This window comes from Pseudophryne corroboree, chromosome 1, assembly GCF_028390025.1.
Source record: "Pseudophryne corroboree isolate aPseCor3 chromosome 1, aPseCor3.hap2, whole genome shotgun sequence".
NCBI lineage: Eukaryota > Metazoa > Chordata > Amphibia > Anura > Myobatrachidae > Pseudophryne > Pseudophryne corroboree.
The window spans coordinates 133,774,207-133,846,295 of NC_086444.1; positions in this window are offsets into that span (position 1 = coordinate 133,774,207).

Sequence of the window (72,089 nt, forward strand, 5' to 3'; positions counted from 1 at the left end):
ATTTAACAACGGTAAGTTCTTACCATAAATCTTATTTACAGTATTTGCTCCTCTAATAGATCTAGTACTGAATGTCTTCTTTGAAGAGCCACCGATTTACAATGCATTTGGATATATTTATAGAATCAGTTCTCATGGGCTTAATTTTGAATATATGGAACACGCTTGATAAGTGAATAAAACTACCTTTGGATGTGAAGGATCAAGCATCACATTGAAAGGATGACCCAATTTAAGTGATGTACTGTACAACAAATTGTACAAATCAATTTCCTTTCAACTTTGTAAAAGTATTTTATGTTTTCTCAGATCATTCCAATATAAAAGTCACAATCTGTTACATATAAATAATTCTTCTTTGTAAGTTAAAAAGAAACTGCAACTAAACATTTCATAATGAATACTTTATCAAAGGCATTTTAATATAGAGGCGACTCATAGAAAATCTATTCTAAATGACTGTATCATTTCTTAAATATTTTATTATTTGTTTTCTACTGCTCAGTACTCAAGGAATGTTTATTGTACATTTGTAAATTACTTTACAATCTTTTCTCTGTATACTCATATTGTAGGCCTCATAAACATTTGTGTACTGCTCATACACACAAAAAAGGCTTACGTTTCTGTCCACATATAAATACTGTAGCTGCTTACACTGTTGACTCCTTACACTTACAGAATATGTACAGGTTGTGTGCAAATGTAAGCAGAGTACAGTAATTGCGTGTTTTCAAGGTTAGACTTGAAAACAGATAAATATATACCTGCCAGGAGGAGTATCCTTTGTGACAAAATATGTATTAATAATGATGACAGTAGACACTAATGACTGTTCAGTATTTGGACACCTCCCACTGACAGTATTTTACCCCTTAGTGTGACCGTTATATAATATGACATCACAGCGATCTACAATACTCATTAAAATTAAAGTCTTCTCATTTGCTAAGTGATAGGCAACTCATGTTTGTATTTAATTGAATTTAGGGGGTAATTCCAAGTTGATCGCAGCAGGAATTTTTTTAGCAGTTGGGCAAAACCATGTGGACTGCAGGGGAGGCAGATATAACATTTGCAGATAGAGTTAGATTTGGGTGGGTTATTTTATTTCTGTGCAGGGTAAATACTGGCTGCTTTATTTTTACACTGCAAATTAGATTGCAGATTGAACACATCACACCCAAATCTAACTCTCTCTGCACATGTTCAATCTGCCTCCCCTGCAGTGCACATGGGCCCTCATTCCGAGTTGTTCGCTCGGAGTTTTTCATCGCATCGCAGTGAGAATTCTCTTAGTGCGCATGCGCAATGTTCGCACTGCGACTGCGCCAAGTAACTTTACTATGAAGAAAGTAAGTTTACTCACGGCATTTTCATCGCTCCGTCGTTCGCATTGTGATTGACAGGAAATGGGTGTTACTGGGCGGATGCACGGCGTTTTAGGGGCGTGTGGCTGGAAACGCTACCGTTTCCGGAAAAAACGCAGGAGTGGCCGGAGAAACGGTAGGAGTGCCTGGGCGAACGCTGGGTGTGTTTATGACGTCAGCCAGGAACGAAAAGCACTGAACTGATCGCACAGGCAGAGTAAGTCTGAAGCTACTCAGAAACTGCTAACTCGTTTGTAATCGCAATATTGCGCATACGTCGGTCGCAATTTTAAGAAGCTAAGATTCACTCCCAGTAGGCGGCGGCTTAGCGTGTGTAACTCTGCTACATTCGCCTTGCGAGCGAACAACTCGGAATGAGGGCCCTGGTTTTGCCCAACTGCTAAAAAATTTCTTGCTGCGATCAATTTGGAATTACCCCCTTAATTTGTACTCATATTTTGTATTTGTTTTCTGCATTTAAGTGTACTTTGTTAATGACACTGTTTTATTTACTGATTTGTAATTAAGAATTGTAGAAATGTTTTCAGTATTGAATTATAAAAATCAGTAAGGTAATTTTCATGTTCTTGCAAACTCATGTGTCCAATTTTAGCTTTGTATTTTTTTAAATGCTACAGTACATAGATTACAATAAGTTATAGAATGTTTATATAAATACAGTTTCTCTGACGTCCTAGTGGATGCTGGGAACTCCGTAAGGACCATGGGGAATAGCGGCTCCGCAGGAGACTGGGCACAACTAAAGAAAGCTTTTATGTCACCTGGTGTGCACTGGCTCCTCCCACTATGACCCTCCTCCAAGCCTCAGTTAGATTTTGTGCCCGGCCGAGGTTGGATGCACACTAGGGGCTCTCCTGAGCTTCTAAAAAGAAAGTATATAATTAGTTTTTTTATTTTACAGTGAGACCTGCTGGCAACAGGCTCACTGCAGCGAGGGACTAAGGGGAGAAGAAGTGAACCTACCTGCTTGCAGCTAGCTTGGGCTTCTTAGGCTACTGGACACCATTAGCTCCAGAGGGATCGACCGCATGGAACTGGCCTTGGTGTTCGGTCCCGGAGCCGCGCCGACGTCCCCCTTACAGAGCCAGAAGCAAGAAGAGGTCCGGAAAATCGGCGGCAGAAGACATCAGTCTTCACCAAGGTAGCGCACAGCACTGCAGCTGTGCGCCATTGCTCCTCATACACACTTCACACCCCGGTCACTGAGGGTGCAGGGCGCTAGGGGGGGACACCCTGAGCAGCAATAAAAACACCTTGGCTGGCAAAAATACCACAATATATAGCCCCAGAGGCTATATATGTGATAATTACCCCTGCCAGAATCCATAAAAAAGCGGGAGAATAGTCCGCGAAAAAGGGGCGGAGCTATCTCCTTCAGCACACTGGCGCCATTTCTCCCTCACAGCTCCGCTGGAAGGAAGCTCCCTGGCTCTCCCCTGCAGTCTACACTACAGAAAAGGGTAAAAAAGAGAGGGGGGGCACTAAATTTAGGCGCAGTATATATAACAGCAGCTATAGGGGACATAATTCAGTTAGTCCCTGCATTATATAGCGCTCTGGTGTGTGCTGGCATACTCTCACTCTGTCTCCCCAAAGGGCTTTTGTGGGTCCTGTCCTCTGTTAGAGCATTCCCTGTGTGTGTGCGGTGTGTCGGTACGGCTATGTCGACATGTTTGATGAGGATAATGATGTGGAGGCGGAGCAGATGCCTATAGAAGGGATGTCACCCCCTGCGGGGCAGACACCTGAGTGGATGGACTTATGGAAGGAATTGCGTGCACGTGTCGACTCCTTACACAAAAAATTTGACGAAAATGCGGGACAGCCGGCTTCTCAGTTCGTGCCTGTCCAGGCGTCTCAAATGCCATCGGGGGCTCTAAAACGCCCGCTACCTCAGATGGCAGACGCGGATGTCGACACGGATACTGACACCAGTGTCGACGACGATGAGTCTAATCTAATGTCCACTAAGGCCATTCGTTGCATGATTGAAGCAATGAAAGAGGTGTTACACATTTCAGATATAAACCCAGGTACCACTAAAAAGGGTATTATGTTTGGGGAGAAAAAACTACCCGTAGTTTTTCCCCCATCAGAAGAATTAAATGAAGTGTGTGAAGAAGCGTGGGCTTTCCCTGATAAAAGATTGGTAATCTCTAAGAAGTTACTAATGGCGTTCCCTTTCCCGCCAGAGGATAGGTCACGTTGGGAGATACCCCCTAGGGTGGATAAAGCGCTCACACGTTTGTCTAAAAAGGTGGCACTACCGTCTCCGGATACGGCCGCCCTCAAGGAACCTGCTGATAGAAAGCAGGAGGCGATCCTGAAGTCTGTATATACACACTCAGGCATTATACTTAGACCAGCTATTGCGTCAGCATGGATGTGCAGTGCTGCCGCTGCGTGGTCAGATTCCCTGTCAGAAAATATTGACACCCTAGACAGGGACACTATTCTGCTAACCATAGAGCATATAAAAGACTCAGTCTTATACATAAGAGATGCACAGAGGGAGATCTGCCGGCTGGCATCTAAAATAAGTGCATTGTCTATTTCTGCTAGGAGAGGCTTATGGACTCGCCAGTGGACAGGAGATGCAGATTCAAAAAGGCACATGGAAGTTTTGCCTTATAAGGGTGAGGAGTTATTTGGGGATGGTCTCTCGGACCTAGTTTCCACAGCAACTGCTGGGAAGTCAGCATTTTTACCCCATGTTCCCTCACTGCCTAAAAAGGCGCCGTTTTATCAGGTACAGTCCTTTCGGACTCAGAAAAACAGGCGTGGAAAAGGCGGGTCCTTTCTGTCCAGAGGCAGAGGTAGGGGAAAAAGGCTGCAACAAACAGCAGGTTCCCAGGAGCAAAAGTCCTCCCCCGCTTCTTCCAAGTCCGCCGCATGACGGTGGGGCTCCACAGGCGGAGCCAGGTACGGTGGGGGGCCGCCTCAAAAATTTCAGCGATCAGTGGGCTCGCTCACAGGTGGATCCCTGGATCCTGCAAATAGTATCTCAAGGGTACAAACTCGAATTCGAGGCGTCTCCACCCCACCGGTTCCTAAAATCTGCCTTGCCGATTACTCCTTCAGACAGGGAGGCTGTGCTAGCGGCAATTCACAAGCTGTATTCCCAGCAGGTGATAATCAAGGTGCCCCTACTTCAACAAGGACGGGATTACTATTCCACACTGTTTGTGGTACCGAAACCGGACGGTTCGGTGAGACCCATTTTAAATTTGAAATCCTTGAACACATACATAAAAAAATCCAAGTTCAAGATGGAATCGCTCAGGGCGGTTATTGCAAGCCTGGACGAGGGGGATTACATGGTATCCCTGGACATCAAGGATGCTTACCTGCATGTCCCCATTTACTATCCTCACCAGGAGTACCTCAGATTTGTGGTACAGGATTGCCATTACCAGTTCCAGACGCTGCCGTTTGGACTCTCCACGGCACCGAGGGTGTTTACCAAGGTAATGGCGGAAATGATGATACTCCTTCGAAGAAAGGGAGTTTTAATTATCCCGTACTTGGACGATCTCCTAATAAAGGCGAGGTCCAAGGAGCAGTTGTTGGTGGGAGTAGCACTATCTCAGGAGGTGCTACACCAGCACGGTTGGATTCTGAATATTCCAAAATCACAGCTGATTCCGACGACACGTCTACTGTTCCTGGGTATGATTCTGGATACAGTCCAGAAAAAAGTGTTTCTCCCGGAGGAGAAAGCCAAGGAGCTGTCATCTCTAGTCAGAGACCTCCTGAAACCAAAACAGGTATCGGTGCATCACTGCACGCGGGTCCTGGGAAAGATGGTGGCTTCTTACGAAGCAATTCCTTTCGGCAGGTTCCATGCCAGAATTTTTCAGTGGGACCTGTTGGACAAATGGTCCGGATCGCATCTTCAGATGCATCGCCTAATAACCCTGTCTCCAAGAACCAGGGTGTCTCTGCTGTGGTGGCTGCAGAGTGCTCATCTTCTAGAGGGCCGCAGATTCGGCATACAGGACTGGGTCCGGGTGACCACGGATGCCAGCCTTCGAGGCTGGGGGGCAGTCACACAGGGAAGAAACTTCCAAGGGCTGTGGTCGAGTCAGGAGACTTCCCTACACATAAATATTCTGGAACTAAGGGCCATTTACAATGCCCTAAGTCAGGCAAAATCCCTGCTTCTACACCAGCCGCTACTGATCCAGTCAGACAACATCATGGCAGTCGCCCATGTAAATCGACAGGGCGGCACAAGAAGCAGGATAGCAATGGCAGAAGCCACAAGGATTCTCCGATGGGCTGAAAATCATGTACTAGCACTGTCAGCAGTGTTCATTCCGGGAGTGGACAACTGGGAAGCAGACTTTCTCAGCAGGCACGACCGCCACCCGGGAGAGAGGGGACTTCATCCAGAAGCCTTCACGCTGATTGTAAATCGATGGGAACGGCCACAGGTGGACATGATGGCGTCCCGCCTAAACAAAAAACTAGAGAGATATTGCGCCAGGTCAAGGGACCCTCAGGCGATAGCTGTGGACGCTCTAGTGACACCGTGGGTGTACCAGTCGGTTTATGTGTTCCCTCCTCTGCCTCTCATACCAAGGGTACTGAGAATAATAAGAAAACGAGGAGTAAGAACAATACTCATGGTTCCGGATTGGCCAAGACGAGCGTGGTACCCGGAACTTCAAGAGATGATCTCAGAGGACCCATGGCCTCTGCCGCTCAGACAGGACCTGCTGCAGCAGGGGCCCTGACTGTTCCAAGACTTACCGCGGCTGCGTTTGACGGCATGGCGGTTGAACACCGGATCCTGAAGGAAAAGGGCATTCCGGAGGAAGTCATTCCTACGCTGATTAAAGCCAGGAAAGATGTAACTGCAAAGCATTATCACCGCATATGGCGGAAGTATGTTGCTTGGTGTGAGGCCAAAAAGGCCCCAACAGAGGAATTTCAACAAGGTCGATTTCTGCATTTCCTACAAGCAGGAGTGACTATGGGCCTGAAATTAGGCTCCATTAAGGTACAGATCTCGGCTCTGTCGATTTTCTTCCAGAAAGAACTAGCTTCACTACCTGAAGTTCAGACGTTTGTGAAAGGAGTGCTGCATATTCAGCCCCCGTTTGTGCCTCCAGTGGCACCTTGGGATCTCAACGTGGTGTTGAGTTTCTTAAAATCACATTGGTTTGAGCCACTTAAAACCGTGGATCTAAAATATCTCACGTGGAAAGTGGTCATGTTATTGGCCTTGGCTTCAGCCAGGCGTGTGTCAGAATTGGCGGCTTTGTCATGTAAAAGCCCTTATCTGATTTTCCATATGGATAGGGCGGAATTGAGGACTCGTCCCCAGTTTCTCCCTAAGGTGGTATCAGCTTTTCACTTGAACCAACCTATTGTGGTGCCTGCGGCTACTAGGGACTTGGAGGATTCCAAGTTACTGGACGTAGTCAGGGCCTTGAAAATGTATGTTTCCAGGACGGCTAGAGTCAGGAAAACTGACTCGCTATTTATCCTGTATGCACCCAACAAACTGGGTGCTCCTGCTTCTAAGCAGACTATTGCTCGCTGGATTTGTAGCACAATTCAGCTGGCGCATTCTGCGGCTGGACTGCCGCATCCTAAATCAGTAAAAGCCCATTCCACAAGGAAGGTGGGCTCATCTTGGGCGGCTGCCCGAGGGGTCTCGGCTTTACAACTTTGCCGAGCTGCTACTTGGTCAGGGGCAAACACGTTTGCAAAATTCTACAAATTTGATACCCTGGCTGAGGAGGACCTTGAGTTCTCTCATTCGGTGCTGCAGAGTCATCCGCACTCTCCCGCCCGTTTGGGAGCTTTGGTATAATCCCCATGGTCCTTACGGAGTTCCCAGCATCCACTAGGACGTCAGAGAAAATAAGATTTTACTTACTGGTAAATCTATTTCTCGTAGTCCGTAGTGGATGCTGGGCGCCCATCCCAAGTGCGGATTGTCTGCAATACTTGTACATAGTTATTGTTAACTAAAGGGTTATTGTTGAGCCATCTGTTGAGAGGCTCAGTTGTTTTCATACTGTTAAACTGGGTATAGTATCACGAGTTATACGGTGTGATTGGTGTGGCTGGTAGGAGTCTTACCCGGGATTCAAAATCCTTCCTTATTATGTCAGCTCGTCCGGGCACAGTGTCCTAACTGAGGCTTGGAGGAGGGTCATAGTGGGAGGAGCCAGTGCACACCAGGTGACCTAAAAGCTTTCTTTAGTTGTGCCCAGTCTCCTGCGGAGCCGCTATTCCCCATGGTCCTTACGGAGTTCCCAGCATCCACTACGGACTACGAGAAATAGATTTACCGGTAAGTAAAATCTTATTATTTCACCATATTTAATAGTTTCCTAAATTCTTTATTCATTCTTAGTCTATCACAAAGGCGTTTCTAAAATGGGTACAGGATGTGCAGTGCACACAGTGCAAGACCTTGGGTCCAGGAGGGCTCACACCCTGCAGCCATGTTCTTCAATATTTACCTCTCCGGAGTCCCGGGTCAGCAGTGGCAGCAATGCACTAATCATTTGGAAAATTTAACGGCACCAATTTTCCCAGGGATTTGCACATGAGCATTAGAAATTTCACTTAGAAAATGACCACCACACCATTTTCACAGAGACCAGCACATGCTCAATAGACTCTGGCACAATGCCAGAGTCTACTCACTTGAGCCGTCAGCTACAGAGGAGGTGGACCTAATAAGGGCTGCACAAGGGCCTCATCCACTCTTCATTCCCCCCGTTCCACCATAATTCAAAAAGCATCTTGATGAGTAGAACATGCACATAATGAATTAAGCTCTAATGAGCCTGACAATTTACTAACCAGACAGCCAATTAAGAGTAGGCTATCCATTTTAATTATAAAGGCAACTGTTTCTTAGAAAACAGGTAGCACAACTATTTAATCATATTAAACCAGGCATAACACTATTGTATTATAATAAACAAGGGAGCACTATTGAGGAAGATAGATGTATTTAGCAGCTGTTGGATGTGTGTGCAACTGCTGACATACCCGGGTAAGTAATCTGAAGCTTGATCATTGTATATATCAGCCGGATTACTTTGTCAGTACTTGTATATACATTCATCTGGTCTGTTCATCTGATTAGGTAAGCAATAATCGATTATTTGGACCCAATTGTCTGTCTGTTTGATAAACATTCATTATTTGTCTGTGTGCACTGATAAAGATTATACATTTTAGCTTCACTGTTGCAAGGGAAAAATGTTGTTTTATTTTAAAGTTCTAAGTTTCAGTTTCAATTTTGCAAGGGGAAAAAAATTGTGGTTTTATTTTTAGATAACGTGTCATAGCTGCAAATGTTCAGAATTTTTGTGGTGTAATCCTGCTATTGAGTCAGAATATTGGGATTTTAAAGGTATATTTGCAAAATAGTGATTTCAGTTTTGTAAGGAACCTAAGACAGTTTTGCAACAGTTGTGGGGTGTCATGTTGATAAGGTGGTGATAGAAAAATGTATTGGTGATAAATTTCTGTATTGTCTTGATAAATTAATTACCTGTTAATTATATACTCCTTTGTTCCAGAGCTATAGTTGGTGAAGGAAATCCTGACTATAAACAACGTTTAACCAGATGGCATAGACTTAGGTTAAGGCATTTAAAAACATACTCAGTCTTTGCAATCCAGCACAGCCAGGGTATGTGTGTGAGTGTGTGTCTGTTAATACAAGAAAACTGCAGTCGGCTTGACATATAAGATTTGGTAATAGTGGTATCAGTTTTTCATAGTAAAGCATACTAAGTTTTTTTTTTTTTTGTCACTTAAAATGTATTCATGGCTAATTCAAAGAGTTCAACATTATTGGAAGTAGACGTTAAATCTATTGTTGCCAAAGGTAATTCAGTTGCACATGAGAAGACATAAGTCAGTAATAACAGATTTTGGTTTGTTGTATCAGAGGATTAAAGATCCAAGTGGTTTGCTTCATTTTTGTCCCGCATTGCTGATGAATATAGAAAACACTTAAATAAGAAGTGTGATGTTTAAGAGGAGGAAAGTCTTAAACTGAGGTATTTTCATAAGAAAACACTTATTGCTGTAAGTGTGAGGCTTGAAGGAGTTCATTCTTTTAAGCTGAGGTATATACTGACTTGTTGTTGTTTCTGATACTGCGCAGTACAAGGTGCAGTCCCGAAGGATTTCGCAAAGTGAATTGATCAATCACGGGAAGGGACCACATAGTGAGCCCCTGTCCGTATGAGGGAAGGAAAAATAAGCACAATTTGTGTAAGGGGCAAACTTCCTAGTGGAAGGGAAGTGTTTACTAATGAGGGATATTTGAAGCAAACAACAAACACTGAATTGATAAACAAGGTTTTACTGACACTGTTAAGAATTTGACAAACTGTTTCAGGGGCATAAGGTTTAATACATCACCTGTATGAATAATTAGTTAAAAGCGTATACACATGTTGACAGAAGACGTATGCTCAGAATGTTTGTGTGTGGCATTTATAGAAAAGAAAGGGCAGGGTCCTTTTATATACTCAATAGAAAGTGTTTATATATTGATGGGATGTCATTTTATTCCAAAACCAGGTGATATCGGTAGAGAGTGGCTGAGTTTCCTTGCTAGTTCAGGAAATTGAGCACATAGCTGCATATCTTACAATCCTTTAGATCCTGGATATTGATACTTGGCAAAGTACCTAAATGTTAAATGTTAAAATACTTAATGGTTTGGTTGTATCCAACCTCCAGAATAGTTTTGTTATGTCATCCACAAGAACAGCGGATCCAAATTGTTCCCTGGTTTATACAAATTGTAATGTCCCTAGGTCTGAAAAATGCAGACCTGATAAGTCTGGCATACTGCCCACAGCACGTACTGCTAGAAGCAGTAATGAGGGAGAGTTAAGGGTTACTCCCTATAAGCAAGGTTCCTGGAAATGTGAATGTTCTCAGACCAAGTTATGCATAGCAATATATCGTCTAGATTGCAATAGCAAAGAGAAAGGAACTGCTACAGCCCGGCTATGTTGTAAATCCCTCAGGGAAACCACAAAGGCTGATTCCATATGACCAAAGTACTAGTGTGTAAATCCAAAATATTACAAAATCTGAACAATAGATAATTGATATATCAAAGTTTTATCGTAGTAGTAAGATAGTAACATTATCAAGTATAATCTGTTGTTCTATGTGCTCTGTTAATATACAGGCTGGGGGTGGGAAATAAGGTAACAATTCACATGTTAGTTCTATGTGACTAATGACATGCGGATGTACAAATGGATAATATAATATATATAACATAACAGTAAAGAAAAATTGCATTAGGAAAATAATTATCATTTTATTCCTTAAGGCCTTAAAATGTTTTAAAGATTATTAGAAAGCAGTAAGTTTTATAGAACATGCTACTGCAAAGTATATTAATGGGTGACTACGCATAATTATGCAGATTTATATATATATTTCCACAAAGTCATTTTCTCACATATGCAATGTGAATTTTAGTTTGTGGTTAGAGAATAATTCTCAGCTGTCAGGTAGCTGAAGGATAGTAAGCATAGTGCTCATTATTACAGTGCTTCTTTATCATTATTATTATTATTTAAAATACTAAAAAGTTTTGTGATGCAGTTTTTGATACAGGGGGAAAAAATAGTTAGAGATGGCAGCTCCAAACATATTGATTGAGAACATTACATACCATGCTGTCAGTAAAATGTGTTGGGAATTGTAAACAAGTTGCCAGATATAAGGAAATAGAATCCTGCTGCATTCTTTGAGTAAATATGTGTATGATGTATTATATATATATATATATATATATATATATATCTATCCTGTTAAGTAATTTTAGAACAGGTTTTAAAAGCATGGCAGCAGGTTTCTTATCAGCCATATGTTAGGCAGCACACATGAGATGATAGAATGTGAGGGTGTGCAGCCCCTGTGTCAGCAGCAAGTGACTTTACCCACAGGGGACACAAGGGTTTCAAGAGCTGTTTTTATGCACAACCAGATTCCTGCACGTTTGCTTACAGATCAGGCCATCGCAATGACTGGATTGGGAGGTTAAACCCTACCCCTGCAAGAAAGCAAAGTTGTAACCTGAAATACTGCTGCTATACAAGTCTACCTCTCACAGGAAAAGTAAGACAAAGAAGAACAACAACTCCCAGCATTGACATCATTATGTTGAACACCAGCATGGGTGGACTTGGACTAAGGAAATGACATAACAGCAGCAGTGGGAAAAATATGCAAGTGAAGAAAGGACAAAGTATAAAGAATAATGGATGAATTATAAGGAGAGATGATTGGAAATAGAAAAGTTGAAAAGCAATATGAAGGTCGCATGAAAGTTTGGAGACTAAAGGAAGTCTGTGTTAAGAAGGACAAAAAGACATCTGACAAGTGGTCAGTACTACATGGCATGATTACAGAGATGATGCCATGATTAGAAGATTTAAAACACCAGCCGCTCTGGGGTTTAAAGCAAATAATAAGGAGCAAGACAGAAAAAGTCCCAGAAGACAAATGAATGATGCTCCTTCTGCCAATATGAAGTACAGGCTTCTTCAGGTACTCCCTAGTGAACATAATGTCTCCAGAGGAAACAGCAGAAGGTATGATTACAGTCACCTTGCCCACTGGAGAAATACGTTTGTGTCTAATGAATACTGGAGCTAGCACACGCCGAAGACAGCAGACGGAGATACCACAAGAACTGATGATATCAGAAATACTTAAAAGGGCAGGAGATGCAAGAACTACAGTCACCAATACCAGCCCAGTTCTTGACCTCAGAGTACATGTCCAGTGACTTTGCTGGAGTACAATGTACTGAAGCTTATCCAAGGAGAATACAGTACACACCAGCAGAAGTTGAAGTTTCCAGCAACTTATCAAAGGAAAGAACAGAACCATTAAGAAGCAAGTTAGAACAGAAGTTCAGTATCGGCTCATTCCCGCAGTACCAGTTGTAGAAGAAAGTAAGCAACACTGCTGGACCAGGATACCCCAAGGATGGGCTACATCACCAAGTGATTTATCCAGAAGACACAGCTAAATATAGGATGTGAATGAACTGCTGATTGCCACCACTACTAAAAGAAGTACCAAGAAGAGACGGTGTCCTTATTGAAGTTTCTGGAAGGACAAGACTGCAGAACCTCAGAAGGAGAAATTGCAGCTAGCCAAGCAAGAGGTAATCTTCCTAGGACACTCAAGGTACCCGACATCTAACAAAAGTGAGTAGGGAGAAATTCATACTGCAAGCTAAGATGCCAACTAGTGTCAAACAAGTCAGATTATCATTCCTGGGCCTAGTAGGACACTACAGAACACGGATACCTCTAGCACCAGTCTACATGCAAGCATTGTATGACAACACTGAAAGGGAGGAGGGTCCACATCCTACACACAGCAACAGATGAATTAAGCAATTGAACAATTGGAAACAGCAGTTGCCTCATCTCAAGCCCTAGAACTACCTGACTATTAAAGAAGGAGGCCATACATAGAAGTCCTTACGCAAAATCATGGACTGAGGTGAAGACCAGTGGCCTACAACTCAAGCAAGCTTGACAGCAGTACTCACGGAGCACCTACTGGCATCAGAGCAGTGACAGCAGCAGTCCTAGAAGAGGACAAGAGCACAGGCATAGTGCTGAATCATTAACTTATCGTCCAGGTACCACATCCAGGTACAGAAAAGTTGTGGATTCAGGATCCTTACTATCCCAGTACAAGAGTGTGGGCCAGATATGGAAAAGCAGAGGCTTCAAGAAGGCAAGTGGCGAAGACATACTGTACATGCTTCACTGATCAGACAACAGTTCAGAGCTTTGCAAGGGCCACAGAAAAGGTTGCAATAATGAAAATCCAGGCACATGCAAGAAATGACACTCCTGAAACAAGAGGCAACAATCTGGCAAGATGCTGAAGCCAAGAGGGCAGCAAGATGCCCCCAGCAAGAAAGGCAAGTCTATCCAGTAACCATTCCAGTGCCAGACTAGATACGTTGATTGAACTTCAGAACCAAGCAGGAGAGAGTGAGAAAGTAGCCTGTGGATAAAGAAAGCATAAAGAAAGAAAGAAAGCAACCAAACAAACAACCAACCAACCAACCAACCAACCAACCAACCAACCAACCAACCAACCAGTAAAGGTAGCCATCTACACCACACATACAGATGTAACAGAAAGAAGCAAGGCCTCAAATTCCTGATCTACAGGATTTGAAGAAATTTCAGGAACAAGCAGGTCCTGAAGAAAAAGCAGCATGGCAAAGAAGAAGAGCCAGACAAGAAGAAGACACTGGCTTATGAAAATTAGAAGAGAAGTTATACTTACCCAGAAGCTTATATCCACATATGTGTTAAGTCAGCCATGGACTCACACACCTGGGAGAGGATCAAATGGAAAATGTAGTTAATGGAAGATAGATAGCTCCAGGATGTTATCCAGCCGCAACAAAGTTTGTACAAGCCTACTGGATATATGGAAATGTCCAATCCTGGACAGAAGGTCAAGTCAACCCTTGGAGCAATCCCCAAAAGTTATTTTCCATTTCAAAGACTGCAAATTGACTATATCTAACTACCAAATATGTATTTGTAGCCACAGACATTTTCAGTTATTTTTTCAATGGCAAAAGCCACAGCAAAATCAATAGCTAGAAAAGTAGTTTCAGAAGTTATGTGCAGATATAGAGTACCAAGAGTTATAGTAGCAGATAGCGGTATTTATTTAATTAAATAAATAATGTAGTACATAAGGTATGATTTGGGAATACAACTGCATTCCATGTATCCCCCACAGGTTAGTGGGTGTGTCACAGAAACCAGAAAGGGATGCTAAAGTGTTTATTTTTAGTACTGGTTTTTAGTAGAACCATATTCAGTAAAACCATAGGTTATTCACCTTATGAAATATTGTTTGATAGCATACCTAAGATAGGATGTTATTATCCATGAGAGTTACATCATAAATATGGTAATTTGACTGCATATATTAAAAAAGTCTTACTGAAGAAACTGACCCCTCTGTATTATCTAGTTTGCCTTTCTCCCAGATTCAGGAGCAAATCTGAATCCCGACAACTTTAACCAGGAGATTGGGTGTATCTGGAAAGACACGTGAGAGAGTCACTTGAGCCCAGATTTGATGGTCCATATCGAGTGTTGCTGACTACGCACACTTCTGTGTCAATTAAGGAAAGAGAGACTTGGGTTCCACTGCAATTTTGCTCAAGTTAAGTTTGAACAATGGAATACACAAACATACAAAGGCTAATTGGGCCTAAACTAGACAGACCACTATGGGTCCTTATATTGGGAACTTCAGTACTCATTGTTGTCATAATATACTCTATATCTCTCACAGATGAGGGCAGGGACTAGCATGTCCGCCAATCCAAAGTTACATACCAGTGTTTAGTATATAAGTATATACTTTTTATATATGTAGTATATAGTAGTTTATGTAGTATGTACTTCTTATATATATAGTATATAAGAAGTGTGTTATCACACTACAGCTTGTGTTAGTCAAGTTAAAGTAAAGATCATGAAATCTCTAGAAGTTCAAAGATACCAGTTAACTAAAAAATGCTGGGCTCATATGGGCCCACATCTGGAAAAGGAGGGGAATGGACATCTGTCCCCACTACATATAAGCGTATAAGAGGTTTTAATTTGTTTAAAACAAATATATACTAGTAAAATAGTGTAATATTTTTTAGAATATGTATGAAGAGAACTCCAAGAATGTGTTGTATATTTATTACTAATGAAACAAATAGTGCGCAAGAAGTGGTTTAGAGAAATGCTCTGCTCAAATCCAGCTAATTGGTTTAGCGGGATCAAAGAGTAGATTGTTGGAATAGTGATGGGTTTTTTTATAAAAAATTGTTGACTTAGCAATTTGCATATATCTGTATTTTAAGATGCTATTTTGTTTCCTTTCCTTTCAGCTTGAAAGAAATCCGTAAACTCAAAGATGTGAATCCTCCGAGTGTTAACAAAACTACAGAAGAGCTTGGCAAGAAGGAGCCGTGAGCAGTCTACCTTAATGGATATGAAGAGAACGGTTCTTTACCTTCCGTGGGATAGAGTGGCAAGCACCGTCTTACGGGAACATAGCCTTTAGCACCATTATAGCTAGACTGTTTGCTTAGTCTTTTTAGGCAGAGTTTATGTGATGCCTTGTAGCTCAACTGTAATGTCATATTGTTATCAGCGGTAATGTCATTTTATTATGAAAGGAGGGACTGAGGAAGATAGATGTATTTAGCTTAAGCAATGTCAGCCATTTTGTTAAGTAGCAGCCATGATGTAGTGAAGTAGAAGTATGCTTTGCTGAGTTAATCATAATAATTCTGACATTTCATAGTTAGTACATTCTGTGCGAAGCAAGGTTGTAGCTATAAGTCTTGAAAACATGTTATTAGACAGTCTCTGTGTGTTTAGACTACTGTGAAGGACACATAGGAGGGTGACAGCCTGAGAGGAGTTATAAGAAGAGATGCATTATTGTTTTTAAAATGTGACGTGTATCAAGTGTTCATGCAAGTAGCTTTTTTCTCTATATAATGCCCTGCTGAATAAAGTAGAGCTAGTCTCATTTTAACGGACATAACTACGTGTGGTGTCAGTTTCCTGGTATTCCTAATCGATTGGTACACAAAAGGGTAACAACAGACAATTGAAGGAGATTGATAAGAGGAGGCTTATCTCCAACACTATCATTTGTTATATTTATCAAGATACACTACAGTTTCATTATACTGAACAATTGGGCACTCATTTTTTTCCCCATTTATTAAGGTAAAGGGAGCAATACTTGGGGCTACATGTAATGGTGCGAGTCCAGGAAATGTATGAGTTTACTGCAAAAATTGCAAAGTTTTAGAACTCGGACAATGTAATAGGGTGTGAGAACATGCAAACTCGCATGTTTCTCACAATCCCACAACTCGCAATGGCCAAACTCGCATACAGTACAAATGTTTTTCTATGGAAAACATACAACTTGGCCAGTGTATTAGGATGCACCTAAAACCTCCCCAAAAATCGCCCAAAAAAATAAACCTGGTTCAGATACATAGAAACATAGAATTTGACGACAGATAAGAACCACTTGGCTCATCTAGTCTGCCCCTTTTGTACCATATTGTTACATCAAACCTTATTTGATCCTTATTTCTTTGAAAGGATATCCTAATGCCTATCCCATGCATGTTAAAATGGCTCTATTGTCTTTGCTTCTACCACCTTTGATGGGAGGCTATTCCACTTGTCCACTACCCTTTCTGTATGTATTTTTTCCTCAAATTGCTCCTAAACCTATAGTACCTCCCTCCAGTTTCAGTGCATGTACTTGTGTTCTAATATTTCTCTTCACTTGAAGAACGTTTTTCTCCTGGACATTGTTAAAACCCTTGATACTGTATATTTGAAAGTTGCTATCATGTCACCCCTTCTGTTCTCTGCTGCAAACTATACGTATTGAGATTTTTAGTCTTTGCAGGTAAGTTTTGTGATGTAGGCCATGCATCATTTTAGTTTCCTTTTTTTTTGTACAGTCTCTAATATATTAATATCCTTCTGATGATATGGCATACAGAATTGAACACAGTATTCTAGATGAGGCCATACCAATGGGTTGGGATGGATATCCCGATGGACGGGATGCTGGTGGTCAGAATATTGACAGCTGCATCCTGATTATTAAAATCCTGACAGGGGAAGGTATATTTACGTACCTTCCCCCAATGGTCCCCTAACCCTCCCTGTTTTCAGTCCAAACCGAACACTCCCCCACCTGCAGCCTAACTCTAACCCTCCCTGGGGGTGTCTAACCCTAACCCCCCTCCCCACAGCCTAAACCTAACCTTTTCCACCGCAGCCTAAACCAAACCCTCCACAGGGGTGCCTATCTCCCCTCCCCGCAGCCTAATCCTAACCTCCATGGGCCGCAGCCTAACCATAACCCTTCCCCCGTAGCCTAAACCTAACCTCCCATGCAGCTTATCTCTTTGGCGGCCTGGCAGTGTAGCGATCAGGATCCCAGGTGTCAGGATGCCGGTGCCGGTATTGTGTTCCCTGTCGAGATTTTGGTGCCAGCATTCTGTTATGTGTCAGGATTCTAGCATCTGTATTTTGACAGCCGGGATTCCAACCATCAGGTTCCTAACTGGATTCCATACCAATGATCTATACAGTAGCATTAATACTTTTTTTCTTTCTGCTGCTGATCTCTCTACCTATGCAGTCAATCAGCTGACTAGCCTTCCTCATTGCTTAGTTACATTGTTTACCTGCCTTTAAGTCACCTGAAATAATGACTCCTAGATCTTTCCTCCCTTTTAGTTTCCAGTATAGTGCCATTAATAATACATTTTTTGGCATTAAATTGTAGTTGCCACACTCTTGACCATTTCACTAGTCTGCTTAGATCAGTGATGGCTAACCTTGACACTCCAGCTGTTGTTGAACTACACATCCCAGCATGCCCTGCATCAGTTTTAGCATGGCCAAATAGCAAAACTGTAGCAGGGCATGCTGGGATGTGTAGTTCAACAACAGCTGGAGTGTCAAGGTTAGCCATCACTGGCTTAGATCATCAATCATTTGTTTTACCCCTCCTGGTATCTACCCTGCTGCATACTATTGTGTCACCAGCAAAAAGTCATACTTTCTGTTTAATGCCATTTGCAATGTCACCAATAAAGATATTTAAAAGCAGTGGTCTAAGTACAGATCCCTGGGGTACTCCATAGGTAATATTTCCCTACTGTGAATGCACTCCATTTCATACAAGTCTTTGTTTATTATCCTGCAACCAAGATCTTATCTATTAAACCAACTTAGGACCCAGTCCCATGATGAGTTTATGTAGAAGTCTGCAGTGCGGCACAGTGTCAAAAGCCTTACTATAGTTCAAATAAGCAATATCTATGGCCCTACCTTTATCTATAACTTTAGTCACTCAGTCAAAAAAGTCAATATGGTTTGTTTGACATGATCTGTCCCTAGTGAATCCATGTTGTCTGGAATCCTCTAATTTGCTGGATTTGAGATAATCTACAACTCTTTCTTTTAAGAGTGTTTCTGTCAATTTCCCTACTACTGATGTAAGGCTCACTGGTCATTAGTTGCTTGCCTCTTCCTTGCTTCCACTTTTGTGCACTGGAACTACGGGCCTAATTCAGCATGGATCGCTAAAGTGCAGAATTCGCTATTTGCCAATTTCTGCACTTCCGCGTATGTGCGTACACTGCTGGGTGGCCCCCCACATGCTAGAGAAAGGAGTTGCAGTTTTCAATTTTTAGCAAAACTACAACTCAAGCTGAATAAGGACCTACGTTTGCTCTTTTCCAGTCCTCTGGAATTACTCCTGTAGCTAGTGACTGGTTGAATAATTCTGTTAATGGTGCTACCAACACCCCTCTTTTAGTACCCTTGGATGTATCCCACCTGGCCCCATTGATTTATCCACTTTCAGTTTTGAGAGTTTTGTTAGGACCGTCTTCTCTGTAAATATACTTGTTTAATTTTTCTGAATATCCCTGTAACTTAACAGTGGCCCTTCCCCTCTCAGTAGGGAATACTGAGCAAAAGTAATTATTAAGATGATCTGCTATTATATTGTCTCCTTCAACAAGACTGTCTTTAGTCTTATTATTCCGCCTTTTGTTTTTCTTCTTTCGCTTATATAACTAAAAAAGTTTTGCCTCCTTTACTCAGTGACTGGGCCCTTTTTTCCTCAGCTTGTGCCTTTGTACATCTGATTACCTTCTTGGTCTTCTTTTGTCTAACAAGATATACAGGTACACCACCAATTTTCCGGCAACCGTTGATCCGGAACCTCTTTGAATCCGGACAATTTTGATTTGTCCGGATTAAAGGGGGTTAGGGACATCCTTTAATCCGGAACATTTTCTGCGCATGGGCATAACACGCAATACGCGCAAGTGTCAGTGGGTACAGCTTCCACGGACACTGCAGGTGACACAGCAAGCATCAGTGGGGCTGTTATGGCGTCCAAGGTCACAGCAAGTACCGCACATGGGCGGAAGACACAGCACGCAGAAGTGAGCACTTACTGTTAATGGTTGTTCAAAACTTACCTGATACCTGTTTTGCTTATAAACAGTTTTGCATACACTACTGTGTTTATTCATTAATTAATATTATACTGTAGCATATATTTTACTATTTATTGCTTCAGAAATGTTCTGAAGGTGCAAAATTAGTTTCCACCGTTAATCCGGCAAAATCGATAATCCGGCACGGCACTGGAACCGAGGATGCCGGAAAATCGGTGGTGTACCTGTATCTCTTTGTCTTCATTATTTTGCGTCGGCTTGTATTTCCTAAAAGCCATCTTTTTTGCTGCTTCTTTTGCAAACCACACTGGCTTTCTTTCCCTTGTGTTTCTCCTAACCCTTTTGATACAAAGGACTGTTGTCCTTAGTACTGCACTTTTTAATTGTTCCCACCTCTCCTGCACTCCTTCCAAGTTCCTCTACTCTGCCAAATAATCACTTACACCTTTTCCCATCCCTACAAAATCAGCATTCCTAAAACCTAACACCTTTGTTTTTGCATGGAATGAATCGATCTCTGTCTTGTCTTTATTCTGAACCATACTGCTTGATGATCGCTGGACCCCAGGTTTTCACCCACTTTTATGTCAGATATTCTGTCTCCATTTGTGAGTATTAAGCCTTATATTGCGTCTTCCTGAGTGGGCTCCCTCACCAATTGCTGGAGGGATGCTCCCTGCAAGAAATTAAAAATGTCCCTACTTCTAGTGGAGCTATCAGCAGACTTCTCTCCGTTTACATCAGGAAGATTAAAGTCTCCCATGATTATTACCTCTCCTTTTATAGATACAGTAGGTGGGCTTAATATGACACTTTACTGAGAAAGACAAAACCACTGTAGAAAACCATTTACAATAATTAAACATATCTAAATACATATCTAAATTATAAATTAAAAAAAACATTTACACCCTAAATAGTGTACCTACATGTAAGTGTTAAAAGCCCATTACCCATAATGTACCCCCTTAACAGTGTATACTGTACTTGCATGTTTTATTTAAAAAAATATATAAATTACGTTAGTGCACCCCCTATGAAAATAGTGTACCCACATCTAAATAAAAATAAAATAAATTACCAAAAAAAAAAAAAAAAAAAAAATTCCAAAGATGACTTAACATACTATAAAAATAAAGACAGACACAAATATTTGTTTTAAGAGTTTACTCAACATTTTTCACCATCTCGTATAGCTCTTTCGGACACCAGAAATATAGAGATTGCCAATCGCACAGGATACTGTCGTATCCAATTGTCAGTGAAAAAGATGACTCCCTATTGTAAGCTTGTGCACTTATATTGATATGGGGTGTGCAACCACATGACAAATGATAATGAACATGTGGTGCACCTGAATATAAAAATGTACTTTTTTTCATTCATTAAAATTGTTTTTAAAACCTGTGAAATATTAAGAGGGAGAAAGTGCGAAAGTAAGAAAACTGTGGCATAAAATGTACCGTGTGTGAAAATACCAATGCATAAGTATGTTAAATCTTCTTATATGAATTGTCAATAAATTCAAATATTGTTGCATCTAGTGATGAGCGGGTTCGGTTCCTCGGAATCCGAACCCCCCCGAACTTCACACATTTTACACGGGTCCGAGGCATACTCGGATTCTCCCGTATGGCTCGGTTAACCCGAGCGCGCCTGAACGTCGTCATCCCGCTGTCGGATTCTCGCGAGATTCGGATTCTATATAAGGAGCCGCGCGTCGCCGCCATTTTTCACTCGTGCATTGGAAATGATAGTGAGAGGACGTGGCTGGCGTCCTCTCACTTTGTTTCAGGGGGCTGCAGTGCAAATATCTTTATTCTGGGGACCAGCAGTATTATAGGAGGAGTACAGTGCAGAGTTTTGCTGACCACTGACCACCATTATACGTTGTCTGCCTGAAAAACGCTCCATATCTGTGCTCAGTGTGCTGCATATATCTGTGCTCACACTGCTTTATTGTGGGGACCAGCAGTATTATATAGGAGAAGTACAGTGCAGAGTTTTGCTGACCACTGACCACCAGTATACGTTGTCTGCCTGAAAAACGCTCCATATCTGTGCTCAGTGTGCTGCATATATCTGTGCTCACACTGCTTTATTGTGGGGACTGGGGACCAGCAGTATTATATAGGAGGAGTACTGTGCAGAGTTTTGCTGACCAGTGACCACCAGTATACGTTGTCTGCCTGAAAAACGTTCCATATCTGTGCTCAGTGTGCTGCATAATTTAGAGATGAGCGCCTGAAATTTTTCGGGTTTTGTGTTTTGGTTTTGGGTTCGGTTCCGCGGCCGTGTTTTGGGTTCGAACGCGTTTTGGCAAAACCTCACCGAATTATTTTTGTCGGATTCGGGTGTGTTTTGGATTCGGGTGTTTTTTTCCAAAAACACTAAAAAACAGCTTAAATCATAGAATTTGGGGGTCATTTTGATCCCAAAGTATTATTAACCTCAAAAACCATAATTTACACTCATTTTCAGTCTATTCTGAATACCTCACACCTCACAATATTATTTTTAGTCCTAAAATTTGCACCGAGGTCGCTGTGTGAGTAAGATAAGCGACCCTAGTGGCCGACACAAACACCGGGCCCATCTAGGAGTGGCACTGCAGTGTCACGCAGGATGTCCCTTCCAAAAAACCCTCCCCAAACAGCACATGACGCAAAGAAAAAAAGAGGCGCAATGAGGTAGCTGTGTGAGTAAGATTAGCGACCCTAGTGGCCGACACAAACACCGGGCCCATCTAGGAGTGGCACTGCAGTGTCACGCAGGATGGCCCTTCCAAAAAACCCTCCCCAAACAGCACATGACGCAAAGAAAAAAAGAGGCGCAATGAGGTAGCTGACTGTGTGAGTAAGATTAGCGACCCTAGTGGCCGACACAAACACCGGGCCCATCTAGGAGTGGCACTGCAGTGTCACGCAGGATGGCCCTTCCAAAAAACCCTCCCCAAACAGCACATGACGCAAAGAAAAAAAGAGGCTTTTTACTGATATTTGGTGTTTTGGTTTTGACATGCTCTGTACTATGCCATTGGGCATCGGCCTTGGCAGACGACGTTGCTGGCATTTCATCGTCTCGGCCATGACTAGTGGCAGCAGCTTCAGCACGAGGTGGAAGTGGATCTTGATCTTTCCCTAATTTTGGAACCTCAACATTTTTGTTCTCCATATTTTAATAGGCACAACTAAAAGGCACCTCAGGTAAACAATGCAGATGGATGGATTGGATACTAGTATACAATTATGGACGGGCTGCCGAGTGCCGACACAGAGGTAGCCACAGCCGTGAACTACCGCACTGTACTGTGTCTGCTGCTAATATATAGACTGGTTGATAAAGAGATAGTATACTCGTAACTAGTATGTATGTATAAAGAAAGAAAAAAAAACCACGGTTAGGTCACTGGTATATACAATTATGGACGGGCTGCCGAGTGCCGACACAGAGGTAGCCACAGCCGTGAACTACCGCACTGTACTGTGTCTGCTGCTAATATATAGACTGGTTGATAAAGAGATAGTATACTCGTAACTAGTATGTATGTATAAAGAAAGAAAAAAAAACCACGGTTAGGTGGTATATACAATTATGGACGGGCTGCCGAGTGCCGACACAGAGGTAGCCACAGCCGTGAACTACCACACTGTACTGTGTCTGCTGCTAATATATAGACTGGTTGATAAAGAGATAGTATACTCGTAACTAGTATGTATGTATAAAGAAAGAAAAAAAAACCACGGTTAGGTCACTGGTATATACAATTATGGACGGGCTGCCGAGTGCCGACACAGAGGTAGCCACAGCCGTGAACTACCGCACTGTACACTGGTTGATAAAGAGATAGTAGTATACTCGTAACAACTAGTATGACGACGGTATAAAGAATGAAAAAAAAACCACGGTTAGGTGGTATATAATACAATTATGGTTGGACGGACTGCCTGCCGAGTGCCGACACAGAGGTAGCCACAGCCGTGAACTACCGCACTGTACACTGGTTGATAAAGAGATAGTAGTATACTCGTAACAACTAGTATGACGACGGTATAAAGAATGAAAAAAAAACCACGGTTAGGTGGTATATAATACAATTATGGTTGGACGGACTGCCTGCCGAGTGCCGACACAGAGGTAGCCACAGCCGTGAACTACCGCACTGTACACTGGTTGATAAAGAGATAGTAGTATACTCGTAACAACTAGTATGACGACGGTATAAAGAACGAAAAAAAAAACCACGGTTAGGTGGTATATATTATAATACAATTATGGATGGACGGACTGCCTGCCGAGTTCCGACACAGAGGTAGCCACAGCCGTGAACTACCGCACTGTACACTGGTTGATAAAGAGATAGTAGTATACTCGTAACAACTAGTATGACGACGGTATAAAGAACGAAAAAAAAACCACGGTTAGGTGGTATATATTATAATACAATTATGGATGGACGGACTGCCTGCCGAGTTCCGACACAGAGGTAGCCACAGCCGTGAACTACCGCACTGTACACTGGTTGATAAAGAGATAGTAGTATACTCGTAACAACTAGTATGACTATGACGACGGTATAAAGAAAGAAAAAAAAAACCACGGTTAGGTGGTATATAATACAATTATGGATGGACGGACTGCCTGCCGAGTGCCGACACAGAGGTAGCCACAGCCGTGAACTACCGCACTGTACTGTGTCTGCTGCTAATATAGACTGGTTGATAAAGAGATAGTATACAATACTACTAATATACTGGTGGTCAGGCACTGGTCACCACTAGTCACACTGGCAGTGGCACTCCTGCAGCAAAAGTGTGCACTGTTTAATTTTAATATAATATTATTTATCATGTACTCCTGGCTCCTGCTATAACAACCTGCAGTGCTCCCCAGTCTCCCCCACAATTATAAGCTTTATATACAATACATTGATGTGCAGCACACTGGGCTGAGCAGTGCACACAGACTGAGTCACTGTGTGACTGTGTATCGTTTTTTTCAGGCAGAGAACGGATATATTAAATAAAACAAACAACTGCACTGTCTCTGGTGGTCACTGGTCACTGTGGTCGTCAGTCACTAAACTCTGTCTGCACTCTGCACTCTCTTCTAATCTACAGTATCACAGCAATCTCTCTCTCTCTCTCTCTTCTAAATCTAATCTAAATGGAGAGGACGCCAGCCACGTCCTCTCCCTATCAATCTCAATGCACGTGTGAAAATGGCGGCGACGCGCGGCTCCTTATATAGAATCCGAGTCTCGCGAGAATCCGACAGCGTCATGATGACGTTCGGGCGCGCTCGGGTTAACCGAGCAAGGCGGGAAGATCCGAGTCGCTCGGACCCGTGAAAAAAAAAGTGAAGTTCGTGCGGGTTCGGATTCAAAGAAACCGAACCCGCTCATCTCTACTGCATATATCTGTGTTCACACTGCTTTATTGTGGGGACCAGCAGTATTATATAGGAGGAGTACAGTGCAGAGTTTTGCTGACCAGTGACCACCAGTATACGTTGTCTGCTTGAAAAACGCTCCATATCTGTGCTCAGTGTGCTGCATATATCTGTGCTCACACTGCTTTATTGTGGGGACTGGGGACCAGCAGTATTATATAGGAGGAGTACAGTGCAGAGTTTTGCTGACCAGTGACCACCAGTATTATACGTTCTCTGCCTGAAAAACGCTCCATATCTGTGCTGCATTGTAGTATAGAGTAGGAGTACAGTGCATAATTTTGCCGACCACCAGTATATAATATATAGGAGTACGGTACAGAAGGCCACTGCTCTACCTACCTCTGTGTCGTCAAGTATACTATCCATCCATACCTGTGGTGCATTTCAGTTTTGCACAGTTTGCTGACCACCAGTATATAATATATAGCAGTACGGTACAGTAGGCCACTGCTCTACCTACCTCTGTGTCGTCAAGTATACTATCCATCCATACCTGTGGTGCATTTCAGTTTTGCACAGTTTGCTGACCACCAGTATATAATGTATAGCAGTACGGTACAGTAGGCCACTGCTCTACCTACCTCTGTGTCGTCAAGTATACTATCCATCCATACCTGTGGTGCATTTAAGTTTTGCACAGTTTGCTGACCACCAGTATATAATATATAGCAGTACGGTACAGTAGGCCACTGCTCTACCTACCTCCGTGTCGTCAAGTATACTATCCATCCATACCTGTGGTGCATTTCAGTTTTGCACAGTTTGCTGACCACCAGTATATAATATATAGCAGTACGGTACAGTAGGCCACTGCTCCACCTACCTCTGTGTTGTCAAGTATACTATCCATCCATACCTGTGGTGCATTTCAGTTTTGCACAGTTTGCTGACCACCAGTATATAATATGTAGCAGTACGGTACAGTAGGCCACTGCTCTACCTACCTCTGTGTCGTCAAGTATACTATCCATCCATACCTGTGGTGCATTTCAGTTTTGCACAGTTTGCTGACCACCAGTATATAATATATAGCAGTACGGTACAGTAGGCCACTGCTCTACCTACCTCTGTGTCGTCAAGTATACTATCCATCCATACCTGTGGTGCATTTCAGTTGTGCGCAGTATATATAGTAGTAGGCCATTGCTATTGATACTGGCATATAATTTCACACATAAAAAAATGGAGAACAAAAATGTGGAGGATAAAATAGGGAAAGATCAAGATCCACTTCCACCTCGTGCTGAAGCTGCTGCCACTAGTCATGGCCGAGACGATGAAATGCCATCAACGTCATCTGCCAAGGCCGATGCCCAATGTCATAGTAGAGAGCATGTAAAATCCAAAAAACAAAAGTTCAGTAAAATGACCCAAAAATCTAAATTAAAAGCGTCTCAGGAGAAGCGTAAACTTGCCAATATGCCATTTACGACACGGAGTGGCAAGGAACGGCTGAGGCCCTGGCCTATGTTCATGGCTAGTGGTTCAGCTTCACCTGAGGATGGAAGCACTCATCCTCTCGCTAGAAAACTGCAGTGCTACTCCTAGATGGGCCAGGTGTTTGTGTCGGCCACTTGGGTCGCTTAGCTTAGTCACACAGCTACCTCATTGCGCCTCTTTTTTTCTTTGCATCATGTGCTGTTTGGGGACTATTTTTTTGAAGTGCCATCCTGTCTGACACTGCAGTGCCACTCCTAGATGGGCCAGGTGTTTGTGTCGGCCACTTGGGTCGCTTAGCTTAGTCACACAGCTACCTCATTGCACCTCTTTTTTCTTTGCATCATGTGCTGTTTGGGGACTATTTTTTAAATCTGCCATCCTGTCTGACACTGCAGTGCCACTCCTAGATGGGCCATGTGTTTGTGTCGGCCACTTGCGTCGCTTAGCTTAGTCACACAGCTATCTCATTGCGCCTCTTTTTTTCTTTGCATCATGTGCTGTTTGGGGACTATTTTTTTGAAGTGCCATCCTGTCTGACACTGCAGTGCCACTCCTAGATGGGCCAGGTGTTTGTGTCGGCCACTTGGGTCGCTTAGCTTAGTCACACAGCTACCTCATTGCGCCTCTTTTTTTCTTTGCATCATGTGCTGTTTGGGGACTATTTTTTAAATCTGCCATCCTCTCTGACACTGCAGTGCCACTCCTAGATGGGCCAGGTGATTGTGTCGGCCACTTGGGTCGCTTAGCTTAGTCACACAGCTACCTCATTGCGCCTCTTTTTTTCTTTGCATCATGTGCTGTTTGGGGACTATTTTTTAAATCTGCCATCCTGTCTGACACTGCAGTGCCACTCCTAGATGGGCCAGGTGTTTGTTTCGGCCACTTGGGTCGCTTAGCTTAGTCATCCAGCGACCTCGGTGCAAATTTTAGGACTAAAAATAATATTGTGAGGTGTTCAGAATAGACTGAAAATGAGTGGACATTATGGTTATTGAGGTTAGTAATACTATGGGATCAAAATGACCCCCAAAGTCTATGATTTAAGCTGTTTTTGAGGGTTTTTTGTAAAAAAACACCCGAATCCAAAACACACCCGAATCCGACAAAAAATTTTCAGGGAGGTTTTGCCAAAACGCGTCCGAATCCAAAACACGGCCGCGGAACCGAATCCAAAACACAAAACCCGAAAAATGTCCGGTGCACATCTCTAGTTGCATCTTATGATTGCTTCCAATCACCTCCTTAATATGACATTAAAGGGGGGTATACACAGAGAGATCCGTGCTTACATTCTAAGCAATCTGACTAGATTGCTTAGAAATTAAGCACGTATCTCTCCGTGTGTATGCCCATAGTGATAGCAATGCACCGCTGACTCTAGATTTGGCATGCATGCCAAATCTAGTAGATTGCTCACTTCACTGCTGTGTGAAGTGAGCGTCCCCCCTGGTCTCCCCCCCCCCCCCCCCCCATCTCGCTCAGCACATTGTGCTGTGTGCTGAGCTGGGAGGAGAGATGTGTGCTGAGTGGTCTGTGCTAGATCGCTCAGCACACATCTCCCCTTGTGTACGGGGTTATAGAGTTTTCACTTCCTAAATCGGATTGTGGTGCTAGTTTACTTTTCACATTGCAAAATACTGTAATTCCCCACAGATGCATCACTCTCACTGGTATATCAAGAATGGATGAGACACTGTAAATGAGTTGATACAATAAGTTTAGAAGTAACATATATTATATCCCTATACAGTGTCGGACTGGGGCATGTAGGGCCCACCGGGGAAATGCAGTGGTAGGGGCCCATGTTTAGGGGTGTGGCCAGTCTCTAGAGGGGGTGTGCCCAGCCACCACATTGGTTTTACTAACCATTTTTCAAGAGTTGATCCTCTAGATAAATATATACAGTAAATACTGTAGTGTATGCAAGATAATGTACTAGATTAGTAACAGTAGTGTCTGGGACCTGATCCCTAGAGGAGGAGGTGGGCCCCCAAGGCAGAAGGGCCCACCGTACCCCTGTGGGCCAGTCCAACCCTGTCCCTATAAATATCACTTCATGTTGTATACATGTGTTTCTTCATCAGGATACATTGTATCTAAATCAGTGTTATGGAACTATACTGTTACAGTGAGCTAATATGGGGGATGGATGCTTAATAAGCTTTTGTTAGATAGAGCTGCTGCAACTCACAGATATACAGTAGGTTAGTGGTGTAGAGTAGCAATGCTAGATAAAACACTCAGTTTGCTATATGCACAGTGTGCAGATTCATATAATGAGTATATACATATACATTAGATAGTGATGGACAGTGCATTGGTAGTGCCCACACACACACAGCATAACAGCCAGCACACACTTCTCAGTGTCCGCTTCATCAGTCCTGTTGAAGTGGATACTGCGAAGCACATGCTGGCTGTTATGCTGTGTGTGGGTGCTACCAATGCACTGTCCATAACTCTCTACCATAGGTGCAGGGAGTGCAGCTGCTATGAGGCCCAGAGCTGAGAGAAGTCCACCTGCTCTGTCACAGTTACATGTGTTATAGGACATAGCTACCATAGGTGCAGGGAGTTGGGCCCAGAGATGAGAGGGTTACATGTGTTGTTGCTATTATTATTATTATTATTATTATTATTATTATCATTTATTTATATAGTGCACACATATACTGCAGGGTATATGTGTGCGCTATATAAATAACTGCCAATTCACATCAGTCCATGCTAGGGGCATAGCTAAGACATATGGGGCCCCATAGCAACTTTTCCTCACCCCCTTCCCGCTCACGGCCCTGCTGCATGAGCTCCCCGCAAACCCGCCCCACCACCACCGCCGTACCCGCCCACCACCACCACCATTGTGCGGGCGGGTACTCACCTCTTGTGCCCCGCAGCTTCTCCTCTATCAGCAGTGTGCTGCTGCAGGCACATCTGCTGTCAATATCCTGGCCGCTGGCTCCGTGTCTCTCCATCCTCACTGATGCTGTTAGTAGGAGCCAGACTAAGCAATACCATGGTTCCTCCCAGCATCAGTGAGAACGGGGAATCAGAGAGCCATCCGTTACCCGTAAAACACTGACAGCAGATGTGCCTGCAGCAGCAGCACACTGCTGATAGAGGAGAAGCCACGGGGCACAGGTCTGTAGTAAGTGTGTGGCCACTAGCTAGCAAGTAGGCATATTATCCAGGTGCAGGGGGAGTGGAGGGCCGGGCCCTGGACGTGGCCAGGGCCCCATAGCAACCGCACTCCCTGCACCTACAATACCTACACCTATCGTCCATGCCCCAATGGAGTTTACAGTCTATATTCCCTACCACATGTACACACATACACTAAAATTAATTTTTGTCGGGAGCCAGTAATGCTAACCATTACACCGTCTGTGCTGCCCCATGTTTTATATACATTTATCATCATTGGTTGGTATATAGGGGCCCTTACAAACTGTTGCTATGGGTCCTACAAATATCTAGTTATGCACCTGATATCAGGGGAGGTCCAGGGCCCGTGCAAGGTTTCTCGGCACCCTAGGCAAAATGTCTGCCTACTGCCCGTTCCCCCTACCCACCCTTCAGATGAAAGGCATGCTGCTCTCACCCCCTCCCCCCATCTCTGTTAAATGTCTGCTGTTCTATCCCCCCCTCCATCTGTGTGCATGTTGCTGCTCCTCCCCCCAGACTGTGTGCATGCCTGCTCCTCATCTCCCCCCCTCACCACACTGTTGCTCTCGCCCTCTTTCCTTATCAATGCAGAGAATGCACTGTGCAGACACCTTACCTGCAGGCTGCAGTGCAGAGTTGGGACAGAGTAGTCTGTGAAAGAGCCTGGAATGAAGAGCAGTGCTGCCTGTCACCCCCAGCCAGGACTTTAGGAGATGTCAAAGTTACTGCCTGTGCCGGGTGGAGGTGGAGCTGGAGGCTGCAATACGGGAGCTTAGCAGTCGTGGCTACTGTAACATACGAGTTCTGGGGGATTGCAGTGGCTGAGAAAGGTAGGACAATGCAACCTTTTTCAGGTAGCTGTAGCAGGCCGCCCCCTCAGGTGCCGGCGCCCCTAGGCAGCTGCCTAAAGCTGCCTAGTGGAAGCTCCGGCCCTGGGTTACCTGCTTTACAGATAGAGGTGAACAAATAGAGGAGACAACAGAGATGTACAAATGTGATACATTTAGCAAAGGTGAATTAACACAGGAGATACTGTATGGTGAACAGATGCATGGATACAGAGAACGTAGGACATAAAGGGTGGAGAGCCTTCTATCATGAAATATATTTTATATTATAACATATTTAAAAAGCATAAAAATGTATTTCAACTATCAAAATTCCTATAAAATGTATATGTACACACACACATGGGTGGGGCCCCTGAACTTGTGCAATATCCTACAGTACCAAGAATACTGTAAATCTATGTCATCTTAATCATACCTTGCCCTATGTAGCTATTTGTTTTTATTATTGCTCTACATACAGGAAACAGCCACAGTCACAGGGTTTATTGTTGTAGAAATGTACTAGTTTCTGTGGTAAAAATCCTGGGAAACCTGTACATAAATATACAAAAAAGCACTTTGTGATGGCAGCCTGTATTTCTTGATCCGTTTTAGGACCCTTGGGTTTAGCTTAAACTGGTTAAAAGCTGAAACTAAGTGCTTAAATAAGACCTCTGCTCATCTAGATATTGCCAGGACCAGAGCAGCACTGGGAATAGGGGATCACTCTTTAGACCAGAGACTGGACTGAAAGCAGGAACTGGAATCCGCAAGAATAAGACCCTGGAACTGATCGTGAGGAACTTAGCCCTGAATACAGGAATGTTGGAGCTAGAACCCACAATTGGGAACTCAGGGAACAAAACAAGTAAAAGCTCAGAACAAAAATGAAACTGGAGTGGAATAAAGAACTCAGAATTGAGCTTAGAGGTGGTATGCTCAGATTTATGCTTCTGACATAAATTACCAGACCCGGGACCACACCCGGGATACACAGAACTGGATATGAAACCTATGACTCAGCACTAGCTACCACTACTATATAACTGGAATGCAGATACCAAACACACCTATGGTATGCTAAAAGATGGACCAGTATCATGGCACAAGTAGCAGGACAGGTGCTAGATAGAAGTAGAGCACTGCTGAGGAGCTGAGGACATATGTGGAATGGTAGTACAGGATCCTTGCTGGAGGAGAGCCACTGAATAGTAATGTGTAATCCTTAAAAAGCAACAGCAGCAATAAAGGTGGAACTTGCTAGAGCACCAGTGCTTGCAGATGACAGGAGCACTCATAACTTAACAAGAGCACTTTCATGAGAACACAGGAGCACTTGTAGAAGAACACAGGAATGCCTGCAGGAGAACAGAGGAACCGAGCATAAAGCAACCCTGAATCCAGTGAGAATCCTCTTCCTAAGAAGTGAGTTGTTCCGGCAATGAGTAAGTCACAGGGGCTGGTTTAAATAGTGTGGTTTCAGCCTCTATTGGTAGCACTGGTCATGTGAGCGCAGTTACCAGGATCCGATTGGACTGGAGTACTCAACCTGCCCAAATTCAATATGGCCACACCCATATAGATAAAATGTTTGTTCTTCCTCCATGACCGTTTTACTGTTGCTACTCCACATCTGTATTGACTGATTATTTTGACATGACCAATACACCAGACATCTCTCCCACCACCCTATGGAGTGCTCATAAAGCAGTCCTTAGGGGCCATCTTATCACCCTTGCATCACTCTTGCATTTCAGTTGAAACAAGCTAGCCTAAACTAGCTAAGACCATTCAGGTTAACTGACTTTCTGCAAATCCTAGAGTCACAACATAAATCCAAACCTGACCCTGTTATACTCCGTGAGATTATCTCAGAAATGGGTGAACACAATCTCTTCCTTTCTTACCAAGCAACCACTACAGTAATTTGAAATGCTACTAAGAGGAGGTGATAAGGCTGATCAATTGTTAGCTGCTAAACTTCAAGGTCAAATTTTGTCTCAAAACCATCTTGCTGTTAGGGACTCTACTAGGATCCTTACCTGTAACCTCCAATTGAGCCAATCCAATATGACCAGGTAGGACTTCTACTGGGCATGTAAGACTGTAGGGATAATACAAGGAGAACCATTGAACTGTTCCATGTTTTAAATGCTGGTGTGATACTACCATATTACTGTTCTATATCAAGCTGTGGAGAATGCCTTTGATTTCATATTTTGATAATTAATGATCCAAACTCTGGAATATCTTGGTCTCTCTGGTAATTTTTTATGAGGGGTCAAGATCATGTATGCTCAACCCATGTAATATAATCAATGGTTCCCCTTCTGATCCCATCTCGATCACCAATAGCATGCGACAGAGAAGCCCACTGTCCCTCCTTAACTTTGCCCTCATTATTAAACCCCCTCCCAACTACCATCAGAGCTTGTATAGATGTTACGGATGAACGGATGGGTGACCTCGAAAACAGGCTGACCCCATTTGTGGATGATATTCTGCTTTCCTTGCACAGTCCCGGACTTCTCTCTCTAACCTGTTTCAAATTATGAACAACTATAAAATATAAACAAAACAGAAGATCTACTTATGCATATTTCCTCTTGCGACACTTTCTCAATTACTACTCTATCTCATTTAAAGTGGCAGAAGAAAAAAATGAAATACTTGGCCATCTATATTACAAACTCTTACTATTACCTTTATATGGAAAACTATCCAAAGCTTGTTGCAAAAATTAAGTCTGGATTGCTCTCATGACACTCCCTTAATATTTAATGGCTGGACAGGATCATTGACATTAAAAAGAACATTCTCCCTAATCTCTTATACTACTTCCAAACCTTAGCTATCTGAGATCCACTTGCTGATCTCTCATGTATTCAAAAATGTTTAGCTAACTCTGCATGGGGTGGCAGTAGTTTTCCAAGTGTGAAAATATATTATTGGGCTGTTCATCTTAGCCAAAATATAGCCTCCTTTGCTCCTCTGTCCTCACTATCATGGGTTGACATTGATGCTTGATCGTTTTCTCTATCATTAATCTGAAGGGTGTTGAGTCTCTCTAACAGACCTTTCCTTATTGTACTTTCGCCTACCCCAAGGTTCTCTGCCATGATTTAGTAGAACTACAAACATGAACTCTTTATATCTCCTCTCCCTCTTTTAATTATCCCCCCTCCCCATGGGACAATCCATACTTCCCTCTGTATCTCTCTGCCTCATTCTCCCAATTATGGAGGACCTTGGGACTGACTTTTTTTGGAGACCTCATAAAGGATCCCCTGTATCCTTCACAGAGCTATGTTCTTTGTGTTTCAAACATCACTCAAAAATCTTTGAATATTTGCATATAAGACATTTTGGAGGTTCTCTCCTATCAGTCAGACCACTCTCCCTATGTACCCATTTGAGAAACTTTGTCGTTCTTCCCCCTGTACTTTATAGCATCTCCTAGATAACACCCTGGATTTTGGACACAGGCAAGAGAGGAAGTGGGAATGGGATTTCACCTCCCCCGTCTGTGGAGGACTGATGGGAGGCTAAATGAGAGAAAGCACCCTTTAGCCGATTTCTACCATAATCTAAGAAAATGCAAACAGGGTATTATATAGTACCTTACCCCGATAGGCTTGCTAAATTTTATCCCTCTCCTTTCTCCTCCTGTCTGTGATATTGTGGACATATGAGCACCTTTCTCCATATTTAATGGACATGCCCTAAAATCTCTTCCTTCTGTGATAGAGTCTGTTCCCTCTTTCTATCCCTCTTTCCTTGCGCTGTCCATAAAAATCCCTGGCCTTTCCTATAGTACTTTGCAACCCTCTCTTAGATGCCGACCCAGACTCTGCAATATTGGCTTCCCCTATACCTACCTACCTGATAGTTGGACATTGGAAAAGGCTGACCCCCCCCCCTCCCCCCCCCCATGGCTTTCAGCACTGAAGTACTTCATCTGGTAAATTTAAAAAATGTGAGCTATCTCTTTATAACCCCTTTTAGTGAGTTAAGCTCTTCTCTTCCATCCCCTCTTTCCTACTACCGATTGATCATTATCTGAGGCAAATCCCTCTCCCCAGTGCCCTACTCCCTCCTACAGCACTTCTCTTTCTCTTCATGTTACTGCCCCTCTTCCTTCCTTTTCCATATTTTATCTTTAAAGTGCGGGTTCTTCTTTACTGACATTTTTGTTGTTCATTTCATATGTCTCTGAATCTGATTCTGGTTATGTATTTTACCTTCCCAATAAAGTTTAAAAAATGTAGAAACCTATTAATTATCATGGGTCTATAGGCCACCCACTAATTAAGTATCCAACTCACTGTGAGTTGTGGTAGTTTATACATACAGGTGCAATTTCGTATTGCTTGCTGCGGATACAGCTGCCCTGAAAAATGCTGCTCTGTTCTGTTTGCCTGCTTGACCTGAGTTCAAGCATGCACATGGCCACAGGGATTGAGCCAATAAGATTCCTCTTTGCAAACTCGTATAGGAGCTCTGGGAACCAACGCCATCTGAGAATGACATTGGTTCCCGCAAGCAAACTCTGCAGACTTTCAGTTTTCAGAGTTTGCTGAATATTATTGTGCCCCTAATAATGAATGGACCTGTAGCATTTCCGCAATGTGTAATGGGCCCATAAGGGATCAAAATAGACCCCTTAGGGTTTTTTCTAGAGATGAGTCGGTTCGGTTCCCTGAGAACTAAACCCCCTGTGAACTTCACTACCCGAGACCGGATCCGAGCCCGGCTTGGGTTTTCCTGCCTCACTCGGAAACCAGAACGAGGCAAAATGCCATCATCCCGGTGTCAGATTCTCGCGGGTTTTGGATTCCATAAAAGGAGCAGCGCGTCACCGCCATTTTCACTCCAGCCCCGGAGAGTGTAACGAGAGGACGTGTCTCCGTCCTCAGTGTCTGTGCGGGAGGGAAAGTGGGGTGGTGAATCTAGTGCTGTCTTGTGCTGCTCAGTCCAGTGTAGTGTCTTATGCTGCATCAGTCCAGTTACAGTGGTGGTGTCCTCTGCTGCCATATGTCCACTGCTGCTATATAAGTCCTGTCCAGTGCTGCTGTGTTGTGATGCATCAGTCCAGTGGTGGTGTCTTGTGCTGCATCAGTGCAGTCACAGTGGTAGTGTCCTCTGCTGCCATATGTCCAGTACTGCTGTATAAGTCCTGTCCAGTGGTGCTGTGTTGTGCTGCATCAGTCCAGTGGTGGTGTCCCTGTGTTGCTGTATAAGTCCAGTCGTACTTCCGTATATGTCTAGTGATACTGCCGTATTTGTCCAGCGGTACTGCCATATAAATTCAGTGATACTGCTGTATATGTCCAGTGGTACTGCCATATAATTCCAGTGATACTGCCGTATATGTCCAGTGGTACTGCTGTATAAATCCAGTGATACTGCCATATATGTCCAGTGGTACTGCCATATAATTCCAGTGATACTGCCGTATATGTCCAGTGGTACTGCCGTATAACTCCAGAGGTACTGCCGTATAAATCCAGTCCAGTGGCACTGCCGTGTAAATCCTGTGATACTGCCATATATTTCCAGTGGTACTGCTGTATAAATCCAGTCCAGTGATACTGCCGTATATGTCCAGTGGTACTGCCATATAATTCCAGTGATACTGCCGTATAAATCAAGTCCAGTTGTACTGCCTTATAAATCAAGTCCAGTTGTACTGCTGTATAAGTCCAGTGATACTGCCGTATAATTCCAGTGGTACTTCCGTATAAATCCAGTAAAGTGGTACTGCCGTATAAGTCCAGTGGTACTGCCGTATAATTCCAGTGGTACTGGTGCATAAATCCAGTGATATTGCCATATAAATCCAGTCCAGTGGTACTGCCGTGTTAGTCCAGTGGTACTGCTGTATAAGTCCAGTGGTACTACCGTATAATTCCAGTGATACTGCTGTATAATTTCAGTGGTACTGGCGTATAAAGGCAGTGATACTGCCTTATAAATTCAGTGATACTGCCGTATAAATCCAGTCCAGTGGTACTGCCATATAAGTCCAGTGGGACTGCCGTTTAATTTCAGTGATACTGCCGTGTTTGCCCTGTGTGGTGTAGAGGTACGCTCGCCTGTGCTGCATATTATTATATTAGCTCCAAATAAAAGGGTTATTATTATCCAAATTAATTTTACAGGCTTTGCTGTGTATATGTGTGTATGGTTTAGGGGTACGCTCTCCTGTGCCACCAATATTGTTTGTGTATTACATCTGGGAAAATTCCAGCACATCCCATGTTGTTTGTGCTGCACACTTGTGTCGCTTAGCTCAGTCATACAGCCACCTCATTGCACCTCTTTTTCTTCTTTGCATGATGTGCTGTTTGGGGCCTAGTTTTTTAAAGTGCCATCCTGTCTGCCACTGCAGTGCCACTCCTAAATGGGCCAGGTGTTTGTGCCGCACACTTGCGTCGCTTAGCTTAGCCATCCAGCTACATCATTGCACCTCTTTTTCTTCTTTGCATCATGTGCTGTTTGGGGCCTATTTTTTAAATCTGCCATCCTGTCTGCCACTGCAGTGCCAATCCTAGATGGGCCAGGTGTTTGTGCCGCTCACTTGTGTCGCTTAGCTTAGTCATACAGCCACCTCGGTGCAACTTTTAGGCCTATAAACAACATTATGAGGTGTGAGGTGTTCAGAATAGACTGGAAATGAGTGGAAATGACTGTTATTAAGGTTAATAATACCGTAGGATCAAAATTACCCCAAATTCTGTGATTTTAGCTGTTTTTGTGTTTTTTTCAAAAATCATCCAGGTTCAAAACCAAAACCAAAACACGAAAGGGTGGTTTTGGCAAAACCAATCCAGATCCAAAACACGAGCATGGAACCAGAACCAAAACCAAAAACATGAAAAGTGCCCGCCGCACATCTCTATTTTTTTCAAGTCTTCATTTAGTTACAATAATACATGTTTGTAGGTACATGCCTAGGCAGCTGTCATTTTTTTTTTAACTGAAGTCTATTTATTGAAAAAGCTAATTTTTCAGTACAGACCTTCCAACATACATGTATTATATAACATATCCGATCTGCAGTAATATTAAAGTAAACAATAAGGATGAAAAAGATGGGAGTAGAGAGATCAGCTGTAATTTTTCAGCCTACAGGCTTGCTAATAATCACATGATTGCAGCTGAAAGCGGATACTCATCATGAAAGTGGCCATGACATGCCTGCATTTTTGTCTCCATTCTCCATTATCTCCCACAAATGGCCCCTTTCTGTCAATCACTCTGTGTTTAAATTCTCACTGTGAATTTCATTGCAATGATACCTTGGCGCGTGCACAGTGTGATCGTGGAGGATTCGCAGTCTGCTAATAATCACTCAGTTGCGTGACCATCAGCATGAATTAGGCCCATGAAGCGATCACAGTCTTGTTGGAAATATAATAGTGAATGTCAGGGAGGAGGGGACTCACGTGCAGCCTACATCATGGGCCCCTTCCTCTCTGGAAGCAAGTAGACTCTGGCATTCTACTGCACATGTGCGGGTCTCCGGGAATATGGCGTCCGCGCTTTGTTCCTGTGGACATCACCAGTGCGCATGTGCAAATCACTCAGAAATGTCCACAGCACTGGGGTGCTGCTGCCGCGGGACTCTGGAGTGGTAAGTGTAATATATGGGTGCAGTGTATGCTGTGTGGGACCCCCATGACCAAGGGGCCTGTGTGCACCGTACACACTGCACCCATTATAGAAACGCCTATGGTGAATGTGTATTTACCATATTTAATATGCAAAAGCTGCAAATGCATTTAATGACGCAATGAAATCATTTCTAAAGCTCTCACGTTGGCTAAGTGCTTGTCTGAGTAGAGTGCTTTAAGATGTAGGGGAAGCAGTTTCTGGGGGTGGATCTAATTGTAATTTCTTTCCTAAGTCATTAACTTGCAAAGTGATGGGAAATCATAGTAAACCATCACAGCTGAATAAACAACGAACAGCTGGGGACAACCAGCAATAATCATAATCTGCTACTGTATGTAACTGAAATTCACTGCACAATATCACTTAAAGGGGCAAAGGTAGCAAAAGAAGGCCCATGAAGCCAGATAAGGGGGAGGGGCGCAAGGCAGCTCATGCATACCCTCCAACATTTTACACACAAAAATCGGTACAAATTAGAAAAAGGGGTGTGACCATGGGTAAAGGGGGCATGGTCACGCCCCTTTTCCTATACTTTCAATGGAAGTTTGGAGAGCCAAAAATAGGTACAGACCATAAAAAAAAGGTACTGTACCTATTAAAAAGGTACAGTTGGAGGGTATGGCTCATGGGGACAATGGAGGGAGCCCCCCAGGCAGGTGGGATGGGGGGGAGGTAGCAGCCAGCACACCAGTCCCCCTTTTAGCACCTGGCTGATCATAACGCCCAGTGAGGGTTAGAGGATTTAATTGCAGGGGAGTGGACAGCAGGAGGTTTATGTGCTGGGAGCCGGGGGGGCTGAGTGCATTCACCCCCCAGCAAGGACAAGACACAGAACAACAGCAGCAGCAGCTACCTCCAGCCAGAACAAAGGGACAAGCCAGATTCCAGGCAGCAAGGGTGTTTTGGTCTGCATCCACATCTAATCAACAGCAGAGGCATTGGATTACATCCAGCCACATCCAGGCAGGAAAGCAGGGACACATCATACAGTGAGAGGGCATGGAGGTTAATCACACAGCCCCAGCAGTCCAGGGCATCAATCAGGCAGCACGGAATGCAGGAGGTTGGCCTGAGCGGAGGAGAAATCAACCCACTCGGTACATAGAGCATGTGGGCAGCATACACAGAGGCACTTCCCGTCCAGGGAACATGCAGCCCAGGTAGAGGAAAGGGAGCAGAGGGGTGCCATCTGGTGGTCGGAGAGTGGAAGGACGGACACAGGCAGGGCATCCGAGCAAAAGAGCGGTGTGCAGAGGGTAAGCAGTGCCAGGGACAAGGATACAGCTGCAGATGCGGAGAGCCAGCGCATGCTGGTGGACGTGTTGGCAGAGGGCACGGAGTCGGACGGGCATAAATCAGGGGAGGAGGAGCGGGGCAGCAGCATGGTGCTGCTGAAGAAAAAACAGCCATCCACAGGATCGTATCATCAGCAGCGCTCGCCTACATCACGGGCAGCCAGCCACCACGTATCGAGGCACAGGGGAGGTAGCGGAAGCAGCAGAGGCAGCCGAGCAAGGTCACCAGAGATGAGGGGAAAGTGGGTCTTTCTTACGGAAACCCAGAAATACAACAGCCCCGCACGGCAGCCAGGATTCACCCACAGCCGCCAGGGATATATGGAGCATCACCGGGTGACATCAGAGGACAACAGATCCCGTGAGGGTAGGCAGGGGTTCTTCACCCATTCCCCGCGGTTGATCTCCCCCCCCCCCCCCCCCAGGAGAGGTTACCACGACCTTACTACACCCTCCAGCGGACAACAGGCGATGCAAGATTTTCTGACGGAAGCCAGAGGAGGGGGGACGGCGAACCAAAGCGTACCCAAGAGCATTGCGGCACTGACCTCTTCCAACCAGGAAGCAGCACAGTTGGGCCCTGCGGCATGCGCAGCAGAGGGGCTGAGGACAGAGGCCATCGCCCAGGCAAGCGCGGCGCTGGGAAGCAACGGATCGCCATCACACAGGAACGGTGAGTAAACTATTGCGTGTAATGCTTATGCTGTAAATGACAAGTTAGTGCAGGGTAATAGTGCACAAAGTTTTGCAGTTTCTTATTTAGCGCAGGGCGGTTTGCATAGCATTGTGCAGAGCTCAGGGGCATTGGGGGCTAATGTTAGTGAGCAGACCGAAGGGGGGGAAAGTGAGTCTGGGTCAGAGGATGATGAGAAGTGTAAAGAGCTAAAGGAGCTGCTACGCTTGGCACGTGAGAATATTAAGAAAAAGAAGTTGGCAGCCCCAGGGGCTGATGCTGTATTGAGCAGAATAGGGCAAGCTGAGACGGTTAAGTCGGGTTTCTTGCAGCAGGGAGGAGCGATAGACCATGAACTAGATGCGCTAGACTCGCACCTACCCATGCGGCTCAGGAAGGAGATTGTGAAGGGAGACTTTATCGATATATGTTCCCTTACTGAGGAGGGCTGGATGGAGAAGGAAAGATGTAGCGAGAAAGGGAGTTGGCAGAAAGAGTCCTATAAAACTATTGAGCACTGGGTAACTGGCATGTTGGTGTACTCAGGCTGTTATGTGGCCGCGTACCCCGACATGGCGATGAATATGTTGAAGTACATTAACCTCATCTACTCCATGTATAAGGATCAAGGGGGACAAGCTTTGCGCAAATATGAAGAGGTGTTCAGGCTCAGAGCGCAGGGACAGAAGCCAATTAAGTTTGGCGCGAGAGACATTGGGCTATGGTTTAAAGCGCAGGCTAGGGGCGCAGTCGAGAAGGGTAGCGCGACGCAAAAGCTAGCAGGGAGGCCTGGCATGGCCAAGCAAGACAAGCTTAACTGCTATGCCTTTAATGATGTGCGTTGTACCAGACCCTCCTGTAGATTTAAACACGCTTGCACCCTCTGTAACGGGAGTCACCCAGCAAAAGAGTGCTTTAAGCAGAAAGGACAGCAAGGTGAAAAGGTAGCCGGAGCGACTGTCTCTGGCAAAAGCAACTAGCCCAGTGAGGCTAGGGGGAATCTGGGAGTGGCTGTCCAGATACCCCATGCGGGCAGAAGCCAAGCTGCTACAGGAGGGCTTCCTGGGATGTTTTAGGATCCCCATAAGGAAGCCTGTCGCCCCAAGCGCATGCACCACGAACCTGCACTCCATCTGCGCGCAGCCAGAGGCGGCACGCGAAAAAATTGTTAAGGAATTGGCCCTAGATAGGATGGCAGGTCCGTTCAAGGCCCCACCGCTGCCAGGCTTAGTAATTTCCCCTTTGGGCCTAGTACCGAAGAAAGCAGTAGGGAAGTTCAGGCTCATTCAGCACCTATCTTTCCCGGAAGGGGAGTCAGTAAATGACGCCCTAGACGAGGAGCAATGTTCGGTACAATACCAGTCATTTGATCAAGCGATTGCTATGGTTAAAGGGCAGGGGAAAGGAGCATTGTTAGCAAAGCTAGACATTGAAACAGCATTTAGATTGCTCCCCCTGCACCCAGACAGTTTCCATCTCATGGGGTTTTGTTTTGACGGTTATTTTTTCATAGACAAGTGCCGGCCCATGGTTTGCGCCATATCCTGCGCATTGTTCGAAACATTCAGCTCATTCCTGCAATGGTGCCTGGAGGTGCGCACAGGGCGCAAGGTGGTGGTGCATTACTTAGATCATTTTCTCCTGGCAGGTCCAGCACAATCAGAGCAATGCGGGCAGTTGCTGCAGGAGCTAGAGCATATGCTAGGCAAATTCGGGGTTCCAATTGCCACGGAAAAGATGGAAGGCCCCAAAACAGTCATTTCTTACCTGGGCATAGAGATAGACACGGTGAGAATAGAGTGCCGGCTTCCAGCAGAGAAGGTGCAGAAGCTAGTCTACGAAGTAGGGGCATGCGCCAGGGCAAACAAAGTCACCCTAGAGATGATGCAATCGCTGCTAGGCCTCCTCAATTTTGCCTGCCGGGTAATCCCCATGGGTAGAATTTTCAAGTGACGATTAGAGAGGGCCACTGCTGGTGTGAAGAGAAGACACCACCTCATACGCATCAGCAGGGACCTGAAAGATGATTTGTTGGCATGGGAGGGGTTTTTGCAGCACTTCAATGGGGTGCGCATTTGGCCTAAGGCTGCGCAGTCAAGCCGCGAGTTGGAGTTGTTCACGGTCGCGGCGGGGGCCACAGGTTTTGGGGCATATTGGCAAGGCGAATGGTGTGCAGAGTCATGGCCAGACAGGTGGAAGGAGAAAGGCCTCACAAAGAACCTGGCAGCCTTAGCGTTATATCCCATAGTGGTAGCGGTAGGCAACTGGGGCCAGAGGCTCGCGAACAGACGTATTCAGTTTTGGTGTGACAACATGGGAGTGGTGCAAGCAATAAACAATCAGTCTGCTTCGTCACCCCCGGTAGTAAAATTACTGCGAGGTTTAGTGGTGACATGCCTCCGCCACAACATCACGTTCAGGGCAAAGCATGTGCCCGGCGAGCGGAATGTGATCGCGGATGCGCTATCGCGTCAAAAATGGGAGCTATTTAGGGCAGCAGCACCGCTTGCGCAGGAGGAAGGCTTAACATGCCCCTCTTATCTTTGGCAGATAGTCCAGCCTGTATAGGCACCCAAGACGTGGAAAGCCTACAGGGCAGCTTGGGGGAAGTGGCAGCAATTTCAGGGGAGAGGAGCCTCACAAGGGCAAGACCCCTTGCGCCAGTTACTGTCCTTTCTGGGTAAGATGAGGCAAGAAGGGGTGTCGAAAGCCTCGGCCAGCAGCACACTAGAAGGTATTTCCTTCTTTTCCAAGTTGCACGGCAAAGGGGACGATACTAAAGTCTTTTTGGTGCGCACCGTGATGAGGGGATGTGCCAGGGCAGAGCCAAGGAGGCCAGTAACTGAGGAAAGGCTCAGGAGCATTACCCGCGTCATACAGGGCGTGTGCACTGATAAGTATAAGGCAAAGCTGTTCAGGGCAGCTTTTACTATGGTGTTTGGTGGAGCATTTAGAGTGGGGGAGTTGGTAGCGCAATCAAGCAAGACAGCAGGAACCGGCCTGCTATTCAAAAACGTGGTGGTGAATGAAGACATGGTCTTGTGCAGGATCCACAGGTCAAAGACAGACCAAGGGGGAAAAGGGAGATGGATCCGGCTAGGCCGGCACCGGGACTCAGCAATTTGCCGGTTGTGGCAGCGCTATAAAGTTCCGAGGGGTCAGGCCAGCAGGAGGGGAAAATTTTCTGATTCACGTAGATAGGGCGGCCCTCACCAGGTACCAGTTTGCAGCAGTTTTCAAGAGATGCGTGGCAGCATTGGGCTGGAATGCAAGCAAGTATGGGACGCATTCCTTCAGGATTGGCGCGGCTACGTCCGCAGCCAGTCAAGGGCGCACCGCAGAGAAGATAAAGGGGCTGGGGAGGTGGAGGTCAGACAGTTATAAGAAGTATGTCAGGCCAGTGGTAGCGACAATGTCGCAAGAGCTATCATTGTAACCTGCCGACACCTCCCTCTCTCCCCCCCCCCCCCTCTCCCACACGTGCTTCACAGGGATCGGTGGAAAAAAGGAAGATTTGGATCGTGTGTCATTCGTACGTGCATTGGGCAGCGCAGCGTGCTGCAGTAAGGCCATACGGGCGGCAGCTGGGGCTGCAGCCGGAATCAAGGAAGGTATTTTGGTACGGCAACAGGGGCATGGCATGGGCACAGGCCAGAGAGACACTGTGCAAGGCAGAGCGGTTGGCAGGGCGGCCGGACGTGATAGTGTTGCACCTTGGCGAGAATGATCTGGGCAAGGTCAAGTCGCTAGACATTATTAGGATGGCCCGGGAGGACATTGCGTGGATAAAAGGGCAGTGGAGCAACGTTCACATAATATGGTCAAAAATCATCCCAAGGCTAGCATGGAGGGGGGCCAGTTTATGGGCAGGAATTGACAGGGCCCGTAAGAAGGTAAATGCAGCCATCAGCAAGTTGGTCACAGCCAGCGGTGGTAGTGTCATTCAGCACAACGAGCTGGCCGATAAATGCAAAGGTTTGTACAGGAGCGATGGGGTGCACCTGTCCGACATAGGCCTGGACATTTTCAACAATTCCTTGCAGGACGTCCTTGAGCGAGTAAGTGGCGGGGAGGGAGCGGTGCACAAGGTATGAAAGTAGGGGATTTACAGAATGCCTCGCATACTCACCAATAGGTGGCTGCACGTCTGGTTCCAGCATTAATGCGGCGGGGGCCATACGGATTGCGCGCCAAGGTATGGTGCTGTGCGGATGGTAGCTGGTCCCAAAATGGTGAGGGGCGTGGTCCCGTAACCACATGGTGGGGTCGGGCACGCTCCGGGTAGTACCAAATTGTAGGAGGCGGGGCCGCATACCCACGAAGGCGGGGCGGCCACGCCTCAGGTGGTACAATGTTGCGTGAGCATGGCGCACCGCCCCCCTTGTTTTTTCGTGCCCTGCAGTTTGTTTTGGTTGTGATTATGTATTTAATCAATAAAGCTGTGACCTTTTGATTTGCCCAAGAAACAAAGTTGTCTTGTCTCAGTTATTGGTTGACCAAAGAGAGGTGCCTTCATGTCGCCCTCTCCCTCCTTAAAGGGGCGAAGGTAGCCAAAGATGGCCCCCGAAGCCAGATAAGGGGGAGGGGCGCAAGGCAGCTCATGGGGGCAATGGAGGGAGCCCCCCAGGCAGGGGGGATGGGGGGGAGGTAGCAGCCAGCACACCAGTCCCCCTTTTAGCACCTGGCTGATCATAACGCCCAGTGAGGGTTAGAGGATTTAATTGCAGGGGAGTGGGCAGCAGGAGGTTTATATGCTGGGAGCCGGGGGGGGGCTGAGTGCATTCACCCCCCAGCAAGGACAAGACGCCCGCCCACCCAGCCCGGTGAGTTAAAAAGGTAGAGGTGTCTAAGCGGTCATAGGCGGCAGCCAGGAGGTGTGAAGAATTATGTAACGATGTTGGATATTGCATGTCATTGTTTTATATATAATTATAAAAAAAAAAAAGAACAAAAAGAAACATTTGTGATTTTTCAAGTTCATGTTCTTACATTGCTGTATAGGTTGTTTAGAAGGATGTTATTGTCACAGTTGGTCGGCGGGGAGGGAGCGGTGCACAAGGCATGAAAGTAGGGGATTTACAGAATGCCTCGCATATTCACCAATAGGTGGCCGCACGCCTGGTTCCAGCATTAATACGGCAGGGGCCATACGGGTTGTGCGCCAAGGTATGGTGCTATGCGGATGGTAGCTGGTCCTAAAATGGTAGGGGGCGTGGTCCCGTAACCACATGGTGGGGCCCGGCACGCCCGGGGTAGTACCAAATTGTAGGAGGCGGGGCCGCATACCCACGAAGGCGGGGCGGCCACGCCTCAGGCGGTACAACGTCGCATGAGCATGTTTTTTCGTACCCTGCAGTTGGTTTTGGTTTTGGTTGTGATTATGTATTTAATCTAGAGATGTGCACTTGAAATTTTTCGGGTTTTGTGTTTTGGTTTTGTGTTCGGTTCCGCGGCCGTGTTTTGGGTTCGACCGCGTTTTGGCAAAACCTCACCGAATTTTTTTTGTCGGATTCGGGTGTGTTTTGGATTCGGGTGTTTTTTTCAAAAAACACTAAAAAACAGCTTAAATCATAGAATTTGGGGGTCATTTTGATCCCAAAGTATTATTAACCTCAAAAACCATAATTTACACTCATTTTCAGTCTATTCTGAATACCTCACACCTCACAATATTATTTTTAGTCCTAAAATTTGCACCGAGGTCGCTGGATGACTAAGCTAAGCGACCCTAGTGGCCGACACAAACACCTGGCCCATCTAGGAGTGGCACTGCAGTGTCACGCAGGATGGCCCTTCCAAAAAACCCTCCCCAAACAGCACATGACGCAAAGAAAAAAAGAGGCGCAATGAGGTAGCTGTGTGAGTAAGATAAGCGACCCTAGTGGCCGACACAAACACCTGGCCCATCTAGGAGTGGCACTGCAGTGTCACGCAGGATGGCCCTTCCAAAAAACCCTCCCCAAACAGCACATGACGCAAAGAAAAAAAGAGGCGCAATGAGGTAGCTGTGTGAGTAAGATAAGCGACCCTAGTGGCCGACACAAACACCTGGCCCATCTAGGAGTGGCACTGCAGTGTCACGCAGGATGTCCCTTCCAAAAAACCCTCCCCAAACAGCACATGACGCAAAGAAAAAAAGAGGCGCAATGAGGTAGCTGTGTGAGTAAGATAAGCGACCCTAGTGGCCGACACAAACACCGGGCCCATCTAGGAGTGGCACTGCAGTGTCACGCAGGATGTCCCTTCCAAAAAACCCTCCCCAAACAGCACATGACGCAAAGAAAAAAAGAGGCGCAATGAGGTAGCTGTGTGAGTAAGATAAGCGACCCTAGTGGCCGACACAAACACCTGGCCCATCTAGGAGTGGCACTGCAGTGTCACGCAGGATGGCCCTTCCAAAAAACCCTCCCCAAACAGCACATGACGCAAAGAAAAAAAGAGGCGCAATGAGGTAGCTGTGTGAGTAAGATAAGCGACCCTAGTGGCCGACACAAACACCTGGCCCATCTAGGAGTGGCACTGCAGTGTCACGCAGGATGGCCCTTCCAAAAAACCCTCCCCAAACAGCACATGACGCAAAGAAAAAAAGAGGCGCAATGAGGTAGCTGTGTGAGTAAGATAAGCGACCCTAGTGGCCGACACAAACACCGGGCCCATCTAGGAGTGGCACTGCAGTGTCATGCAGGATGTCCCTTCCAAAAAACCCTCCCCAAACAGCACATGACGCAAAGAAAAAAAGAGGCGCAATGAGGTAGCTGTGTGAGTAAGATAAGCGACCCTAGTGGCCGACACAAACACCGGGCCCATCTAGGAGTGGCACTGCAGTGTCACGCAGGATGTCCCTTCCAAAAAACCCTCCCCAAACAGCACATGACGCAAAGAAAAAAAGAGGCGCAATGAGGTAGCTGTGTGAGTAAGATAAGCGACCCTAGTGGCCGACACAAACACCGGGCCCATCTTGGAGTGGCACTGCAGTGTCACGCAGGATGGCCCTTCCAAAAAATACTCCCCAAACAGCACATGACGCAAAGAAAAATTAAAGAAAAAAGAGGTGCAAGATGGAATTGTCCTTGGGCCCTCCCACTCACCCTTATGTTGTATAAACAGGACATGCACACTTTAACCAACCCATCATTTCAGTGACAGGGTCTGCCACACGACTGTGACTGAAATGACGGGTTGGTTTGGACCCCCACCAAAAAAGAAGCAATTAATCTCTCCTTGCACAAACTGGCTCTACAGAGGCAAGATGTCCACCTCATCATCATCCTCCGATATATCACCGCGTACATCCCCCTCCTCACAGATTATCAATTCGTCCCCACTGGAATCCACCATCTCAGCTCCCTGTGTACTTTGTGGAGGCAATTGCTGCTGGTCAATGTCTCCACGGAGGAATTGATTATAATTCATTTTAATGAACATCATCTTCTCCACATTTTCTGGATGTAACCTCGTACGCCGATTGCTGACAAGGTGAGCGGCGGCACTAAACACTCTTTCGGAGTACACACTTGTGGGAGGGCAACTTAGGTAGAATAAAGCCAGTTTGTGCAAGGGCCTCCAAATTGCCTCTTTTTCCTGCCAGTATAAGTACGGACTGTGTGACGTGCCTACTTGGATGCGGTCACTCATATAATCCTCCACCATTCTTTCAATGGTGAGAGAATCATATGCAGTGACAGTAGACGACATGTCCGTAATCGTTGTCAGGTCCTTCAGTCCGGACCAGATGTCAGCATCAGCAGTCGCTCCAGACTGCCCTGCATCACCGCCAGCGGGTGGGCTCGGAATTCTGAGCCTTTTCCTCGCACCCCCAGTTGCGGGAGAATGTGAAGGAGGAGATGTTGACAGGTCGCGTTCCGCTTGACTTGACAATTTTCTCACCAGCAGGTCTTTGAACCCCAGCAGACTTGTGTCTGCCGGAAAGAGAGATCCAAGGTAGGCTTTAAATCTAGGATCGAGCACGGTGGCCAAAATGTAGTGCTCTGATTTCAACAGATTGACCACCCGTGAATCCTTGTTAAGCGAATTAAGGGCTCCATCCACAAGTCCCACATGCCTAGTGGAATCGCTCTGTGTTAGCTCCTCCTTCAATGTCTCCAGCTTCTTCTGCAAAAGCCTGATGAGGGGAATGACCTGACTCAGGCTGGCAGTGTCTGAACTGACTTCACGTGTGGCAAGTTCAAAGGGCATCAGAACCTTGCACAATGTTGAAATCATTCTCCACTGCGCTTGAGACAGGTGCATTCCACCTCCTATATCGTGCTGAATTGTATAGGCTTGAATGGCCTTTTGCTGCTCCTCCAACCCCTGAAGCATATAGAGGGTTGAATTCCACCTCGTTACCACTTCTTGCTTCAGATGATGGCAGGGCAGGTTCAGTTGTTTTTGGTGGTGCTCCAGTCTTCTGTACGTGGTGCCTGTACGCCGAAAGTGTCCCGCAATTCTTCTGGCCACCGACAGCATCTCTTGCACACCCCTGTCGTTTTTTAAAAAATTCTGCACCACCAAATTCAAGGTATGTGCAAAACATGGGACGTGCTGGAATTTGCCCAGATTTAATGCACACACAATATTGCTGGCGTTGTCCGATGCCACAAATCCACAGGAGAGTCCAATTGGGGTAAGCCATTCCGCGATGATCTTCCTCAGTTGCCGTAAGAGGTTTTCAGCTGTGTGCGTATTCTGGAAAGCGGTGATACAAAGCGTAGCCTGCCTAGGAAAGAGTTGGCGTTTGCGAGATGCTGCTACTGGTGCCGCCGCTGCTGTTCTTGCGGCGGGAATCCATACATCTACCCAGTGGGCTGTCACAGTCATATAGTCCTGACCCTGCCCTGCTCCACTTGTCCACATGTCCGTGGTTAAGTGGACATTGGGTACAACTGCATTTTTTAGGACACTGGTGAGTCTTTTTCTGACATCCGTGTACATTCTCGGTATCGCCTGCCTAGAGAAGTGGAACCTAGATGGTATTTGGTAACGGGGGCACACTACCTCAAGAAATTGTCTAGTTCCCTGTGAACTAACGGCGGATACCGGACGCACGTCTAACACCAACATAGTTGTCAAGGCCTCAGTTATCCGCTTTGCAGCAGGATGACTGCTGTGATATTTCATCTTCCTCGCAAAGGACTGTTGGACAGTCAATTGCTTACTGGAAGTAGTACAAGTGGGCTTACGACTTCCCCTCTGGGATGACGATCGACTCCCAGCAGCAACAACAGCAGCGCCAGCAGCAGTAGGCATTACACTCAAGGATGAATCGGAGGAATCAAAGGCAGGAGAGGACTCGTCAGAATTGCCAGTGACATGGCCTGCAGGACTATTGGCATTCCTGGGTAAGGAGGAAATTGACACTGAGGGAGTTGGTGGGGTGGTTTGCGTGAGCTTGGTTACAAGAGGAAGGGATTTACTGGTCAGTGGACTGCTTCCGCTGTCACCCAAAGTTTTTGAACTTGTCACTGACTTATTATGAATGCGCTGCAGGTGACGTATAAGGGAGGATGTTCCGAGGTGGTTAACGTCCTTACCCCTACTTATTACAGCTTGACAAAGGCAACACACGGCTTGACACCTGTTGTCCGCATTTCTGTTGAAATACTTCCACACCGAAGAGCTGATTTTTTTGGTATTTTCACCAGGCATGTCAACGGCCATATTCCTCCCACGGACAACAGGTGTCTCCCCGGGTGCCTGACTTAAACAAACCACCTCACCATCAGAATCCTCCTGGTCAATTTCCTCCCCAGCGCCAGCAACACCCATATCCTCCTCATCCTGGTGTACTTCAACACTGACATCTTCAATCTGACTATCAGGAACTGGACTGCGGGTGCTCCTTCCAGCACTTGCAGGGGACGTGCAAATGGTGGAAGGGGCATGCTCTTCACGTCCAGTGTTGGGAAGGTCAGGCATCGCAACCGACACAATTGGACTCTCCTTGTGGATTTGGGATTTCGAAGAACGCACAGTTCTTTGCGGTGCTTTTGCCAGCTTGAGTCTTTTCATTTTTCTAGCGAGAGGCTGAGTGCTTCCATCCTCATGTGAAGCTGAACCACTAGCCATGAACATAGGCCAGGGCCTCAGCCGTTCCTTGCCACTCCGTGTGGTAAATGGCATATTGGCAAGTTTACGCTTCTCCTCCGACAATTTTATTTTAGGTTTTGGAGTCCTTTTTTTACTGATATTTGGTGTTTTGGATTTTACATGCTCTGTACTATGACATTGGGCATCGGCCTTGGCAGACGACGTTGCTGGCATTTCATCGTCTCGGCCATGACTAGTGGCAGCAGCTTCAGCACGAGGTGGAAGTGGATCTTGATCTTTCCCTAATTTTGGAACCTCAACATTTTTGTTCTCCATATTTTAATAGGCACAACTAAAAGGCATCTCAGGTAAACAATGGAGATGGATGGATACTAGTATACTTATGGATGGACTGCCGAGTGCCGACACAGAGGTAGCTACAGCCGTGGACTACCGTACTGTGTCTGCTGATAATATAGACTGGATGATAATGAGATGAAATCAATATATATGTATATATAATATCACTAGTACTGCAGCCGGACAGGTATATATTATATATTTATTATGTAATGACTGATGACGGACCTGCTGGACACTGTCAGCTCAGCAGCACCGCAGACTGCTACAGTAAGCTACTATAGTAGTATGTATAAAGAAGAAAGAAAAAAAAAAACCACGGGTAGGTGGTATACAATTATGGATGGACTGCCGAGTGCCGACACAGACGTTGCTACAGCCGTGGACTAACGTACTGTGTCTGCTGATAATATAGACTGGATGATAATGAGATGAAATCAATATATATGTATATATAATATCACTAGTACTGCAGCCGGACAGGTATATATATTTATTATGTAATGACTGATGACGGACCTGCTGGACACTGTCAGCTCAGCAGCACCGCAGACTGCTACAGTAAGCTACTATAGTAGTATGTATAAAGAAGAAAGAAAAGAAAAAAACCACGGGTAGGTGGTATACAATTATGGATGGACTGCCGAGTGCCGACACAGAGGTAGCTACAGCCGTGGACTACCGTACTGTGTCTGCTGATAATATAGACTGGATGATAATGAGATGAAATCAATATATATGTATATATAATATCACTAGTACTGCAGCCGGACAGGTATATATATTTATTATGTAATGACTGATGACGGACCTGCTGGACACTGTCAGCTCAGCAGCACCGCAGACTGCTACAGTAAGCTACTATAGTAGTATGTATAAAGAAGAAAGAAAAAAAAAACCACGGGTAGGTGGTATACAATTATGGATGGACTGCCGAGTGCCGACACAGAGGTAGCTACAGCCGTGGACTAACGTACTGTATCTGCTGATAATATAGACTGGATGATAATGAGATGAAATCAATATATATGTATATATAATATCACTAGTACTGCAGCCGGACAGGTATATATATTTATTATGTAATGACTGATGACGGACCTGCTGGACACTGTCAGCTCAGCAGCACCGCAGACTGCTACAGTAAGCTACTATAATAGTATGTATAAAGAAGAAAAACCACAGGTAGGTGGTATACAATTATGGATGGACTGCCGAGTGCCGACACAGAGGTAGCTACAGCCGTGGACTACTGTACTGTGTCTGCTGCTAATATAGACTGGATGATAATGAGATGAAATCAATATATATGTATATATAATATCACTAGTACTGCAGCCGGACAGGTATATATATTTATTATGTAATGACTGATGACGGACCTGCTGGACACTGTCAGCTCAGCAGCACCGCAGACTGCTACAGTAAGCTACTATAGTAGTATGTATAAAGAAGAAAGAAAAAAAAAACCCACGGGTAGGTGGTATACAATTATGGATGGACTGCCGAGTGCCGACACAGAGGTAGCTACAGCCGTGGACTACCGTACTGTGTCTGCTGATAATATAGACTGGATGATAATGAGATGAAATCAATATATATGTATATATAATATCACTAGTACTGCAGCCGGACAGGTATATATTATATATTTATTATGTAATGACTGATGACGGACCTGCTGGACACTGTCAGCTCAGCAGCACCGCAGACTGCTACAGTAAGCTACTATAGTAGTATGTATAAAGAAGAAAGAAAAAAAAAACAACCACGGGTAGGTGGTATACAATTATGGATGGACTGCCGAGTACCGACACAGAGGTAGCTACAGCCGTGGACTAACGTACTGTGTCTGCTGATAATATAGACTGGATGATAATGAGATTAAATCAATATATATGTATATATAATTAGAGATGAGCGGGTTCGGTTTCTCTGAATCCGAACCCGCCAGAACTTCATGTTTTTTTTCACGGGTCCGAGCGACTCGGATCTTCCCGCCTTGCTCGGTTAACCCGAGCGCGCCCGAACGTCATCATAACGCTGTCGGATTCTCGCGAGGCTCGGATTCTATCGCGAGACTCGGATTCTATATAAGGAGCCGCGCGTCACCGCCATTTTCACACGTGCATTGAGATTGATAGGGAGAGGACGTGGCTGGCGTCCTCTCCATTTAGATTATAAGAGACTGAGAGAGATTTACTGGAGCTGACTAGGAGGAGTACTGTTACTGTAGAAGTGTAGAGACTGAGTGGAGAGAGTTTACTAGTGAGGACAGTGCAGTTTACTTTATAATCCGTTCTCTGCCTGAAAAAAGCGATACACAGCACACAGTGACTCAGTCACATACCATATCTGTGTGCACTGCTCAGGCTCAGGCCAGTGTGCTGCATCATCTATTATCTATATATAATATTATATATATCTGTCTGACTGCTCAGCTCACACAGCTTATAATTGTGGGGGAGACTGGGGAGCACTACTGCAGTGCCAGTTATAGGTTATAGCAGGAGCCAGGAGTACATAATATATTATATAGTGAGTGACCACCAGACACACAGTGCAGTTTATTTAATATATCCGTTCTCTGCCTGAAAAAAGCGATACACACAGTGACTCAGTCAGTCACATACCATATCTGTGTGCACTGCTCAGGCTCAGGCCAGTGTGCTGCATCATCTATTATCTATATATAATATTATATATATCTGTCTGACTGCTCAGCTCACACAGCTTATAATTGTGGGGGAGACTGGGGAGCACTACTGCAGTGCCAGCTATAGGTTATAGCAGGAGCCAGGAGTACATAATATATTATATAGTGAGTGACCACCAGACACACAGTGCAGTTTATTTAATATATCCGTTCTCTGCCTGAAAAAAGCGATACACACAGTGACTCAGTCAGTCACATACCATATCTGTGTGCACTGCTCAGGCTCAGGCCAGTGTGCTGCATCATCTATTATCTATATATAATATTATATATATCTGTCTGACTGCTCAGCTCACACAGCTTATAATTGTGGGGGAGACTGGGGAGCACTACTGCAGTGCCAGTTATAGGTTATAGCAGGAGCCAGGAGTACATAATATATTATATAGTGAGTGACCACCAGACACACAGTGCAGTTTATTTAATATATCCGTTCTCTGCCTGAAAAAAGCGATACACACAGTGACTCAGTCAGTCACATACCATATCTGTGTGCACTGCTCAGGCTCAGGCCAGTGTGCTGCATCATCTATTATCTATATATAATATTATATATATCTGTCTGACTGCTCAGCTCACACAGCTTATAATTGTGGGGGAGACTGGGGAGCACTACTGCAGTGCCAGTTATAGGTTATAGCAGGAGCCAGGAGTACATAATATATTATATAGTGAGTGACCACCAGACACACAGTGCAGTTTATTTAATATATCCGTTCTCTGCCTGAAAAAAGCGATACACACAGTGACTCAGTCAGTCACATACCATATCTGTGTGCACTGCTCAGGCTCAGGCCAGTGTGCTGCATCATCTATTATCTATATATAATATTATATATATCTGTCTGACTGCTCAGCTCACACAGCTTATAATTGTGGGGGAGACTGGGGAGCACTACTGCAGTGCCAGTTATAGGTTATAGCAGGAGCCAGGAGTACATAATATATTATATAGTGAGTGACCACCAGACACACAGTGCAGTTTATTTAATATATCCGTTCTCTGCCTGAAAAAAGCGATACACACAGTGACTCAGTCAGTCACATACCATATCTGTGTGCACTGCTCAGGCTCAGGCCAGTGTGCTGCATCATCTATATATATTATATATCTGTCTGACTGCTCAGCTCACACAGCTTATAATTGTGGGGGAGACTGGGGAGCACTACTGCAGTGCCAGTTATAGGTTATAGCAGGAGCCAGGAGTACATATTATATTAAAATTAAACAGTGCACACTTTTGCTGCAGGAGTGCCACTGCCAGTGTGACTGACCAGTGACCTGACCACACTGACCACCAGTATAGTTAGTAGTATACTTATATTGTGATTGCCTGAAAAAGTTAAACACTCGTCGTGTGACTTCACTTGTGTGTTTTTTTTTTTTTTTATTCTATAAAAATAAAACTCATTCTGCTGACAGACAGTGTCCAGCAGGTCCGTCATTATATAATATATAATATATACCTGTCCGGCTGCAGTAGTGATATATATATATTTTTTATATCATTTATCATCCAGTCGCAGCAGACACAGTACGGTAGTTCACGGCTGTGGCTACCTCTGTGTCTCTGCACTCGGCAGGCAGTCCGTCCATAATTGTAATACCACCTAACCGTGGATTTTTTTCATTCTTCTTTATACATACATAGTTACATAGACATCTTCTCTTTATCAACCAGTCTATATTAGCTGCAGACACAGTACAGTACGGTAGTTCACGGCTGTGGCTACCTCTGTGTCTGCACTCGGCAGGCAGTCCGTCCATAATTGTATACCACCTAACCGTGGATTTTTTTCAGTCTTCTTTATACATACATAGTTACATAGACATCTTCTCTTTATCAACCAGTCTATATTAGCTGCAGACACAGTACAGTACGGTAGTTCACGGCTGTGGCTACCTCTGTGTCTGCAGTCGGCAGGCAGTCCATAATTGTATACTAGTATCCATCTCCATTGTTTACCTGAGGTGCCTTTTAGTTGTGCCTATTAAAATATGGAGAACAAAAATGTTGAGGTTCCAAAATTAGGGAAAGATCAAGATCCACTTCCACCTCGTGCTGAAGCTGCTGCCACTAGTCATGGCCGAGACGATGAAATGCCAGCAACGTCGTCTGCCAAGGCCGATGCCCAATGTCATAGTACAGAGCATGTCAAATCCAAAACACCAAATATCAGAAAAAAAAGGACTCCAAAACCAAAAATAAAATTGTCGGAGGAGAAGCGTAAACTTGCCAATATGCCATTTACCACACGGAGTGGCAAGGAACGGCTGAGGCCCTGGCCTATGTTCATGGCTAGTGGTTCAGCTTCACATGAGGATGGAAGCACTCAGCCTCTCGCTAGAAAAATGAAAAGACTCAAGCTGGCAAAAGCAGCACAGCAAAGAACTGTGCATTCTTCGAAATCCCAAATCCACAAGGAGAGTCCAATTGTGTCGGTTGCGATGCCTGACCTTCCCAACACTGGACGTGAAGAGCATGCGCCTTCCACCATTTGCACGCCCCCTGCAAGTGCTGGAAGGAGCACCCGCAGTCCAGTTCCTGATAGTCAGATTGAAGATGTCAGTGTTGAAGTACACCAGGATGAGGAGGATATGGGTGTTGCTGGCGCTGGGGAGGAAATTGACCAGGAGGATTCTGATGGTGAGGTGGTTTGTTTAAGTCAGGCACCCGGGGAGACACCTGTTGTCCGTGGGAGGAATATGGCCGTTGACATGCCAGGTGAAAATACCAAAAAAATCAGCTCTTCGGTGTGGAGGTATTTCACCAGAAATGCGGACAACAGGTGTCAAGCCGTGTGTTCCCTTTGTCAAGCTGTAATAAGTAGGGGTAAGGACGTTAACCACCTCGGAACATCCTCCCTTATACGTCACCTGCAGCGCATTCATAATAAGTCAGTGACAAGTTCAAAAACTTTGGGTGACAGCGGAAGCAGTCCACTGACCAGTAAATCCCTTCCTCTTGTAACCAAGCTCACGCAAACCACCCCACCAACTCCCTCAGTGTCAATTTCCTCCTTCCCCAGGAATGCCAATAGTCCTGCAGGCCATGTCACTGGCAATTCTGACGAGTCCTCTCCTGCCTGGGATTCCTCCGATGCATCCTTGCGTGTAACGCCTACTGCTGCTGGCGCTGCTGTTGTTGCCGCTGGGAGTCGATGGTCATCCCAGAGGGGAAGTCGTAAGCCCACTTGTACTACTTCCAGTAAGCAATTGACTGTTCAACAGTCCTTTGCGAGGAAGATGAAATATCACAGCAGTCATCCTACTGCAAAGCGGACAACTGAGGCCTTGACAACTATGTTGGTGTTAGACGTGCGTCCGGTATCCGCCGTTAGTTCACAGGGAACTAGACAATTTATTGAGGCAGTGTGCCCCCGTTACCAAATACCATCTAGGTTCCACTTCTCTAGGCAGGCGATACCGAGAATGTACACGGACGTCAGAAAAAGACTCACCAGTGTCCTAAAAAATGCAGTTGTACCCAATGTCCACTTAACCACGGACATGTGGACAAGTGGAGCAGGGCAGGGTCAGGACTATATGACTGTGACAGCCCACTGGGTAGATGTATGGACTCCCGCCGCAAGAACAGCAGCGGCGGCACCAGTAGCAGCATCTCGCAAACGCCAACTCTTTCCTAGGCAGGCTACGCTTTGTATCACCGCTTTCCAGAATACGCACACAGCTGAAAACCTCTTACGGCAACTGAGGAAGATCATCGCGGAATGGCTTACCCCAATTGGACTCTCCTGTGGATTTGTGGCATCGGACAACGCCAGCAATATTGTGTGTGCATTAAATATGGGCAAATTCCAGCACGTCCCATGTTTTGCACATACCTTGAATTTGGTGGTGCAGAATTTTTTAAAAAACGACAGGGGCGTGCAAGAGATGCTGTCGGTGGCCAGAAAAATTGCGGGACACTTTCGGCGTACAGGCACCACGTACAGAAGACTGGAGCACCACCAAAAACTACTGAACCTGCCCTGCCATCATCTGAAGCAAGAAGTGGTAACGAGGTGGAATTCAACCCTCTATATGCTTCAGGGGTTGGAGGAGCAGCAAAAGGCCATTCAAGCCTATACAATTGAGCACGATATAGGAGGTGGAATGCACCTGTCTCAAGTGCAGTGGAGAATGATTTCAACGTTGTGCAAGGTTCTGATGCCCTTTGAACTTGCCACACGTGAAGTCAGTTCAGACACTGCCAGCCTGAGTCAGGTCATTCCCCTCATCAGGCTTTTGCAGAAGAAGCTGGAGGCATTGAAGAAGGAGCTAAAAGGGAGCGATTCCGCTAGGCATGTGGGACTTGTGGATGCAGCCCTTAATTCGCTTAACAAGGATTCACGGGTGGTCAATCTGTTGAAATCAGAGCACTACATTTTGGCCACCGTGCTCGATCCTAGATTTAAAGCCTACCTTGGATCTCTCTTTCCGGCAGACACAGGTCTGCTGGGGTTGAAAGACCTGCTGGTGACAAAATTGTCAAGTCAAGCGGAACGCGACCTGTCAACATCTCCTCCTTCACATTCTCCCGCAACTGGGGGTGCGAGGAAAAGGCTCAGAATTCCGAGCCCACCCGCTGGCGGTGATGCAGGGCAGTCTGGAGCGACTGCTGATGCTGACATCTGGTCCGGACTGAAGGACCTGACAACGATTACGGACATGTCGTCTACTGTCACTGCATATGATTCTCTCAACATTGATAGAATGGTGGAGGATTATATGAGTGACCGCATCCAAGTAGGCACGTCACACAGTCCGTACTTATACTGGCAGGAAAAAGAGGCAATTTGGAGGCCCTTGCACAAACTGGCTTTATTCTACCTAAGTTGCCCTCCCACAAGTGTGTACTCCGAAAGAGTGTTTAGTGCCGCCGCTCACCTTGTCAGCAATCGGCGTACGAGGTTACATCCAGAAAATGTGGAGAAGATGATGTTCATTAAAATGAATTATAATCAATTCCTCCGCGGAGACATTGACCAGCAGCAATTGCCTCCACAAAGTACACAGGGAGCTGAGATGGTGGATTCCAGTGGGGACGAATTGATAATCTGTGAGGAGGGGGATGTACACGGTGATATATCGGAGGGTGAAGATGAGGTGGACATCTTGCCTCTGTAGAGCCAGTTTGTGCAAGGAGAGATTAATTGCTTCTTTTTTGGGGGGGGTCCAAACCAACCCGTCATATCAGTCACAGTCGTGTGGCAGACCCTGTCACTGAAATGATGGGTTGGTTAAAGTGTGCATGTCCTGTTTTGTTTATACAACATAAGGGTGGGTGGGAGGGCCCAAGGACAATTCCATCTTGCACCTCTTTTTTCTTTTCTTTTTCTTTGCATCATGTGCTGATTGGGGAGGGTTTTTTGGAAGGGACATCCTGCGTGACACTGCAGTGCCACTCCTAGATGGGCCCGGTGTTTGTGTCGGCCACTAGGGTCGCTAATCTTACTCACACAGTCAGCTACCTCATTGCGCCTCTTTTTTTCTTTGCGTCATGTGCTGTTTGGGGAGGGTTTTTTGGAAGGGACATCCTGCGTGACACTGCAGTGCCACTCCTAGATGGGCCCGGTGTTTGTGTCGGCCACTAGGGTCGCTAATCTTACACAGCTACCTCATTGCGCCTCTTTTTTTCTTTGCGTCATGTGCTGTTTGGGGAGGGTTTTTTGGAAGGGACATCCTGCGTGACACTGCAGTGCCACTCCTAGATGGGCCCGGTGTTTGTGTCGGCCACTAGGGTCGCTAATCTTACTCACACAGCTACCTCATTGCGCCTCTTTTTTTCTTTGCGTCATGTGCTGTTTGGGGAGGGTTTTTTGGAAGGGCCATCCTGCGTGACACTGCAGTGCCACTCCTAGATGGGCCCGGTGTTTGTGTCGGCCACTAGGGTCGCTAATCTTACTCACACAGCTACCTCATTGCGCCTCTTTTTTTCTTTGCGTCATGTGCTGTTTGGGGAGGGTTTTTTGGAAGGGACATCCTGCGTGACACTGCAGTGCCACTCCTAGATGGGCCCGGTGTTTGTGTCGGCCACTAGGGTCGCTAATCTTACTCACACAGCTACCTCATTGCGCCTCTTTTTTTCTTTGCGTCATGTGCTGTTTGGGGAGGGTTTTTTGGAAGGGCCATCCTGCGTGACACTGCAGTGCCACTCCTAGATGGGCCCGGTGTTTGTGTCGGCCACTAGGGTCGCTAATCTTACTCACACAGCTACCTCATTGCGCCTCTTTTTTTCTTTGCGTCATGTGCTGTTTGGGGAGGGTTTTTTGGAAGGGACATCCTGCGTGACACTGCAGTGCCACTCCTAGATGGGCCCGGTGTTTGTGTCGGCCACTAGGGTCGCTTATCTTACTCACACAGCGACCTCGGTGCAAATTTTAGGACTAAAAATAATATTGTGAGGTGTGAGGTATTCAGAATAGACTGAAAATGAGTGTAAATTATGGTTTTTGAGGTTAATAATACTTTGGGATCAAAATGACCCCCAAATTCTATGATTTAAGCTGTTTTTTAGTGTTTTTTGAAAAAAACACCCGAATCCAAAACACACCCGAATCCGACAAAAAAAATTCGGTGAGGTTTTGCCAAAACGCGTTCGAACCCAAAACACGGCCGCGGAACCGAACCCAAAACCAAAACACAAAACCCGAAAAATTTCAGGCGCTCATCTCTATATATAATATCACTAGTACTGCAGCCGGACAGGTATATATATTTATTATGTAATGACTGATGACGGACCTGCTGGACACTGTCAGCTCAGCAGCACCGCAGACTGCTACAGTAAGCTACTATAGTAGTATGTATAAAGAAGAAAGAAAAAAAAAAAACACGGGTAGGTGCTAGGTGGTATACAATATTATATATATATTATATACAATTATATATATATATATATATATATATATATTAAACTCATAAACTGGTGGTGATTATTAAACTGGTGGTCAGGTCACTGGTCACACTATCAGCAACTTGCAAGTAGTACTCCTGAGTCCTAAGCAGACAATCACAATATATATTATACTGGTGGTCAGTGTGGTCACAAACAATGGCAGTGTGGCTGGCACTCTGGCAGCAAAAGTGTGCACTGTACGTTATATGTACTCCTGAGTCCTGAGTCCTGCTCTCAGACTCTAACTGCTCCCCACTGTCAGTGTCTCCCCCACAAGTCAGATAATACAGTCACACTATCTCTATCACTTCAGCAAGTACTAGTAGTAGTAGTACTCCTCCTAATGCTCCCCAAAATTACTACTGTGTCTCTCTCTGTCTCACTCTCTTCTCGAATCTCTATAAACGGAGAGGACGCCAGCCACGTCCTCTCCCTATGAATCTCAATGCACGTGTGAAAATGGCGGCGACGCGCGGCTCCTTATATAGAATCCGAGTCTCGCGATAGAATCCGAGCCTCGCGAGAATCTGACAGCGTGATGATGACGTTCGGGCGCGCTCGGGTTAACCGAGCAAGGCGGGAAGATCCGAGTCGCTCGGACCCGTGTAAAAAAACATGAAGTTCGGGCGGGTTCGGATTCCGAGGAACCGAACCCGCTCATCTCTAATTTAATCAATAAAGCTGTGACCTTTTGATTTGCCCAAGAAACGAAGTTGTCTTGTCTCAGTTATTGGTTGACCAAAGAGAGGTGCCGGCATGTCGCCCTCTCCCTCCTTACTGCACTTCTCTTCTTATCATTATTTCTCTCCTTAGTCCTTGTTTGTCTTAATTCCTTTCCACTTAACCCCCCCCAAAAAACAAACAAAAAAAAAACAACTAATTCTGCCACACAATTTTCATTTCTATCCTGAAATATGGGTGGTATTCATGTGACCGCCGGTCAGCTGACCGACAGTCACATGACCTCCTCCACCAGCCCGATGGGTCACTGTCCCGATGGTCGGCATGCCGACCAACAGGGACTATTTCCACTCGTGGGTGTCCACGACACCCATAGAGTGGGAATAGAACCCGTGGCACCGCAGGTCGCCACCGAGCCCGCAGCGTGGTGAGCGCAGCGAGCCCGCAAGGGGCTTGCTGCACTCGCCCCTCCCCGCCGGGATCCCGGCGTCGGTATGCTGCCGGGATCCCGGCGTCGGTAAGCTGACCGCCGGTCAGGAGACCGCCGGTCAGCCGTAGTACACCCCTGAAATATATGACTAAGGTAAGCGACCCAAGTGGCCGACACAAACACCTGGCCCATCTAGGAGTGGCACTGCAGTGTCAGACAGGATGGCACTTCCAAAAAATATTTCCCAAACAGCACATGACGCAAAGAAAAAAAGAGGCGCACCAAGGTCCCTGTGTGACTAAGCTAAGCGACACAAGTGGCCGACACAAACACCTGGCCCATCTAGGAGTGGCACTGCAGTGTCACGCAGGATGGCCCTTCAAAAAAATACTCCCCAAACAGCACATGACGCAAAGAAAAATGAAAGAAAAAAGAGGTGCAAGATGGAATTGTCCTTGGGCCCTCCCACCCACCCTTATGTTGTATAAACAGGACATGCACACTTTAACGAACCCATCATTTCAGCGACAGGGTCTGCCACACGACTGTGACTGAAATGACTGGTTGGTTTGGGCCCCCACCAAAAAAGAAGCAATCAATCTCTCCTTGCACAAACTGGCTCTACAGAGGCAAGATGTCCACCTCCTCCTCATCGTCCGATTCCTCACCCTTTCACTGTGTACATCCCCCTCCTCACAGATTATTAATTCGTCCCCACTGGAATCCACCATCTCAGGTCCCCGTGTACTTTCTGGAGGCAATTGCTGCTGGTGAATGTCTCCATGGAGGAATTGATTATAATTCATTTTAATGAACATCATCTTCTCCACATTTTCTGGAAGTAACCTCGTACGCCGATTGCTGACAAGGTGAGCGGCGGCACTAAACACTCTTTCGGAGTACACACTGGAGGGAGGGCAACTTAGGTAGAATAAAGCCAGTTTGTGCAAGGGCCTCCAAATTGCCTCTTTTTCCTGCCAGTATACGTACGGACTGTCTGACGTGCCTACTTGGATGCGGTCACTCATATAATCCTCCACCATTCTTTCAATGGTGAGAGAATCATATGCAGTGACAGTAGACGACATGTCAGTAATCGTTGGCAGGTCCTTCAGTCCGGACCAGATGTCAGCATCAGCAGTCGCTCCAGACTGCCCTGCATCACCGCCAGCGGGTGGGCTCGGAATTCGTAGCCTTTTCCTCGCACCCCCAGTTGCGGGAGAATGTGAAGGAGGAGATGTTGACGGGTCGCGTTCCGCTTGACTTGAAAATTTTCTCACCAGCAGGTCTTTGAACCTCTGCAGACTTGTGTCTGCCGGACAGAGAGATCCAACGTAGGTTTTAAATCTAGGATCGAGCACGGTGGCCAAAATGTAGTGCTCTGATTTCAACAGATTGACCACCCGTGAATCCTGGTTAAGCGAATGAAGGGCTCCATCCAAAAGTCCCACATGCCTAGCGGAATCACTCTGTTTTAGCTCCTCCTTCAATGCCTCCAGCTTCTTCTGCAAAAGCCTGATGAGGGGAATGACCTGACTCAGGCTGGCAGTGTCTGAACTGACTTCACGTGTGGCAAGTTCAAAAGGTTGCAGAACCTTGCACAACGTTGAAATCATTCTCCACTGCGCTTGAGACAGGTGCATTCCACCTCCTTTGCCTATATCGTGGGCAGATGTATAGGCTTGAATGGCCTTTTGCTGCTACTCCATCCTCTGAAGCATATAGAGGGTTGAATTCCACCTCGTTACCACCTCTTACTTCAGATGATGGCAGGGCAGGTTCAGGTGTTTTTGGTGGTGCTCCAGTCTTCTGTACGTGGTGCCTGTACGCCGAAAGTGGCCCGCAATTCTTCTGGCCACCGACAGCATCTCTTGCACGCCCCTGTCGTTTTTTAAATAATTCTGCACCACCAAATTCAAGGTATGTGCAAAAATGGGACGTGCTGGAATTTGCCCAGATGTAATGCATGCACAATATTGCTGGCGTTGTCCGATGCCACAAATCCCCAGGAGAGTCCAATTGGGGTAAGCCATTCTGCGATGATCTTCCTCAGTTGCCATAAGAGGTTTTCAGCTGTGTGCGTATTCTGGAAAGTGGTGATACAAAGCGTAGCCTGCCAAGGAACGAGTTGGCGTTTGCGAGATACTGCTACTGGTGCCGCCGCTGCTGTTCTTGCAGCGGGAGGCAATACATCTACCCAGTGGGCTGTCACAGTCATATAGTCCTGAGTCTGCCCTGCTCCACTTGTCCACATGTCCGTGGTTAAGTGGACATTGGGTACAACTGCATTTTTTAGGACACTGGTGAGTCTTTTTCTGACGTCCGTGTACATTCTCGGTATCGCCTGCCTAGAGAAGTGGAACCTAGATGGTATTTGGTAATGGGGGCACACTACCTCAAGCAATTCTCTAGTTCCCCGTGAACTAACGGCGGATACTGGACGCACGTCTAACACCAACATAGTTGTCAAGGCCTCAGTTATCCGCTTTGCAACAGGATGACTGCTGTGATATTTCATCTTCCTCGCAAAGGACTGTTGGACAGTCAATTGCTTACTGGAAGTAATACAAGTGGTCTTCCGACTTCCCCTCTGGGATGACGACCGACTCCCAGCAGCAACAACAGCAGCCCCAGCAGCAGTAGGCGTTACACTCAAGGATGCATCGGAGGAATCCCAGGCAGGAGAGGACTCGTCAGACTTGCCAGTGACATGGCCTGCAGGACTATTGGCTTTCCTGGGTAAGGAGGAAATTGACACTGAGGGAGTTGGTGGTGTGGTTTGCGTGAGCTTGGTTACAAGAGGAAGGGATTTACTGGTCAGTGAACTGCTTCCGCTGTCGCCCAAAGTTTTTGAACTTGTCACTGACTTATTATGAATGCGCTGCAGGTGACGTATAAGGGAGGATGTTCCGAGGTGGTTAACGTCCTTACCCCTACTTATTACAGCTTGACAAAGGCAACACACGGCTTGACACCAGTTGTCCGCATTTCTGTTGAAATAATTCCACACTGAAGAGCTGATTGTTTTTGTATTTTGACCAGGCATGTCAATGGCCATATTCCTCCCACGGACAACAGGTGTCTCCCCGGGTGCCTGACTTAAACAAACCACATCGCCATCAGAATCCTCCTTGTCAATTTCCTCCCCAGCGCCAGCAACACCCATATCCTCATCCTGGTGTACTTCAACACTGACATCTTCAATTTGACTATCAGGAACTGGACTGCGGGTGCTCCTTCCAGCACTTGCAGGGGGCGTGCAAATGGTGGAAGGCGCAAGCTCTTCCCGTCCAGTGTTGGGAAGGTCAGGCATCGCAACCGACACAATTGGACTCTCCTTGGGGATTTGTGATTTCGAAGAACGCACAGTTCTTTGCTGTGCTTTTGCCAGCTTAAGTCTTTTCTTTTTTCTAGCGAGAGGATGAGTGCTTCCATCCTCATGTGAAGCTGAACCACTAGCCATGAACATAGGCCAGGGCCTCAGCCGTTCCTTGCCACTCCGTGTCGTAAATGGCATATTGGCAGGTTTACGCTTCTCCTCAGACGCTTTTAATTTTGATTTTTGGGTCATTTTACTGAACTTTTGTGTTTTGGATTTTACATGCTCTGTAATATGACATTGGGCATCGGCCTTGGCAGACGACGTTGATGGCATTTCATCGTCTCGGCCATGACTAGTGGCAGCAGCTTCAGCACGAGGTGGAAGTGGATTTTGATCTTTCCCTATTTTTTTAACCTCCACATTTTTGTTCTCCATATTTTGCGCACAACTAAAAGCCACCACAGGTATACAATGTAGATGGATGGATAGTATAGTATTATATTACTTATGGACGACGAGTGCACTGACGACACAGAGGTAGGTACAGCCGTGGCCTACCGTACTGCTATATATATATATATATATATATATATATATATAATATACTGTATAATAATAACGGACCTGGTGGACACTGTCAGCAGACTGCTAAACTAGTATGAAGAAAAAAAAAGCCACCACAGGTATACAATGTAGATGGATGGATAGTATAGTATTATATTACTTATGGACGACGAGTGCACTGACGACACAGAGGTAGGTACAGCCGTGGCCTACCGTACTGCTATATATATATATATATATATATATAATATACTGTATAATAATAACGGACCTGGTGGACACTGTCAGCAGAATGCTAAACTAGTATGAAGAAAAAAAAAGCCACCACAGGTATACAATGTAGATGGATGGATAGTATAGTATTATATTACTTATGGACAACGAGTGCACTGACGACACAGAGGTAGGTACAGCCGTGGCCTACCGTACTGCTATATATATATATATATACTGTATAATAATAATGGACCTGGTGGACACTGTCAGCAGACTGCTAAACTAGTATGAAGAAAAAAAAAGCCACCACAGGTATACAATGTAGATGGATGGATAGTATAGTATTATATTACTTATGGACGACGAGTGCACTGACGACACAGAGGTAGGTACAGCCGTGGCCTACCGTACTGCTATATATATATACTGTATAATAATAACGGACCTGGTGGACACTGTCAGCAGACTGCTAAACTAGTATGAAGGAAAAAAAAAGCCACCACAGGTATACAATGTAGATGGATGGATAGTATAGTATTATATTACTTATGGACGACGAGTGCACTGACGACACAGAGGTAGGTACAGCCGTGGCCTACCGTACTGCTATATATAATATACTGTATAATAATAACGGACCTGGTGGACACTGTCAGCAGACTGCTAAACTAGTATGAAGGAAAAAAAAGCCACCACAGGTATACAATGTAGATGGATGGATAGTATAGTATTATATTACTTATGGAGGACGAGTGCACTGACGACACAGAGGTAGGTACAGCCGTGGCCTACCGTACTGCTATATATATATATATATATATATATATAATATACTGTGTAATAATAACGACCTGGTGGACACTGTCAGCAGAATGCTAAACTAGTATGAAGAAAAAAAAAGCCACCACAGGTATACAATGTAGATGGATGGATAGTATAGTATTATATTACTTATGGAGGACGAGTGCACTGACGACACAGAGGTAGGTACAGCCGTGGCCTACCGTACTGCTATATATATATATATATATATATATATATATATATATATATAATATACTGTATAATAATAACGGACCTGGTGGACACTGTCAGCAGACTGCTAAACTAGTATGAAGAAGAAAAAAGCCACCACAGGTATACAATGTAGATGGATGGATAGTATAGTATTATATTACTTATGGACGACGAGTGCACTGACGACACAGAGGTAGGTACAGCCGTGGCCTACCGTACTGCTATATATATATATATATAATATACTGTATAATAATAACGGACCTGGTGGACACTGTCAGCAGACTGCTAAACTAGTATGAAGGAAAAAAAAGCCACCACAGGAGTGTTTTTCAGGCAGACAAACGTATACTGGACTGGTGGTCACTGTCAGCAAAACTGTGCACTGTACTCCTGCTATAACTGCTCCCCAGTCCCCACAATTAGGCAGTGTGAGCAGTGCACTCAGCACAGATATATCATGCAGCAGTGCAGCACACTGAGCACAGATATGGTGGAGCGTTTTTTCCAGGAAGAGAAACAACGGATTAAACTCACTGGTGGTATTATAATCAAAACCCTGCACTGTACTCCCTAACAGCTGCTCCCCGTCCCCAATCCTCCCCACAATTATAACTAAGTCACTCTTTTCTACTATAACGGAGAGGACGCCAGCCACGTCCTCTCCCTATCAATCTCAATGCACGTGTGAAAATGGCGGCGACGCGCGGCTGCTTATATAGAATCCGAATCTCGCGAGAATCCGACAGCGGGATGATGACGTTCGGGCGCGCTCGGGTCAACCGAGCAAGGCGGGAGGATCCGAGTCTGCCTCGGACCCGTGTAAAAAGGCTGAAGTTCGGGTGGGTCGGTTTCCGAGAAACCGAACCCGCTCATCACTAGTATACAGTATCTGTGTACTGTATATGTATGTGTATGTGACTGTGTATGTGTGTAATGTATGTACAGTATATGTGTGTGTGTATGACTGCAGCATAATGTGTGTAAGCATCACTAGTACAGGGGGCGATACGTGTAAGCATCACTGCTACAGAGGACGTTACGTGTGTAAGCTTCACTGGTACAGGGGGCAATACATGTAAGCATCACTGGTACAGAGGACATTACGTCTGTAAGCGTCACTGGTACTGGGGGCATTACGTGTAAGCGTCACTGGTACAGAGGACGTTGCGTGAGTAAGCGTCACTGGTACAGGGAGCGTTACGCGTGTAAGCGTCACTGGTACAGGGGGCATTATGTGTGTAAGCATCACTGGTACAGGGGGCGTTACATGTGTAAGCGTCCCTGGTACAGGGGGCGTTACATGTGTAAGCGTCACTACTAAAGCGGGCGTTGTGACTACTATAGGGGGCATTGTGTATAAGCAGCATTACTACAGGGTTCATTGTGTGTATAAGCGACACTACCACAGGGGGCATTATGTGTGTAAGCGTCACTGCTACAGGAGTCATTATGTGCGCTGTCCCTTTGTAAAGTATGGGAGGGTGCAAATTTAACGTTTGCAGGGGGGCGCCAAACACCCTAGCACCGGCCCTGCACGCCGCACTTCCTTTGTATCCTTGCCCGACCCAGCCAGCACTGGCTCTTCCAAGACGCGGCCTGGGATAGCAGCAACAGTGAGACAGAGCAGCACGCACAGCAGGGTTCAGACTGGCCGTACCTGCTTAGCTCCAGTGTCCCAGGCGGCTGCATAGGAGAAGGCTCTGGCTCCATAGGAGAGGCAGGCGATGCAGTATGACAGTTGGGAGTGGTGTGGATCATTGGATCGACAGTGTCTAGGTCGACAATGTTTGGGTCGACCACTATAGGTCAACAGTCGCTAGGTCGACAGGGTTTCTAGGTCGACATGTTCTAGGTCAAAAGGTCGATATGAGTTTTTCATGTTTTTTTGGGTCGTTTTCTCCGTACAGTGATCGGGAAGCCCAATTAGTGCACCGTGTACCCTCGCATGGCTCGCTTCGCTCACCATGCTTCGGGCAAGGTTACTATTCCCAATCGTAGTCCGCGTGGATCGTTAAGTATGAAAAAGTTTAAAAAAAAGAAAAAAAATTGAAAAACTCATGTCGACCTTTTGACCTGTCGACCTAGAACATGTCGACCTAGAAACCCTGTTGACCTTGAAAACATGTTGACCTAGTGACTGTTCCCCAATAGTGGTCGACCCAAACATTGTCAACCTAGACACTATCGATCTTCAGACCGGATCCCGTTGGGAGGAGTCAGAGACCTGCCTGCGGTGAGAAAGCTTCTCCCTTCACACACAGCAACTGGGGGAGGAGATTGGGGAGTGGCCATATAAGAGGTAGGCTGGAGCACAGCACTTCATATTCAGATATTGGGGGTCATTCCGAGTTGTTCGCTCGCTAGCAGTGTTTAGCAGTCGTGCAAACGCTAAGCCGCCGCCCTCTGGGAGTGTATCTTAGCTTAGCAGAAGTGCGAACGAAAGCATCGTAGAGCGGCTACAAAAAAAAAAAGTGCAGTTTCAGAGTAGCTCCAGAGCTACTCAGCGCTTGCGATCACTTCAGACCATTCAGTTCCGGATTTGACGTCACAAACACGCCCTGCGTTCTCCCAGCCACGCCTGCGTTTCTCCTGGCACATCGGCCGTTGTGAAAGTACGTCGTGCGTGCGCAGTGCAGCGAGCATTTTCAGCTAGCGATCAACTCGGAATGACCCCCATAGCTGAGAAGTCTGTAGTGTCCCACATTCACCGGATGGGATGCAGTTACAGTATATTGCCGGCTGTCAGGATCCCGGCAAACAGGAGACCGATGCCGGAATCTCGACAGCCAACATTTTACTGGTGGTCAGAATCCGAAACCCGCTGGTAATTTCCACTCAGGCCCGAATCGTGGCGAGCGGACTCGCTGCAGGTATACCAGCAGGCAGGATGCCACTGTCAGTATACTGACAGCCGGCATCCCGTCTGCTGGTATATCATACTGCACCTCACCAAACACCCAGCTTACTACTTTCATACGTATTGCACTGCAGCTATAGACCAGTATATAGGTGATTTTTTTTTCTGTAGGGGACATTGGGGGTCATTCCGACCCGTTTGCACGCTGCTGTTTTTCACAGCGGTGCGAACGGGTTGGTTCTACACATGCACTGCGGCCGTATTGTGCAGGCGCGTCATTGCCTGGCGAGCAGCGACGCCACGAACGAAGAAAGCTGTCACAGCGACGACCGCAAGAAGAATGACAGGAGGAAGGCGGAACCGGGTGGAAACGCACCGTTTTCAGGAAGTGGTAAGTCCAACGCAGGCATGTCCAGGCATTTGAAGGGTGGATGTCTGACGTCAATTCCGGAACCTGCATCGCTGGATCGATCGCACAGGGTAAGTGAGTCTTACACTGGTCTTTTTTACAGGAAACTTTTTTGCATAGCAGGGCTGCACAAGCTTTTGCAGCCCTGCTATGCAGAAATACACTCTCCCATAGGCGGCGTCTAGTTGCTACGTGCGATCACCTCGGAATGACCCCCTTTGTGTGAGTACTTTTCTTTCCCCCCTGTGGAGGCTATTGTGTTTTTCCTGTAGGGGGCGTCCTCAGTTTCTGCGACAAAGCTGTTATTGTGTCATGATCGCAATTACAGTGTGATCACAGAGGGTGGGTCACATGCTGGGCGGCCTTGCCCTGCGATGTGCGCCCCCCAGCATGCGATTGCAAGAATTGCAGTTTCTGCTAAAAAGCAAACTCTGTAATCCTCACTGAATTAGGCCCTTTGTTTTGGAATTGTCAAGACGATACAGGTGTTCTTCTGCTTTGGCTGTGTCAGCTACTTTTCTTTCATCCTGGATAATGCACGTTATCTTGGAATTTGATAGTAAAATTTGTAATTTCCATTCTTCATTAATACAGCAGTTAAGTGATGGATTTACCTCTGTGGATTTCCTCAATTACAGTATTCTATGCAGTTACAAAAATCCACAGCTAAAATCAAACTTGGTAATGGTAAGTCCCAGCATATGTTTACTAGAGATGAGCGGGTTTGGTTCCCTGAGAACCGAACCCTACTGGACTTCACTACTCGAGCCCGGATCTGAGTCCGGCTCAGGTTTTCCCGCCTGACTCGGATACCAGAACGAGGCAAAACATCATCATCCTGCTGTCGAATTCTCATGGGGTTTGGATTCCGTATAAGGAGCCACGCGTCGTCGCACTGGAGAGTGTAGCGAGAGGACATGTCTCCGTCCTCAGTGTCCTGCATCAGTACGGTGGTAGTGTCTTGTCCTGTATCAGTCCAGTAACAGTGGTGGTGTCCTCTGCTGCCATATGTCCAGTGCTGCTATATAAGTCCAGTCCAGTGGTGCTGTCTTGTGCTGCATCTGTCCAGTCACAGTGATGGTGTCCTCTGCTGCCATATGCCATATGTCCAGTGCTGCTGTATAAGTCCAGTCCGTTGCAGTGGTGCTGTGTTGTCCAGCATCAGTACAGTGGTAGTGTCTTGTGCTGCATCAGTCCAGTCACAGTGGTGGTGTCCTCTGCTGCAATATGTCAAGTGCTGCTGTATAAATCCAGTCCATTGCAGTGGTGCTGTGTTATCCTGCATCAGTCCAGTGGTGGTGTCCCTGTGCTGCTGTATATGTCCAGTGATACTGCCGTATATGTCCAGTGATACTGCCGTATATGTCCAGTGATACTGCCGTATATGTCCAGTGGTACTGCAGTATAAATCCAGTGGTACTGCCATATATGTCCAGTGGTACTGCCGTATATATGTCCAGTGGTACTGCCGTATAATTCCAGTGATACTGCCGTATAATTCCAGTGACACTGCTGCATAATTCCAGTGATACTGCCATATAATTCCAGTGACACTGCTGCATAATTCAAGTGATACTGGCGTATAATTCCAGTGGTACTGGCATATAAATCCAGTGATACTGCCGTATAATTCCAGTCCAGTGGTACTGCCATATACGTCCAGTGGTACTGCCGTATAATTCCAGTGATACTGCCGTATAATTCCCGTGATACTGCCGTATAATTCCAGTGGTTCTGGTGTATAACTCCAGTGATACTGCTGTATAAATCCAGTCCAGTGGTACTTCCATTTAAATCCAGTGATACTGCAGTAAATGTACAGTGGTACTGCCATATAATTCCAGTGATACTGCTGTATATATATACCCAGTTGCAAAGCGGATTACTCAGGCCATAACAACTATGCTGATGTTAGACATGCATCCGGTATCCGCCATTAGTACAGTGGGACTGCAGCGCCACTCCTAGATGAGTCAGGTGTTTGTGCCGCACACTTGTGTCGCTTAGCTTAGTCATACAGCTACCTCATTGCACCTCTTTTACTTCTTTGCATGATGTGCTGTTTGGGGACTAGTTTTTTTTAAGTGCCATCCTGTCTGCCACTGTTGTGCCACTCCTAGATGGGCCAGGTGTTTGTGCCACACACTTGTGTCGCTTAGCTTAGTCATACAGCAACCTCATTGCACATCTTTTTCTTCTTTGCATGATGTGCTGTTTGGGAACTAGTTTTTTCTAAGTGCGATCCTGTCTGCCACTAAAGTGCCACTCCTAGATGGGCCAGGTGTTTGTGCTGCACACGTGTGTCACTTAGCTTAGTCATACAACTACCTCATTGCACCTCTTTTTCTTCTTTGCATCATGTGCTGTTTGGGGCCTATTTTTTTAAATCTGCCATCTTGTCTGTCACTGCAGTGCCACTCCTAGATGGACCAGGTGTTTGTGCCGCCCACTTGTGTCACTTAGCTTAGTCATACAACCACCTCGGTGCTACCTTTTGGCCTAAAAACAACATTGTGAGGTTTGAGGTGTTCAGAATAGACTGGAAATGAGTGGAAATGAAT